Source organism: Bombina bombina, chromosome 3 (assembly GCF_027579735.1).
Source record: "Bombina bombina isolate aBomBom1 chromosome 3, aBomBom1.pri, whole genome shotgun sequence".
Classification (NCBI taxonomy): Eukaryota; Metazoa; Chordata; class Amphibia; order Anura; family Bombinatoridae; genus Bombina; species Bombina bombina.
This window is the reverse complement of record NC_069501.1, coordinates 531163587-531235675: the sequence shown is the minus strand read 5'-3', so window position 1 is coordinate 531235675 and position 72089 is coordinate 531163587. Positions and strand designations below refer to the sequence as shown.

The 72089-nt window shown below is 38.7% G+C and overlaps 2 protein-coding genes across 3 annotated transcripts; one reads left to right on the top strand and one right to left on the bottom strand.

Annotated features, from left to right (window-relative positions):
- The first annotated feature begins 42564 nt into the window (after positions 1-42564).
- On the top strand, positions 42565-62371 carry UBXN11 (UBX domain protein 11). 2 transcript variants are annotated; one of them, XM_053704764.1, is made up of 14 exons: positions 42565-42763; positions 42929-42969; positions 43479-43568; positions 49296-49396; positions 51446-51503; positions 51594-51673; positions 55387-55474; positions 58617-58834; positions 58923-59000; positions 59117-59234; positions 59401-59504; positions 59578-59648; positions 60066-60191; positions 62022-62371. In XM_053704764.1, exons 1-14 carry the CDS (start codon positions 42576-42578, stop codon positions 62194-62196), a joined length of 1536 nt encoding a protein of 511 aa, XP_053560739.1. In that variant the 5' UTR covers positions 42565-42575; the 3' UTR covers positions 62197-62371. The 2 variants fall into 2 exon arrangements, with proteins under 2 accessions (XP_053560739.1, XP_053560738.1); XM_053704763.1 differs by having other exon boundaries at positions 43476-43568.
- Positions 62372-63623: 1252 nt separating this feature from the next.
- On the bottom strand, positions 63624-69856 carry SH3BGRL3 (SH3 domain binding glutamate rich protein like 3). The gene is made up of 3 exons (XM_053704762.1): positions 69760-69856; positions 65295-65462; positions 63624-64056 (listed from the first exon to the last, which is right to left on the bottom strand). Exons 1-3 carry the CDS (start codon positions 69802-69804, stop codon positions 63994-63996), a joined length of 276 nt encoding a protein of 91 aa, XP_053560737.1. The 5' UTR covers positions 69805-69856; the 3' UTR covers positions 63624-63993.
- Positions 69857-72089: the final 2233 nt, after the last annotated feature.

Here is a 72089-nt window from a genome sequence, read left to right as displayed (position 1 = left end):
CTGCAATTTATCCTAATACAAAATTAACTGACAATATCAGAACTTGCATAGATGAGTTACTTGGTCAATCAGACGCAGATTTAAACAATATATATATAGGCTGTGAAATGCTAACTAAAACACACTGTTTCTTTAAATCTATTAAATACAAATTGACTATGCATATAACTTATCTTATAATAAAACTTTTATATACATCACCCAAATAAACAGCAATCCGGTTCCCAATGTTTTGCAACAGATCCAATTCACCTCAGAAATTCAAAATTGGGGTAAAGCATATGGAGTCCATATGGTAGGTGTGTGCTTTTGATTAATAACTGCCGCAGTTACTCCTTTCTGGATCAAAATACACCACCTTTCTTAGTCTCTATGCTGGGGTTAAATCATCTGATCTTACCCCTCCCCTTTTTGATTATTTATCAGTCATTGGTGAATATTGGAAACGCCCACGGCCTTGTCTTGGATTAGTTCTTTGCAACTGAACATGGATTGGTTTATTTGGTAAATGTGTTGTCAAGGAAATGCATTCTTTGCAACAACCAATCATCTCATGGTTGCAATTCCGCATCATAACACTAGGTGGCAGCAGACGTACAAACAAACAAATACAACAAGACCATCTCTAACATTTTCAAGCAAGTTACATTTTTTTTTTTTTTTTTCATAAAATGGTTATTTAATCAGATCACACTCTCTGCATTAATCATATATAACCCCAATTACAGATGGTTAATATTAGGTTATTTTTTTTCTGATTATTCTGATACCAAATATGTTATATTATTAACATTTTATTTTATTTAGGTAATTTAATACTGCTAATTATTAGTTTAAAATGCATTACAATGTTATCGGTATCCTGGCATTTATATGTGAATAATAGCTTATTTTTAATTCAGTATTGTACTGTATTCCAAGTGAATCCTGTCTATGTAGATCTGAAATAAAAATAAATGTTAATAATCACTTCTCTTCAGGTCCATAAACATCTATTCATGTTCTTAAACACACAGAGGCTAAGATATTCATGCTTTCAAAACATACACATATATAATCACATATATACACATATATATATATATATATATATATATATATACATCTCATATCCATTAAAATATATACAGTTGTTTTGAAATCATAATGTAAGTCATGGGCCTTCACTGTATTATCCTAACATTCTAACTTTTCAGTAACTTCAGTTGCCAGACTTTTTGTCTCATACTCACCACATGGGGTCAATCCACGAGTAGTTGTAAAAGTCTTAATGCAGCATATTTCCTGTTTAGCTAGTAGTGCAGATGTGTATTTGATGTTTAAGGATGATTAACACCTATGTGTATAAAAGCTGTTTCTCTATGATTTTGATCAGTTCCAAGATGGGTATTTCAGACATTTCGTCTCCATATATTTTGTGTGGTGTTACCTATCTGACAATCTATCCTCTTAATTTGCCTTTTATGACTCATCCTGTTCTCTTTCAAAATTACTTCCCCCAACATTCCTCTAAGTGACTGTTCTGAAATTTGGCAGGCCAAATGTTCCATTGTCTCCCCCTGTGTGTTCAGCATAATTTTACATAATGAATGTGGGAGATCTCTTAGGAACAAACCTTTGTCTACAGACCATGTTCATATCCACAGATCTATTAAATAAAGACAAATATACCTCTATATATTATTTAATAATATTTCAAATACCTTGACATCATCCTCCACAACCTGTGGTTCAACATTGGCACTAAAATGCTTTTTCAAAGCTATTTTGCGTATGAACTTATTAACGTCCAGTATTGTATCAAATAGATTAAAGTCTCGTGCAGGGGAGAAACCCAATCCCTTTGATAACACAGATCTCTCATGTGACCCCAAGTTCTTGGAGGATAAGTTAATTATTTGATGTTCTTGTTGTTGTTCTTTTTCCATTGTGTCCTTCGACTTGGATACCTGGGTACACTCTTGGAAGTCTCTGTTTTCTCCACGGTGGCTGTTGTATGTTTCTCCTTTTTTGTGCGCTCGTCTGGTGACTGCCCGTTTTTTGGCCTCGCTCCCAGTTCACTGCTATCGGTCATTGGTATTCTCACTGGTGTGGAAGTTGTTGGCAGAGACTTTGTTAGTATTGAGGTGGTTGACATAGAAGAGGATGCATTGCTGGAGTCGCTATGACCTGTTGCACTTTCAAAACTAGAAAATGTCACTTTACGTTGACTTTTATTCTTATTTTTATTATTTGTCTTCTGTTTATTTTTCCGTTGTTTCCTGTCTGCACTCCAGCTATAAACTATCCCCAATTCATAGTCTTTAGAATCCCTCTCATATTTCTTGTATTTGTTGTCTGACAACTCCATGCATAATTTCTCTAGAGTGTCATCAAGTTGTTTTTGAAAAGGTAACATTCTTTCATCATCCTTAAAGACTACCAATTCCTTATGCTACATCACAATTATTTCATGTATAATGGCGATTTTTATTTACAACTTAGAGGGACAGCGATGGGGCAAAATTTGCCCCCTCGTATGCAAATCTATATTTAGCTGATTTTGAAACAAGGAAGATCTTTAACAATGATAACCCTTACAAAGATGACATTTTGCTATATACCAGATATATCGACGATATTCTGATAGTCTGGGGGGGTGAAATAGTAAATCTAGAGAGATTTGTTGACAATATGAATAGTAATGATAACAACCTCAGTTTCACCTACAATGTCTCGGGTGATAGTATATCCTATTTAGATGTACTTATAGGACACAATGAGAATTCAATTGTCACAGAAGTCTATAGAAAGGAGACCTCTGGGAATACTATCTTGAGAGCTGATTCTCTACATCCTAAACATTTGAAAAAGGGAATCCCCAAAGGCCAATATATCAGGTTAATGCGTAATTGCAGTACGTTAGATGGCTACTGGAAACATGCAAATGAGTTAACTGCACGCCTAGTTGACAGAGGTTATAACCAAGAGGAATTAACCAAAATTGCCAATTTAGTCTCTAGTTTCAATAGAGGCAATTTACTTAAAGATAAACCTAGAAATAGGAATGTGACCCATGGCAGCATTGGTGTTAATTTTATAACTAAATTTAGTAACCAATATGATGCTATTTGTAATGTCATTAAGAAAAGGTTGCCCCTATTAGAAATGGATGATGATCTCAAAGTATTATCGAGAAACTGTAAATTTATCTCCTACAGATCTGATACCATAGGGGACAAAATTAATAAGAATCTTGGTTTTGGAGCCAATAGTAATACCTTGATGAAGGTGGGCAAAACAGGTAATTGGTTGTCTAAGAAAGGTGGTTTCTACAAATGTGGAGTGAGACCGTGCAAGAGCTGTGATTTTGCTCTTGTAGGGGATACTTTCCATTCAACAAATACTAATACTATTTATAATATTAGGGAACGTATCAATTGTAGCTCTACATTTGTGGTGTACCTCATAACTTGTCTACATTGCAATTTTCAATATGTGGGTCTCACCTCTAGGGGCCTAAAGGATAGGATCAGAGAACATCTTTTGTCCCTAGAGGCAGATGTACCAAAAACACCAGTGGCTAAACATTTTTTTGAACATGTTGACAAATTTAGGTATTTTCGTTTCCAAGGTATTGAACAAGTGAAAATGAACTCCAGAGGTGGTGACAGATATAAGGCTCTGAGTAAGAGAGAAATCTATTGGATCTATACTTTAAAAACAGGTTCCCCCTTAGGGATCAATAAAATAAGTGATATCAAACTGTTCATTGATGCCTAAAAAAGTAAATACATATTTCATGTTCCATTCATTGGTGTAAGTACAACTTTAAATTTAAATTTAGATTTTCATTGCTATCCCAAAGACTGGGTAATAATGTGAATAATGGGTTGTATCAAATTAAATCAATGGAGCATTCTCATTTCACATTATATATTCAGTCCGAGTGTTGTTATCAAGTCTATTAATAAGTTTCTGAATTCATAGTTATATAATTATATCCTATATACGATCACGGTTCTATTCTGTTAAGTATAGTCGTTACGTTGTAACACATTTCCGCATTTGCCCTAAAAGATACTTGCTTGCATTTGACTTTTATACTGTGGGGAATATTATAATGCGGGATTCTGTTACTTTAAATGTAATGACAGCTGCACTATTTGTTTGCATAGGGGTACCGCTATTCAGTACTTTGATGTATTACTCTTTTTAGAATTGGTGTTTTGTTTTAACGATCCTTTGTATGTACATGATTATTTAGAATGTATTTGTATCAACTTTATTGACAATGTAAACTAACTTGTTTGTGATTTGTTGAGACGTAGGTGAGAACTCTGTATGCCGATTGGCTACTCACCTTTGCTACCTGTGATTTAACAGCTGTCTGTAACACCTTTTCTCCAGCTCTGATGAACCGCTTGTGAAGCGGGAAACGCGTCAGCGGGTTTGTTTTGCTGTGCCTGTTATGTTATACACGCTTTGAGATGTATTAAATACTATTTTACTTGCAAATCTCTCACAGTCCTTCTTTACACCTTTGCTGCGGAATCTGTTTCCAAAAGAAGGACTTAACAGGCTCAGAAAAGTCAAAAATAGTGAGATATCTTGCAGAGGGATGCAGCACTCTTAAAATTGCAAAGCTTCTGAAGCGTGATCATCGAACAATCAAGCGTTTCATTCAAAATAGTCAACAGGGTCGCAAGAAGCGTGTGGAAAAACCAAGCCGCAAAATAACTGCCCATGAACTGAGAAAAGTCAAGCGTGCAGCTGCCAAGATGCCACTTGCCACCAGTTTGGCCATATTTCAGAGCTGCAACATCACTGGAGTGCCCAAAAGCACAAGGTGTGCAATACTCAGAGACATGGCCAAGGTAAGAAAGGCTGAAAGACGACCACCACTGAACAAGACACACAAGCTGAAACGTCAAGACTGGGCCAAGAAATATCCCAAGACTGATTTTTCTAAGGTTTTATGGACTGATGAAATGAGAGTGAGTATTGATGGGCCAGATGGATGGGCCCGTGGCTGGATTGGTAAAGGGCAGAGAGCTCCAGTCCGACTCAGACGCCAGCAAGGTGGAGGTGGAGTACTGGTTTGGGCTGGTATCATCAAAGATGAGCTTGTGGGGCATTTTTGGGTTGAGGATGGAGTCAAGCTCAACTCCCAGTCCTACTGCCAGTTTCTGGAAGACACCTTCTTCAAGCAGTGGTACAGGAAGAAGTCTGCATCCTTCAAGAAAAACATGATTTTCATGCAGGACAATGCTCCATCACACGCGTCCAAGTACTCCACAGCGTGGCTGGCAAGAAAGGGTATAAAAGAAGAAAATCTAATGACATGGCCTCCTTGTTCACCTGATCTGAACCCCATTGAGAACCTGTGGTCCATCATAAAATGTGAGATTTACAAGGAGGGAAAACAGTACACCTCTCTGAACAGTGTCTGGGAGGCTGTGGTTGCTGCTGCACGCAATGTTGATGGTGAACAGATCAAAACACTGACAGAATCCATGGATGGCAGGCTTTTGAGTGTCCTTGCAAAGAAAGGTGGCTATATTGGTCACTGATTTGCTTTTGTTTTGTTTTTGAATGTCAGAAATGTATATTTGTGAATGTTGAGATGTTATATTGGTTTCACTGGTAAAAATAAATAATTGAAATGGGTATATATTTGTTTTTTGTTAAGTTGCCTAATAATTATGCACAGTAATAGTCACCTGCACACACAGATATCCCCCTAAAATAGCTATAACTAAAAACAAACTAAAAACTACTTCCAAAACTATTCAGCTTTGATATTAATGAGTTTTTTGGGTTCATTGAGAACATGGTTGTTGTTCAATAATAAAATAAATTCTCAAAAATACAACTTGCCTAATAATTCTGCACTCCCTGTAAGAAAGAGACCTCAGACGAAGGTATTAACCTCGCCTCTCAGATAAGCCCTGTAGTTGTTAAATAATATGTGTTAGGGCAGAATGGTGGAGAAGAATGACATGAAAAAATCAAACAAAACAGAAGAACCCTCAATATGAAAATGTGTTAATCATCATGTGTCACTAAACAGACAGTAGTTACTACCCATACTCTACCCGATTCCAGCCTTCAGAACTTGGAGAGAGCTGAGGCATAAGTGCATTATAAAGTGTCTCATAGTTATTTCAATCAGCACGGTATCCCAAGGCTGTTGCCTCTTAATGCAGCGTCCACAATAACACTCAGGAACAGCAAAAAGACTTGGTGGCAGAATGTGGAAAATAGACCGCTTCAGTGGTCCAGTAAAGCAAAGGTCTACAGTGTCCCAGAGTAGCAGTTCCAACCTCCTATCCTGTATGGGTGTAATGGCCCTTTGCAGCTTATGCAGGGAATTGCTGAGCGTTATGTTGTGAGCTAATGACCCAGTCTCCCCTTGGTTCCCAATCTCAGAGGGTGTGCTCCCCCGTGTAGCTCCTACAGGGATCTCACTCAGTGTGGTCAGGTGCCTGGCTTGTTGCTTCAAGGAGTATGCTGTTTCCCCTGTAACCAAACCATCGCGGCATAGCATGTAGATCTCACCAACCTCAGGGAAACTGGATTTAAGTTCCCCCATGGTCGCTAGGGTCCGCTTCTCTGGAGAATCGCATCGATCTGTGCTAGTCAACTCCTGTGCATGCTCCGTCTCCCTCCGCATCGGGATCTCGTCATGAGACATGCTGATCTTCACAGCGGCTGACACACTAGCAAACCCGGCTGACATTCGGTCTTCTAATTTCTTTAGGGCTGGTCATATTTGTTTTTTAATCATCTTCTACCTCTTTTACATTTTCTGTTTCTCTAAATAAAATGCTAAATTAATGTTCAACAGTCGTGACTGCAGACCCCAACACTCCATGGATGTGTCAATGGCAGTGGCTTTATACACAGCAGAGGAAAAGTGTCAGTCTCATGAAGGCCATTAGATAGCAAACATGCCTGCTGTACCTCTGCTAGTTACTCCTACCCAGGGGTCAAGTCAAGCGGGAACGCATGGGAACAGAGTTCCTGCACTATTTTTGCAGGAGGAACTAAGTTCCCTCTGTACAGAGAACTGAAACACTTCAGTAAACACTGCTGCTGCTGGTGGGAGGAGTCAGAGCACAGTCTGGTTAGAGGGATAATGAGATCCTCTAGTAATGGGCAGTAACATTTCCTACAATACACTAAATGCAAGCCTGTCAGCGGTCCTGCTGTGTGATCACCCTGCATTGTGTGGAATACATGGTGCTTACATGTCTGTGTGGCTTGCTCTGGGGTTATTTAGCTCCCCTCCACAGAAATAGAACTATTGTACCTTAAGTGGGTGAGACTCTGTGATAGAGGATGATTCTCATGCCCAAAGGAAACCATTGAACCCTTCTTTGGATTTAATTTGGTTTCATTAACCAAAGTGTATAGATTATATACATATAAATACAGTGTGTGTGTGTGTGTGTGTGTGTGTGTTTTGTGTATATATATATATATATATATATATATATATATATATATATATATATATATATATATATATAAGCAAACAAATGCACTCGCAGGTCTTCTTAATAGTGGGTCAACAATCCAAATTTGGATTGTTGGCCCACTATTAAGAAGACCTGCGAGTGCATTTGTTTGCTTTTATATCTACTCCATTTTTGCATCCAGGCAGATGACCCAGGAGGGCGGAACACTTATAACGAATTATAATGCATATCAAAATATTATGTCATATGCAGATATAGTCCAATAATGGCTAGAGAAAAAACAAATGAAAATCGCTGGTAGAAAGTCTCTTCATATACAGCACCCACTCAGATGTACACTTACTTCAAAAATCCTCAATCATATGAAGTAAGGATGATTCGTATTGGTAAATGCTTGGCACCTCTCAGAGTATGGAACAGAACGGCCGGAATTCAAAAAGCTCCTTGGTGATCGTCCAAACAAAGGGGCAAATATCAGCAATCTGTAATCCTTACCTCATATGATTGAGGACTTTTGAAGTAAGTGTACATCTGAGTGGGGGCTGTATATGAAGAGACTTTCTACCATCGATTTTCATTTGTTTTTTTCTCTAGCCATTTTTGGACTATATCTGCATATGACATAATATTTTGATATGCATTATAATTCGTAATATAATAAGTGTTATTTACTTTGTATGTATAGTATCCTATTCATAGCACCATCCTGTTTCTTTTTGTATTTTCATTGTGTGATTAGAGAGGTTTGAGGGACCTTTCATTATTTAGGACAGACTGCTTTTTTCCTTTAATATTATAATTATTTGTTGTACATTCCACCAGTCGGCCAGATTACGAGTTTTGCGTTATGAGCGGCTCGGTCTAACTTGCAAGTTATTTCCACTGCTCACCTCCCTATAGCGCTGCTATTACAGTTTTGCAAAAACCCGGCGTTAGCAGGCAATATGGCAGCATTGAGCTCCATACCGCACACAAATACCAGCGCTGCTTTGAGCTGGTTTTACATACTTGTGCACGATTTCCCCATAGACATCAATGGGGAAAGCAGGCTAAAAAAAAGCCTAACACCTGCAATAAAGGAGCGTAAAGCTCCGTAACGCAGCCCCATTGATTCCTATGGGGAAAGACCCTAACATAAACACCCTAACATAAACCCTGAGTCTAAACTCCCCTAATCTGCCGCCCCGACATCGCCAACACCTACATTACACTTATTAACCCCTAATCTGCCACCCCCAACATCGCCGCCACTATACTAAAGTTATTAACCCCTAAACCTAAGTCTAACCCTAACGTAACCCTAACCCTAACACCACTAACTTTAACATAATTAAAATAAATCTAAATAAAAATTACAATTAAAACCTAAATAATTCCTATTTAAAACTAAATACTTACCTATAAAATAAAACCTAACCTAGCTACAATATAACTAATAGTTAAATTGTAGCTATCTTAGGTTTTATTTTTATTTCACAGCTGTTTGTATTTATTTTAACTAGGTAGACTAGTTAGTAAACAGTTATTAACAGCCAATAGAACAGTTATTAACAGCAAATAGAATGCAAGCTCAATCCTATTGGCTGATTGGATCAGCCAATAGGATTGAAGCTCAATACTATTGGCTGATTGCATCAGCCAATAGGATTTTTTCACCTTTAATTCCGATTGGCTGATAGAATTCTATCAGCCAATTGGAATTCAAGGGACGCCATCTTGGATGACGTCCCTTAAAGGAACCTTCATTCTTCAGTAGCCGTCAACAGAAGAGGATGCTCCGCGCCGGATGTCTTGAAAATGGAGCCGCTCTGCGCTAGAAGGATGAAGGTAGAAGATGCTGTCTGGATGAAGACTTCTGCCCTCCTGGAGGACCACTTCTTGCCGCTTGGATGAAGACTTCTCCCGGCTTCGTTGAGGACTTCTGTGCGCTTGGATGAAGACTTCTCCTGGCTTCATTGAGGACTTCTGCGCGCTTGGATAAAGACTTCTCCCGGCTTGATGAGGATGGATGTCCAGTCTTCAAAAACTGTAAGTGGATCTTCGGGGGTTAGTGTTAGGTTTTTTTAAGGGTTTATTGGGTGGGTTTTATTTTTAGCTTAGGGTTTGGGCAAAGAAAAAGAGCTAAATGCCCTTTTAAGGGCAATGTCCATCCAGATGCCCTTTTCAGGGCAATGGGGAGCTTAGGTTTTTAGATAGGATTTTATTTGGGGGGGTTGGTTGTGTGGGTGGTAGGTTTTACTTTTGGGGGTTGTTTGTATTTTTTTTACAGGTAAAAGAGCTGATTTCTTTGGGGCAATGCCCCGCAAAAGGCCCTTTTAAGGGCTATTGGCAGTTTAGTTTAGGCTAGGGTTTTTTTTTTATTTTGGGGGGGCTTTTTTATTTTGATAGGGCTATTAGATTAGGTGTAATTAGTTTAAATATTTGATAATTTATTTTTTATTTTGTGTCATTTAGTGTTTATTTTTTTTGTAATTTAGTTAATTGTATTTAATTAATGTAATTATTATTATTATTATTATTATTATTATTATTCTTTATTTATAAAGCGCCAACAGATTCTGCAGTGCTGCCCATGGGTACAAGGATAACAGTAAAATGGAGAAACAATACAATAAGACAAAATTTTACAGACAAAAACAGGGGAAATTGAGGGCCCTATTCCCGTGGGAACTTACAATCTAGATGGGTAGGATGAGAAACAGGAGGTGGGGACTGCAAAGGTGAGAATGATATTAGTGAGGAGATAGAGGGCAGCTGTTAGTTAAGTGAAGTTAGTACGTTAATAAGTCGGGTGATAAGCTTCCCTGAACAGAAAGGTCTTTAGGGAACGTTTAAAGGAGGAGAGGTTAGGGGCAAGTCTGACAGCACGAGGAAGTGCGTTCCAGAGGGTTGGTGCCACCCGAGAGAAGTCCTGTAGCCTAGCATGAAAGGAGGTGATGATAGAGGATGCAAGAAGCAGGTCATTGTTGGATCTTAGGGGACGGGCAGGAGTGTATTTGTTGATAAGTGAGGACAGGTAGGGTGGGGCAGCATTGGTGAGGGCTTTGTAGGTCAGGGTGAGAATTTTAAATTTAACTCTGTTGTGAATGGGGAGCCAGTGAAGGGACTCACAGAGAGGTGCAGCCAAAACAGAGCGTCAAGAGAGGTGGATTAGTCTGGCAGATGCATTAAGGATGGATTGGAGGGGAGAGAGGCGGGAGAGAGGGAGGCCAGTTAGTAAGTTGTTAAAGTAGTCAAGTCGGAAAATTACCAGGGAGTGGATTAGCTGTTTAGTAGTTTCAGCACTTAAAAACGGACGAATTTTGGAGATATTTCGTAGGTGGTTGCGGCAGGATGAAGAGAGCAATTGGATGTGGGAAATGAAGGACAGATTTGAGTCAAGCGTGACTCAAAGGCAGCGGACTTGGGGTGATGGGGAGATAGTGGTGCCGCCAACAGTGATGGGATAGAAACTGGAGTAGAGTTAGAGGGGGAATTAGAAGTAGTTCGGTCTTGGACATGTTTATACTTAGGTGGTGAGAGGCCATCCAGGAGGAAATGCCAGATAAGCAGTCGCTGATGTGAGAATTGACAGAAGGAGAGAGTGCAGGGGTGGAAAGGTAGATCTGGGTATCGTCATCATAGAGATGATAGCTGAAGCCATAGCTGTTGATAAGTTTACCCAGTGAAGAAATGTAAATAGAGAATAGTAGAGGACCCAGGACAGAGCCTTGAGGTACTCCAACAGACAGAGGCAAAAGAGAGGAGGAGTCGCAAGAAGAAGACGTAGAAGGATCTGTTAGAGAGATAAGAGTGAATCCATGAGAGGGCAGTGTCACAGACCCCAAGAGAGCTAAGAGTCTGTAGGAGCAGCAGAAAGGTCCAGTAAGATGAGTATAGAGTAGTAGCCTTTGTTTTTAGCAGAAAGGAGATCATTAGTAACCTTGGTGAGGGCAGTCTCAGTTGAGTGTTGGTGTAATGTTCCGGTGTACATGCGCTCAGGACACAGACCCTCGGGGCAGTGGTAGGGATTTGAAGACACTGACCCCTGACCCGGGGAAGAGTATCCTGGACGTGGATAGATGATATTCTGTGATTCATAGTTGCTAGAAGTTATTGTAGAATTCATGGAGAGTGCAACATTTGTATACAATATATTCTGGCTTCACTGTGACTTATAGTTAGTTAATAGGAGTAGCTGCAGGATTCATGAGAGAAAAATATAGCAATGTGGAATGTTCAGGCTTCAGAGTAAACTGGTAGAAGATTGACACTTAAATGCAAACTAAGGTTTGTTGCAGGTTCACAGTACATAATATTATATAGAGCTGTATGTCAGAATTAAGCAGAGCAGCAAAGGTGATAGACAAGTTGCAAGTTTTAGGCATGAATTACTGTTTGTGCATATATTGGAGAATCACATGAAAGCTTTTAACTGAACACATAGATGCAGAGTTCTGAATATGTTAACATATTTGTAGAAGGATATTTCAGCTATGACAGCTTGTAGCAGAGAAAAGTTATAAAGTTCTGAGTAAGATGCTGTTGTAATAATTAGAGAGTGATGATAACCAAAAGTATACTTGATTTATAAAAAAGTTCAGAGTTTGTTAAGTAGCAGTGTCCAGGTAACAAAATCGAATTATTTGGATACTTGCGATTTGATGATTTTAAGCAGAGGCAATAGGGAAAGCTGAAGCTTGAATAAGTTGGTAGAATTCATGCAGGATCAGCCACAGACCTCAGTTGTTTTCAGGAACACAGCTTCAAAGTTAATGCCATGCACATTAGGCCTGAGAAGACTTAAAAAGAGGCTGAGGGAATAAGGTGCATGAATGATTAATTAGGCAGGTAAGTTGAATGCAAATACTCATAAACCAGCATGATTGTCAGAAGCAGGGAAGGCAGTCTTAAAGGGACAGTGATATCATACTGGGATATGTTACAGTTGGGGACAGAAGCCAGATTGCAGGGGGTCGAGCAATGAGTTGGAGGACAGGAATTGGGTTAGGCGATCGAAAACTAGTTTTTCAAGTAATTTTGAAGCTAGCAGGAGCAGTGATATGGGGCGGTAGTTTGCAGGGGAGTTAGGGTCAAGGGAGGGTTTTTTGAGGATGGGGGTGACCTTTGCATGTTTGAAGGAGGCAGGGAATGAGCCGGTAGAAAGGGATAGGTTGAATATGTGAGTAAGAGCCGGAGTGAGGGTGGGAGACAGAGGGGGAATTAGATGTGAAGGAATAGGGTCAAGTGGGCAGGTAGTGAGGTGAGAGGAAGACAAAAGGGAAGCCACTTCGCTCTCAGTGGTTGGGAGGAGGGTGCAGAGAGTGGCAGAGGGGGTGACTGGGAGTGAAGTTGGGAGATTGCAGGTTTGTGTTGGGATGTTTCTTCAGATTGCAAGTGTTTTATTAAAAAAATAGTCAGCAAGGTCTTGAGCACTGAATGCAGATGAGGGGGGTGGTGCAGGTGGGTAGATGAGAGAGTTGAAGATGGAGAAGAGTCTTTTAGGATTTGAAGAGTGAGCGGATATAAGAGAAGAGAAGTAGGTTTGCTTAGCTAAGCGAAGGGCAGAGGTGTAAGAGTAAAAAGTGAACTTATAGTGCAGAAAATAAGGTTCCTCCAGGCACGTTCAGCAGTGCATGAGCATTTTTGTAGGTAGCGTGTTTGTTGGGAGTGCCAGGGCTGTTGCTGACGACATGGGGCTTTGCGAAGTTGGGGCGGAGCGAGAGTGTCAAGTACAGCGGAGAGAGTATTGTTATAGTGGGTTATATCAAGGTCAGGGCAGGATATCGTGGAAGTGTGGGAGAGGGGTATATGAATAAGATTGGAGAGTTGGGGAGGGTCCACAGTGTGCAGATTTCTACTGGTGCGGGGGCGAGAGGGGGAAGTAGGTTTAGCCTCTATATTGGGATTAAAGGTGAGCAGATGGTGGTCAGAGATGGGAAATGGTCGACAGGCAACATCAGAGAGAGAGCAGAGATATGAGAATACCAGATCAATAGAGTGTCCATCACGGTGGGTAGGGAATAGGGTGGATTGTGAGAGGCCGAAGGAGTTAGTGAGTGAGAGAAGTTTAGAGGCAGCATGGGTTGTCAATAGGGATGTTGAAGTCCCCCAGAATTAGGGTAGGTGTATTTGTAGAGAGAAAGTGAGGAAGCCAGGCAGCAAAGTTGTCAAGGAATTGGGAGGTAGGTCCAGGGGGGCGATAGATAACTGCCACTCTGAGAGAGAGGGGGGAGAACAGGCGGATGCAGTGGACTTCAAAGGAAGAAAAGGAGAGAGATGGAAATGGAGATAGGTACTGATAGGAGCAGGAGGGGGAGAGTAAGATGCCAACACCCCCACCGTGTCTCTCACCTGGCCTAGGTGTATGGCTAAAGTGAAGACCACCATGAGTGAGAGCAGCAATGGAAGCAGTGTCAGAGGAAGATAGCCAGGTTTCAGTAATTGCTAAAAGGTTAAAAGCGTTGGAAACAAATAGGTCGTGAACAGTTGTAAGTTTGTTGCAGACAGAGCGAGCATTCCAGAGGGCACAAGAAAAGAGAGGGGATAGGTGCTGTTGGTTAATGGCAATAAGATTGTTGGTATTGTGTGAACTCAAATTTTTGCGTGACCTCGAATTTTTGCTGTGGGAGACGGAGTGAGAGTGTAAAAGTGTGGTGACTGCTGCAGGGCCAGGGTTAGGAGAGACATCACCAGCATCAAGCAGTAGTAGCAGTGAGAGTGACAGAAGGTGAGAGTGAGATTTGTAGGAGCGCATATGACTAGACACAGGAGAGTTAGAGGGGGAAGTGTTTCTAAGGAAACAGAGTAGTTCATGAGAGGACAGCATAGGGGATGAGAGAAGGGAGGGTGAGATATGGATAGTGTGGGGGTTGTTGTTATAGGGACATGCAGTGATTTTTAGGAGAAGGGCAGACAGAGAGAGCAGAAAAGACATGGAGAGCATTGTGTATGTGTATAGTTATTAAGTTTACCTGTTAGTTGGTCTGCAGTTTCAACCTCCAGTGAGTAACTCCACCACTTTTAATCAAAGAGCCACTTTAGACTCAGAGAGCCAAGGCTCAAATGAGCTTGTGACTTGCAATATAAAGAAATGAGTGTGAATAATCACAGAAAGTAGCTGGGTTAGCCAGGAATTACACACTTGCAAATTAGAGGGGGGGGGGGTGGCAGGATGCATTACAATTATACAAAGTATATGATAAAATGATTACAGGTAGACAAGATGGAGACAGAGCAAATGGTTACCAGAGATTCAAACAGGAATTAAAGGGACATTTAACAGCAGCCAGGTAGACAGAGGCAGAAGACATTACCAGAGATTCAAACAGGAATTAAAGGGACATTTAACAGCAGCCAGGTAGACAGAGGCAGAATTGATTTAATTGTAGTGTAATGTTAGGTGTTAGTGTAAGACAGGTTAGGTTTTATTTTTATTTCATAGGTAAATCTGTATTTATTTTAACTAGGTAGCTAGTAAATAGCTAATAACTATGTACTAACTAGTCTACCTAGTTAAAATAAATACAAACTTGCCTGTGAAATAAAAATAAAACCTAAGCTAGTTACAATGTAACTATTAGTTATATTGTAGCTAGCTAAGGGTTTATTTTACAGGTAAGTATTTAGTTTAAAATAGGAATTATTTAGTTAATGATAGTAATTTTTATTTAGATTTATTTTAATTATATTAAAGTTAGGGATCCAAAATCTTCAAAGAATGCAGCAGCACCACTTCTCATATAAAAAGTTCCTTTATTAAACACATAGTAGGAGCAGGTAACAATAGAACAACGTTTCGGGTGGTTATCCCTTAGTCATGTTCACATAGTGTTTGTTAGACTTAATCACCTTTAAATAGCCATCAGTCAGGTGAGACCACACCTTTCAACTTAATTACTTAGGTATACCTCTTTCTTAACCTCTATTGCCATCTAGTGGTCTAACCTATATCAAACATACAATTTAATTTTACAAAAAATATTTTCTTTATAAAAACAGAACAATCACATTTGTTGAAGAGCAGATATCAAAATGTCAAAATATAAAATTATAAAATTAAAAGCCAGAAAAGGAATTATATAAAGATAAAAATCGTTTTACTTTAGAGGAATACACTTAAATCAAGTTCCCTATTCATACCATTGGGGATTAAGCAATCTAATTTATTAATCCAAAATGCCTCACGTTTTTTGAGAAGCAGTTCTCTATTGCCACCACGTCTAGGGCTCTGTATATGATCTATTATTTGGAATCTTAATTGTGCAATAGAGTGACCTTTACTCAAAAAATGGTGGGCAACTGGGGCCTTTAAATCTCCTGTCCTGATATTGGATTTATGCTGAATTATTCTGTCTCTCACCCTCTGGGTCGTCTCTCCGATGTAAATAAGCCCACACGGACATTTGATTAAATATACAACAAAATTGGCATTACAATTGTAATAGCCCTTTATTTTAAATTTCTGTCCCGTAAGGGGGTGGATGAATGTATCAGATTTTATCATGTTATTACAACTGGAGCAATTGAGACAAGGCAAACAACCATTCCTCTCTGAAGTAATGTACCCCAATCTGGATTTCTTACTGGAGCCCACGTCAGCCTTAACAATTTTATCTTTTAAACTAGGAATTAAATAATTAAATTGTATGTTTGATATAGGTTAGACCATTAGATGGCAATAGAGGTTAAGAAAGAGGTATACCTAAGTAATTAAGTTGAAAGGTGTGGTCTCACCTGACTGATGGCTATTTAAAGGTGATTAAGTCTAACAAACACTATGTGAACATGACTAAGGGATAACCACCCGAAACGTCGTTCTATTGTTACCTGCTCCTACTATGTGTTTAATAAAGGAACTTTTTATATGAGAAGTGGTGCTGCTGCATTCTTTGAAGATTTTGGATACTGTTTGGATCTTTGCAGTGATCCTGTGCTAGCTTGCACACACCTTGGGTTTGAGTGCTGGATTTCTATCTTATTTTCTGGATTACTACTGCTATAATCCTTGCACCTACCCTGCCATGGAGGACACATTGGATTCTCAAGGAGCAAAGGTTTTTGCATACACAGATGTTGAAGCTGCCAGAATCACTACCCTGGTAAGGGGCTCTCGTGACTTTCTGAGGACACCACAGACAGAAGTCAATATGAATAACTATGAGAGACTTGCTAAAAGAAATATGTCTTATCAATTACATGCATCTACTTTGGCAGAATACTACAGAATTAAACGTATCCCTAGAGGGTTGAGGATGAGTACAAGACCAACACTTCTATCAAGCAATAAAGATTATTGCACTAAATTTGAACAAATTTTGAACAAATATTCACTGGACTTAATCGTACTCACGGTTGAGTATTTGCAGATGGCCATTGATGCCCAGACAGACGAAATTAAGGAGGTAGTGGCAAGCCTCAAACAGTCCGCAGGAGACCTTGACATCGATAAATCTATAAAGGAGATAAATGTGAAGATTATGGAGCTGAAAAAAGAGCTTGAAAATAAAAAGCGGATCAAATTCAACCGTGATGAGAACGATTACCTTACCGGAGCGGTTTACAGGTGGACCCGGGACCCGACCGGAAGTTCAAGAAACGTCACTTCCAGTGCGGCTCGTCGACGAGAACGGAGGTCACAGAAGACGGCTAGCAGCTCTGACAGCACTATGGAATCCACTTCAGGGGATTCAGATGTCGGAGGAGACGGGGCGGTAGGAGGCATCACCGCAAAACCAGTCCACAACAAGGTGTCACAAGTACCGCCAAGGAAGACACGCCGGGTGAACAAACACTAGTGTTGAACATCTCTAAGGTAGAACTCTCAAATGCCCAATACAAGGTGTTGGAGAAGGGACTTTCTTTTTGTAAACAAGATCATTGTAATTGGTTTAAATTAGATCAGGACCTTTACAAATTTAATAGAAATCTGAAGTTAAAATCCTTTTTTTCCAATGCTTATGATGGGTTTAAAAGCCAATTGAAAAATGTTTCTACCCCTGACGATTTAGCTATTAAGAGTCTTGGTCTGAAAAATAAGAGTACATTTGTTCCAACATGTTATGATTCAAGTATTGATGTTTTCATGAAATTAGTTAAATCTGATTTGAATAACCTAAAGAAAAAATACTGTAAGAAAAAATTACGTGTTTTGCCTAATATGTCTAAAGAAGATAGTCAAGCCTTACAAGCAATTTGCAATAATAAAGAATTGATTTGCAAACAAGCTGATAAGGGCGGAGCCACAGTTATTTTGGATAGGGGGTACTATATTGGTGAAATTAAAGCTCAATTAGCTAACACAGAGGTATATATGCCATTAACCTCAGACCCCACATCTAAAATTGCAGTAGACATAAAAAGATGCATTCAGAGAGCATTCCAAAATGGAATTATTGATAATGAAACTAAAAATTATCTTATTAAAGAGGAATACACTATACCAGTACTTTATACTCTCCCGAAGGTTCATAAAAATCTGGGGACCCCCCCTGGACGTCCCATAGTGGCGGGTTCTGACTCTATTTTTACAAACATATCCATAGACCTTGACAGACTGTTGAGACCATTTGTAGCTCAGGCTATGTCTTTTATTAAAGATACTAATGATTTTTTATCTAAGATTGAAGGTCTGCCAGGGAATATGGATAAATGCATCTTGTATAGCTTGGACATTGTTAGCCTCTACACGTCTATACCACATAGTAGTGGGTTAGATTCTATTAAATATGCTATTGGTAAAAGTAATAGGTTCACTGCTATGCAACAGCAATTCATTATAGAGTTAATGGAAATTATTCTGCACTGTAATTATTTCCTTTTGAGGATTCTTATTTCTTACAAAAACAAGGAACTGCTATGGGGTCCAACGTCGCCCCTACCTATGCCAATATTTTTATGAGTATTTTCGAGGAGAAATTTGTATATGAAAATGAGCTCTTCATTCTATGTGGCGCCACCTGGTGGCGTTACATAGATGACATATTTGGCATCTGGTGGGGTGACGTTGGATCCCTACAACAATTTGTGAGTGAATTGAACAGGGCATCAGGATGTATTAAATTTACAATGTCTTGGAGTGAAGAGTCTATCAACTTCCTTGATACTAAAATCTACAAAGATGGTTCCCTTCTAAAAACAGATATATTTAGAAAGGATACTGATAGGAACAGCCTCCTGCACTTCTCTAGTGCCCACGCACCTGCTTTGGTGAAATCTTTACCTTACAGTCAAATGTTGAGAGTAAAGCGGATAGTGAAAGACAAAGCCTTGGCTTTGCAGAGACTGCAGGAGATGGGCATTAGATTTGTGCAGTGTGGTTATCCCCCTGATTTGATTCAGGAGACTATTGATAAGGTGATACAGCTACCTGATGAAAGGGTTAATACTGGAAATACCTATAAGAGAAAGGACCCTGACAGGATGGTATTTGTGTCTGAATATAATTCTTGCAGTTCAGAAATTCAAAGGATCATTAGGAAGCACTGGCATGTTTTGAGTGAGTGTAATCCTGAGGTATTAGCATTCCGCCAACCACCTATGCCAGCCTACACTAGACTTCCTAGTTTAAACGATAAAATTGTTAAGGCTGACGTGGGCTCCAGTAAGAAATCCAGATTGGGGTACATTACTTCAGAGAGGAATGGTTGTTTCCCTTGTCTCAATTGCTCCAGTTGTAATAACATGATAAAATCTGATACATTCATCCACCCCCTTACGGGACAGAAATTTAAAATAAAGGGCTATTACAATTGTAATGCCAATTTTGTTGTATATTTAATCAAATGTCCGTGTGGGCTTATTTACATTGGAGAGACGACCCAGAGGGTGAGAGACAGAATAATTCAGCATAAATCCAATATCAGGACAGGAGATTTAAAGGCCCCAGTTGCCCACCATTTTTTGAGTAAAGGTCACTCTATTGCACAATTAAGATTCCAAATAATAGATCATATACAGAGCCCTAGACGTGGTGGCAATAGAGAACTGCTTCTCAAAAAACGTGAGGCATTTTGGATTAATAAATTGGATTGCTTAATCCCCAATGGTATGAATAGGGAACTTGATTTAAGTGTATTCCTGTAAAGTAAAAAGATTTTTATCTTTATATAATTCCTTTTCTGGCTTTTAATTTTATAATTTTATATTTTGACATTTTGATATCTGCTCTTCAACAAATGTGATTGTTCTGTTTTTATAAAGAAAATATTTTTTGTAAAATTAAATTGTATGTTTGATATAGGTTAGACCACTAGATGGCAATAGAGGTTAAGAAAGAGGTATACCTAAGTAATTAAGTTGAAAGGTGTGGTCTCACCTGACTGGTGGCTATTTAAAGGTGATTAAGTCTAACAAACACTATGTGAACATGACTAAGGGATAACCACCCGAAACGTCGTTCTATTGTTACCTGCTCCTACTATGTGTTTAATAAAGGAACTTTTTATATGAGAAGTGGTGCTGCTGCATTCTTTGAAGATTTTGGATACTGTTTGGATCTTTGCAGTGATCCTGTGCTAGCTTGCACACACCTTGGGTTTGAGTGCTGGATTTCTATCTTATTTTTATTAAAGTTAGGGATGTTAGGGTTAGACATAGGGTTAGGTTTAGGGGTTAATAACTTTAGTATAGTGGCGGCGGTGACGTTGGGGGCGGCAGATTAGGGGTTAATAATATTTAACTAGTGTTTGCGATGTGGGAGTGCGGCAGTTTATTATAGTGGCGGCGATGTCCGGAGTGGCAGATTAGGGGTTAATAATTTTATTTTAGTGTTTGCGATGTGGGAGGGCCTTGGTTTAGGGGTTAATAGGTAGTTTATGGGTGTTAGTGTACTTTGTAACACTTTAGTTATGAGTTTTATGCTACAGATTTGTAACGTAAAACTCATAACTACTGACTTTAGATGGCGGTACGAATCTTGACGGTATAGGGTGTACCGCTCACTTTTTGGCCTCCCTACCGGCGCTATGGAAGTCCCATTAAAAAAGGACTTTTTGAAAGGTGCAGTAGTTACATTGCGTTACGGCCAAAAAAGTTTGCGGTACAGCTATACCTGCAAGACTTGTAATAGCAGCGGTAGTGAAAAAGCAGCGTTATGAGGCTTTTTCACTCATAACGCAAACCTCGTAATCTAACCGAGTATTAGGTGTGAATCATCCCTATAAGAAGCGCTAGTAGGGCTAGTTAGTGGATTTATCCTCTGACTTTTTATATTTTTTTTATATATATATATATATATATATATATATATATATATATATATATATATATATATATAAAACAATATTAATTGTGAGGGTGTGGAATTCTTGGTGAGTTCCCACACTTTTTTTTGTAGGACTTAACCCCTGCTCCTACCTAACTAATAATGCACACAAAACCTTTCATAACAGAAGTGTGAAAAAGACTGATTTGTGTTCCTGCTGTAGTGAGGTGTGCCGTACCTTTAAGGAGGCCTAGAAGATCAATTAGGCCTTAATTAAAGAAGTTCTTATAAGCTCTCTGTTTGCAGCATGATGCTGCTTGTGTATTGAGTGTGTTACTATCCCTTACTCTGGCAATTTGTTATTTGGATTTATTGGTTTCACTTTACTACCCCTGACTTTGCTTTTGTATAAACTCCTTGGTTTGGACTGACTTGGTATTTGACTTTAGCTTGTTTTTTGAACTTTATATGTATTTAATGATTTTGTGCTGTTTTTCCCTGTGTGGCTTAGACCTGTTTGTAGTTTGAAATTGTGGTGTGTCTTTGGCAGCCCAAAATCTCCATCAAGTATTACGAGGTGGGTCCTGTTGAAACACATTGTGAAAAATGTATTTTTAATTTATACACTTTATTTGGACTTTTTATTTGGATATTTTATTATATTTTTTAATAATATAAATTTCATATGTGAGGCTAAAGAAGTCCACTAGCACACGAATTACAGCCAAGTAAATAAAGCCTCCATCAAATAATATATTATATTATAATACTGATAAATTGTATAGGAGTGGGGTTGTTCATTTGAAACAAAACGCCAACTCACCAGACTAGTTGCATTCAGTTCCACTTCCTACTTTCATCTACATGGTGAAACAAAAAACAGCCAATCAGCATCATCAGTGCTGAGTACACACTTTACTGTGATCTTGTGGGTTTCACAGTGATCTCTTTAGATTTCAGTGTAAGCTTGCTTGAAAGGGGGGGGGGGTTCTGCACATGATGAATGAACACTATGCGGCCTATCTGTCAAGCTCAGTATGGAGCTTGAGGGCCCGTGTTTCTGGCGAGCCTTCAGACTCGCCAGAAACAGCAGTTATGAAGCAGCGGTCTAAAGAGGCGGACAGGAATCGCCGCAATTCAACCCGATCGAGTACGATCGGGTTGATTGACACCTCCCTGCTGGAGGCCGATTGGGCGCAAATCTGCAAGTGGCGGCGTTGCACCAGCAGCTCTTGTGAGCTGCTGGTGCAATGCTGAATACAGAGAGCGTATTGCTCTCCGCATTCAGCGAGGTCTTGCGGACCTGATCCGCATTGTCGGATCAAGTCCGCAAGACCTTTGATAAATAGGCTTCTTTCACTTTCAAGTGATATAGTAAATGGCCACATTAAAGGGCCACTGTAAGTAAATATTTTCTATGCCTGTTACTAACTACCCCAAATACGCTTTTTATCAATAGCATTTCATTAACATATCTCTACCGTATATCAGAAATCTTGTCTGCAAATTTAATTGTTTTCCAAACCCACTCCGTGGGTATCCTTTGCTCTGTACCAATCCGTTTACAATACCTAGGTTTAAAAATGGCGCTTTAAACACAAAGTTATTGGTTTAAGTATTTTGAACACTCAGTGCTGAAAATAGTGGGCAGGATAACGTGACATCATCGGCGAATAAAAGATATAACTTTTAGAACGTTATAAAACTTTGTTTTGGAGAAACTATAGGTCAGTAGGTTTAAATTAATGTTTATTAACTTTAATATGTTAGTTGTTTAGCTTAAAAATTATAACAGAAAGTAATCCTTTAATGTTGACCTCTATGTTAATTTAATATCCATCAGTTCAACAAGATTCTTCACAGGAATCTCCAATGGCAAATTTTTATTTTTGATTATGGGCATTCCCTACATTTCTGTATGTAAAAGAGACAAAAAAATCACAGTATAGTAGTTTAAAAAAAATATAACATAAACAGTTAAAAAATCATATTAAATGTATAACCAAATGTCAAAATATAATGTTAAATAAAATGGTACCAAAAACGCCCAAACGCAGATGTGGGAGTGGGCTGAATAGGGGCGTTCATTGGGTGTGTCTGAAATTTTCTCACTGATCTCATCATATTCTTAAAGCATGTTACACCTCCATGTCTTGCTGTCGTCTCTTGCAAAACGTGAGCTGGCGAATTTGTCTACATTGCAGAGAGTTTAATTACTTTCTGTGGGAGGTAGAACTGAGAGAGGTCTGCCCATCTGAGGTATTTAACTTTATGCCGGAGACATTTAGACAATTGAGCCCATAATGTTACAGTGCATATATTCATGTGTAATCTTTTAGCGATTGTGGTTCGATAAATGTCATTTAAGTATTAGATACCATCTTAAAGGTACAATGTGCAATAACATTTTGTAATGTGTTCCCAGTGATCGGTTTTACCTGCAAAAGTGTACTAAATTGTTTACTAAAAGCTATTTATCTTTATTTTGTTATTTAAAATAGCATAGTTTGCCTGTTGTATCCCCACCTGTACTAAAAATATGAATACTTAATTACTGGTTATAGAATAGCTATGTAGACAAAAAGGTTTAGAGGAAATAATGCTCCCTAAGGGGAAGTGGGATAGAGAGATACTAAAAGGGTAATTTTTTATAAATATATTGCAGGACAATTATAAAAGTGATACGTACATGGGAGTAAATGGAACATCACATGTCCTCACACCACTCAAAATACTTATCTGATAAAAAAAACAAAAAACAACAACAACAAAGATTAAAGGACCACTAAAAACAGGAGAGTTGCATAATCAATAAATGCAAAATAAAAAGACAATAGAAAAGCACATAGTTTGCATTTCAAATGAGATTTCATTCTGACAAATGTCAAAGTAAGTTAAATTTTCCTCCCTAATGCATCATGTGACAGCCATCAGCCAATCACAAATGCATATACGTATAAAACATTGTGTGCTCTTTCTGAATCGTGATAGTTTAATTTTGACTTGGCTATCGAGTTATAGTTGCAAACACTTGTCTGCCCTCTAGTGGTTTCTAGCTAGAAAATCACCACAAAATTGAGCACTACTACAAAAAATAAGAGGCTGAGATAGAAAAAAACCCACTTTAATTTAATATATATTTATATATATTATATCTCATCAGTTATGGTTAATGAAAAGAGATATTGATGATAAAATAAAAGGCCTTGGCAAAACCTGTAAATTGATTTTTGGACCTCAGGGACAATGACCCTTCAACAAAACACACCACTTTATTTTATTCTTACGTTAAGTAAGAATAAATTTATTAATTTAAGGGACATTAAACAGCTGAATACATCAGAGACATGGTTACTACTCACTTGTTTTTACAACCTCTTTAACCCTTTAAGTGCTAAGTACTTTCCCACCTGGGTGCTAAGCTGATTTAAGTGTTTTTTATTTTTTGAAATATATATATTTTTTACTTTTTTTCTTTCAGATCCCCAAGACTTACACTATTGGAAAGGTTACGCGATTGCCTTTCCAACGGTGGGTCTTGGGGCTCTGTAGCTGCTTAGATGTCTGAGATACAGGCTTCTAAGAAGCATGCCCCCTTTCCCTATACTTATTGTCATTTTAAAATAAATTTACACGGTGACGTCATCACGTCATTGCGCGTGACGTCACTGCGCAAAACGTGAAGCCCCGGTGATGCCTGTCACTATACAGGCCCAATCGCCGGGGTAGGAGCGGGTGGGAGCCCCCAGATCTCCGTTAAGGTGGGAGAGTGCTAGCGACGGCTCTGAACCGTCGTTAGCACCTGAGTGGGAAACTCTGCGACGTCTCAGAGCCGTCGTTAATGAACCCATTACAGATGCCAGTTGGTAAAGCTCTGCATCTGTATACTGGCCATTTTGTTATGAGTGCATTGTTGCTTCCTCTGACAGAAACAGTGCACATTCACAGATCAGTGCAGCTTTTTGTCAGCTATACCTAGCAATTTGGATTATCTTGCACAAAAGGAAGGAATTCAAGCTCTGCTAAAATGTACAGCTACCACTCTATATTGTGCATGCTAAACTGAAGCGCATGATCTGACTTATCATGAAAATAACAATATCACTGATATGTGAATGTGCACTACTTCTATTACAATGTACGAGAATACTTCATTTTGAAGATGGTGGCACCCAGTGCGTGCGAAGATGCAGAAATTCTAACCAGCACTTAATTGAAGAGAATAGATTTGAAGAGAGCTACAGGCACAGGAGAACAGGAGAAAAAAAACAATTGCAAGGTGAGAGTAAACCTTGCTACAGTAGCTGTACCCTCCCTGCAGCTTAATATCCCTTTAACCCCTTCGCTACTGGAAATTTCAGAGAAAAACTTGCCCAAAAATACTGGAGAATTTTTAGCATTTTTGCTTTCCCTCCAGAAATAGAGGTTTTTTTTTTTTATTTGTTTTTTATTTAATTGTCAAAACTATATATTCTTTTTTGTAGACAATCCAAGGTATTGATCTAGGCCAATTCTGGTATATTTCATGCCACCCTTTCACTGCCAAATACGATCACATAAAAAAACAGTTAGCTTTTTCAAAAACTTTTTGCTTCCCCTCCCACTGGTAGCGGTCATCTTTGGGTACTGGCTGTCTGCCAGTACCCAATTTATTGGGTTTTTTGGGGGCAGTTTTAAATGTATTTTTTTTTTGTAGTGTAGTGGTCCCCCCACCTCCCTGTGATTGTTATTTACAGGACCCCACACCCAATTCCAACCTTTTTTCTGTAATGCAACGCCCAATCTCTCCCTCTCTAAAATATTTTTTATGCAGTGTAGGGGCCTCCCCACTCCCTCCCCCTTTCATTGCTGGTACGCCCACCCACCTTCCTTCCCACACCTCCCACTGGCAACTATGGAGACCGTGTCACTGTCTGTAATGATCTGACAATCTGCCTTCATATGGTAACAGAGCACCGATCGTGCTCCATTACCATATGAAGGCAGATGCTGTAAGCCAAAGAACAGCAAGTCTTTGTTGTCACTTGACAACCGAGACTGCTTGGGCTTACAGCAGTATGGGGTACAATAGGTTATGTACCATATGACATAGATCTGCGTCCATTTGGCCCAAGTGGTTAAAGGGAAGGCAAAATCACAATTAAACTTTCATGATGCAGACAGAACAAACAATTTTAATCAATTTTCAAATATACTTCTATTATCTAATGTTACTTGAAACCAAGGTGTACAATGACTGCTCATATGAAAAAAATGTACATGAAGAGTGTGGTCTTTTGCAAGGTCATTGGTGACGCCACCTACCATTCACCTAGATTATGAGTTTTGCGCTAAACAGTGTGTGAAACTAACACCAAAAAAGTTGCGTTATTTCCATAGCGCTGCCATTACGAGTTACTGAAAAGCTTTTTTGTACGTGCGATATGGTGGAGTTAAGCCCAAAAGCCAGGGGCTGCTTTGACGTGCTCGTGCACATTTTCCCCCATAGACATCAATGGGGAGAGAGTGTTAGAAAAAAACACCTGAAGTGCGGAATGAAAAATCTCCGTAACGCAACCCCATTGATGTCTAGGGGAAAAAAAAGTTTTGTTTAAACCTAACACCCTAACATAAACCCCAAGTCTAAACACCCCTAATCTGCCGCCCCCGACATCACCAACACTAATAAAAGATATTAACCCCTATTCCGCCACTCCCCGACACTAATAAAAGTTATTAACCCCTAAACCTCCGGAATTCCACATCTCCGCCACTAAATAAACCTATTAACCCCTAAACCTCCGGCCTCCACATTGCTGCTACTAAAAAAACCTATTAACCCCTAAACCACCAGCCCCCCCTCATCGCAAAACACTAAATTAAACTAAAAACCCCTAAACCTAACACCCCCCTAACTTAAAATTGAAAAATTACAATATAACTATCTTAAAATAAATAAAAACTTACCTGTGAAATAAAAATAAACCTAACATTAAACTATACATTAACCTAACATTACTATTCTAATAAAATAAAAAAATACTACCAAATAAAAAATCTAAATTAAAATTTAAAAAAACCTAAGAGTACGAAAAAAATTAACAAAAAATAATAAACACTAAATTGCGGGGGGAAAAACACTAAGCTTACAAAAAATAATAAGCAAAATTATCAAAAATAAAAACAATTACAACTAATCTAATAGCCCTATAACCCCCCCCCCCCCCAGCCTACAAAAAAACTACCAATAGACATTAAAAGGGTCTTTTGTAGGGCATTGCCCTAAGTTAAACAGCTCTTTTACCTGTAAAAAAATACAAAGTCCTCACAACAGTAAAACCCACCACCCAACCAACCCCCCAAAATAAAAAAACCTAACTCTAAATAAAACCTAAGCTACCCATTGCCCCTAAAGGGGCATTTGTATGGGCATTGACCTTTAAAGGGCATTCAGCTCTTTTTCATTGCCCTTAAAAGGGCATGCAGCTCTTTTACAAAAGCCCAAATCTAAAAAAAAAACACCCCAAAAAAATGAAAAAAAAAAAACCTAACACTAACCCCAGAATATCTACTCATGGTTTCTGAAGTCCAGACATCCATCTGCATCCAGGCAGCGAGAAGTATTCATCCAGGCAGCGATATCTTCATCCATCCCAGGGGCGTCTTCTATCTTCATCCCGGCGGTGCAGAGTGGAGCCATCCTAGAAGCCGATCCCATCCTGCGCGGAGCGTCCTCTTAATACAGTCACCACCGTACACTGAAGTTGAATGCAAGGTAGCCATTTCAAAATACATTTTTTCACATTTTCAAAAAATGGTACTGTCTCTTTAAGAAGACGAACAGCAGCTTAGACAGGTGGGGTAACACAGTTCAATGCAGAGAAACAGTTTTCAACATTCACAGACAAAGTGCAGTAGGCTTGTGCGACCATGTGCTTTTACAAGATGACGGATGGCACTGAGCTTGATTGCAGATTAGGCACGCACATATACATAGCAGGCTGTAGGAATTCTATACAACTTTTGACTAGTCTGACTCTGATAGTTGTGATAGTGATCTATCCCTTGCTGAGACCTCTATGCCTGGCCTTGTCAGATAGCTGAACTCACCAATACCTCGTCCATCCACAAAGTTGCTTTATTCTGAATATCGGGCTATAGCAGACAATAAGATACAGCAGATGAATGGTTACAGTATTTAAGCAGTCAAACGTTGATACTGTTCGTAGTGTGCAATGTAGATTAACATGTGTCCTTGTTACATGCAGGTTACATGTGGCCTGTTAGATGCAGCCATGACACAGTAAAACACAACCGAACAAAAAGGGCAGAGCAATACACAGGAAAAATGCATAATAGGTCTAAGGGAAGGTACCACAGAAAACAGGAGCGTTACCAAAAAAGGTCACTAGATGGCAGCACAGAATAAAACATAGAGTAGCTTTAAGAAAATAGCATAGAAAAACTATATAATTTCTTAACTATATCAACATGAATATTAACAGAGGCTATGTCATATTCTATGCCCCATTGGGGTGGCACATTCCCCGTCTGGCATAGTAAATGTCACTATTTAAATCGCAACGGAAGTTATGCATAACAATGTAATTTGCCTAGATGTCTTGAAGACCTGAAAGATATAAGGAGAACATGCATATAATGCAACAACAACTATAATATAATGCTTCAAGTTGTGTCAATTAAAGCTTGAGATACTTCCTTCTTTAAATCACAGGAAGAATCCAACAGCATACGTAAGTAAGCTCAGTCTCCAAAGGGCAAGATCAAAGTAAGTTCTGTGATCGGTCTGATGAAAGTTTTTATAGTTCCTTGTCTTGCAACTTTCACCTCCACATGACCATAATCACTAGGAATGCTCTTTACAATCAGTCCCATGGGCTATTCGGTTCTTTCAGCTTGCTGGTCTTTGAGGAGAACGAGATCTCCAACCTTGATGTTAGGGTTCAGACGTTGCCATTTCCTGCGTCCTTGCAGAGTAGAGAGATACTACATCTTCTAACTATTCCAGAAGCAGTTGGCAAGGTGTTGTACTCGCTTCCACTGATTGTAGCACAGACATCCTGTTTTAAAGTCTCCAGGTGGAACAGGAACAGACCCAAGCTTCTTGGTAAGAAGAGTAGCTGGAGTAAGGAGAGTTGGGGTCCATGGATCTACAGACACTGGAAACAGTGGTCTTGAATTGATTATGGCAGATGCTTCTGCCAGGAAGGTGGTTAGAATCTCATGGGTGAGTCTTGTGGAAATCAAGTCCATAAGCATGAAGTCAAGTATTTTATGTGTGATGCCTATCATTCTCTCCCATGAGCCACCCATGTGGGAAGAATGAGGAGGATTGAAAATCCATGTACAGCCCTTTTCAGCTAAAAGGTCTTGAATTGGCCTAGAGTTGAGATGCAACTCTCGACAGGCTCCAACGAAATTAGTTCCACAGTCAGATCTTAATGTCTTGACAGGTCCTCTGATGGCAAGGAATCGCCTTAGAGCATTGATGAAACTTGAAGCATCTATATATTCTATTACTTCAATGTGTACTGCACGCACACTCATGCAAGTGAACAGCACTGCCCATCGTTTGCTATTTGCTTGGCCACCTCGAGTTCTGCGGGCTGTTACCATTCATGGTCCAAAGACATCAAAACCAACATGAGTGAAAGGTGGGTCAGTACTTAACCTGTCAGCTGTCAAATCTGACATTTGATTGTTGAAGAGACTAATATAAACTAGCTCTAAATAGGGTGCGCTATAATAAGTGTATTAGGACAATGATAAATGAGTGTGTAAGCTCTACACATCAACACAAAAACATCTACCAACACATATACACACACACACATATATGTGAAAAATTAATTATATATGTATATACATATACAGGGAGTGCAGAATTATTAGGCAAGTTGTATTTTTGAGGATTAATTTTATTATTGAACAACAACCATGTTCTCAATGAACCCAAAAAACTCATTAATATCAAAGCTGAATAGTTTTGGAAGTAGTTTTTAGTTTGTTTTTAGTTATAGCTATTTTAGGGGGATATCTGGGTGTGCAGGTGACTATTACTGTGCATAATTATTAGGCAACTTAACAAAAAACAAATATATACCCATTTCAATTATTTATTTTTACCAGTGAAACCAATATAATATCTCAACATTCACAAATATACATTTCTGACATTCAAAAACAAAACAAAAACAAATCAGTGACCAATATAGCCACCTTTCTTTGCAAGGATACTCAAAAGCCTGCCATCCATGGATTCTGTGAGAGTTTTGATCTGTTCACCATCAACATTGCGTGCAGCAGCAACCACAGCCTCCCAGACACTGTTCAGAGAGGTGTACTGTTTTCCCTCCTTGTAAATCTCACATTTGATGATGGACCACAGGTTCTCAATGGGGTTCAGATCAGGTGAACAAGGAGGCCATGTCATTAGATTTTCTTCTTTTATACCCTTTCTTGCCAGCCACGCTGTGGAGTACTTGGACGCGTGTGATGGAGCATTGTCCTGCATGAAAATCATGTTTTTCTTGAAGGATGCAGACTTCTTCCTGTACCACTGCTTGAAGAAGGTGTCTTCCAGAAACTGGCAGTAGGACTGGGAGTTGAGCTTGACTCCATCCTCAACCCGAAAAGGCCCCACAAGCTCATCTTTGATGATACCAGCCCAAACCAGTACTTCACCTCCACCTTGCTGGCGTCTGAGTCGGACTGGAGCTCTGTGCCCTTTACCAATCCAGCCACGGGCCCATCCATCTGGCCCATCAATACTCACTCTCATTTCATCAGTCCATAAAACCTTAGAAAAATCAGTCTTGAGATATTTCTTGGCCCAGTCTTGACGTTTCAGCTTGTGTGTCTTGTTCAGTGGTGGTCGTCTTTCAGCCTTTCTTACCTTGGCCATGTCTCTGAGTATTGCACACCTTGTGCTTTTGGGCACTCCAGTGATGTTGCAGCTCTGAAATATGGCCAAACTGGTGGCAAGTGGCATCTTGGCAGCTGCACACTTGACTTTTCTCAGTTCATGGGCAGTTATTTTGCGCCTTGGTTTTTCCACACGCTTCTTGCGACCCTGTTGACTATTTTGAATGAAACGCTTGATTGTTCGATGATCGCGCTTCAGAAGCTTTGCAATTTTAAGAGTGCTGCATCCCTCTGCAAGATATCTCACTATTTTTGACTTTTCTGAACCTGTCAAGTCCTTCTGTTGACCCATTTTGCCAAAGGAAAGGAAGTTGCCTAATAATTATGCACACCTGATATAGGGTGTTGATGTCATTAGACCACACCCCTTCTCATTACAGAGATGCACATCACCTAATATGCTTAATTGGTAGTAGGCTTTCGAGCCTATACAGCTTGGAGTAGGACAACATGCATAAAGAGGATGATGTGGTCAAAATACTCATTTGCCTAATAATTCTGCACTCCCTGTATATATATATATATATATATATATATATATATATATACACACACACAAGCATACACACACCAATGTGCATGCACACTATACACACGCAAAAACAGTTATATGTGAGTACCAGTAGTAGTATTGTTAACACCCAAAATTCTAGGTACAATAGACATACACATATAATATTACAATGCTATATATGGACAAACCCATTTACAAGCAACAAAGTCCAATAAGATTTGTGTAGTTCAACCAAGGATAGGTGAAGACAATTGTTGTTTTGATCTGATGGCGATGATACAGTAATGCTGCACTCTCTTCACATGTGGATGTCAAAGAATCTGGAAGATGAAAGAAACAAGAGAGGCGCCTGTGTGTAACAGTAGATAACAAAATGATAATTTTCAAAGAGCCCTAATCAGGGTACTCACATTTGCAAAGAGCACTCAGACAGTGCTATTGGAAACAGGCTGGATGTTTGACAGCAACCCAGCTCACTGATTGCAGAAACAAAATGACATCAAATCTGGAGACAAAACAGGGCACCTGTGTGTACCAGTAATAGACCAAAAATATATCAGTGTAGATTCTCATTCAGTATACTCACATTTGTGAAGAACACTCGGACAGTGCTATTAGGCACAAGCTGGATATTTAGCAGCAAACCAGCTTACTGATATGATGGTAACACAGGCACTGGAACACAGGGACACAGGAACACAGGTACTCCAAAATATATAGAAGAGTCTCAAAGGATAGAGACTATAAACTATTATTATCATTTATTTATTATTATCATTTGGTTATCTACTGGTACACACAGGAGCCTCTCTTGATTCTTTCATCTTCCAAATCTGACATTTGCTGTTGCTGATGGTTACATCTTAGTTTACGGCACTGAACACAGCTGTGCAGTGTAGCTGTAATCTGTCTTTTTGCTCCTATAATCCAAAGGCCTGCAGCTCTTACGGCACCCTCTGTGAACCTTGGTGCTTAACCCCTTCATGGTATTGCCGTATGAGCAAAGTGGTGATATGATTGCGAGCAAGTATAATGCGAGGATTCTGTTCTTGACCTCCCAACTTAGCCTTGTTTAAATGTCCTCCAACCATTAACATGACATCATCATCAATGAATGGGTTCAGTTTAGCCATTGGACTGGTTTTTGGAATGTCCCTCTTGTTACGGATACATTTACTTTCTGAGCCAAAGACATCCTGTTGTACACTGCGTATTATGAACATTTCACTTTCAGCAATATCTTTTGCAGAAAGAAACTGTTGGCACACGTGCAACCTTGACAGTGAGTATCTTTGGGCTTTGTGTGAAAGCAGTGTGCAATATGGACTAACCTTGCAGTGGTGCGTACAAGCCTTGTCCACTTGGAGAAAGGTTCAAAGCGTTGACAGGTTCTATAAGACTGAAGACATCAGCTGTGGTTTCTTCTGGATGATCCAGCAGAAATTCAAGACCTGTTAACCAAGAAGAATTTGCAAAGACACTTGCAGACACCGGCCTGGTGGCATGATCTGCAGGATTAATTTCAGATGAAACATAATGCCATTGTTTGGGCTTAGATGATTTCCTGTTTCTTTCTACACAGTTGCTGACATAGACATAGAAACGTTTAGTCTGGTTGTATATGTAGCCCAGAACAACTTTGCTGTCTGTGTAGAACTTGACGTCATCTATCTGAATGTCTAGCTCCCGCAGAATGAAATCTGCAATTTCTACAGCTAGTACGGTCCCAAAATGTTCAAGCCTGGGAATTGTGTGTTCAGGGTTAGGAGCTAACTTAGCTTTCCCAAACAGAAACCCAAACAGAAACCCTATATGGGTTTGATTAAAAGAGTCTCTTACCTTGAGGCAGGCAACAGCTGCTACGGCCTCAGTAGATGCATCTGAGAAGATGTGAAGCTCTTTTTTCTGACTTGTAGCAAGGGAAGCTGAAGTGTAGCAGCGTGGTATACGGATTCCATCTAAGGCATGTAGAGACTCCCACTTTGAAAGCTTGTCTATTGGTAGTAATCCCAATATTTAATAGTCTCTGAGAGCTGTCTCAATAGGGCTTTACCTTGTATGGTGATGGGAGCCACAAATCCCAGTGGATCGTATAGGCTGTTCACCAGACAGAACACCATGTTGGGTATATGTCTTGTCTGCAGAGCTGACTTGAAAGCCAAAGGTCTCCTTTAATAAGTCCCACCATAGGTCCAGACTTCTCTGTACAGGTGGAATGTCCATTCTTAGATTTAAGTCTTTAAACCTTGTGGCATGGTCGCCAGGTTGAAAGGCCTTCATAACAGCAACACTATTTGAAGCAATCTTGTGTAGTCTGAGGTTAGCCTCAGAAAGCATACTTTGTGTCCTTTGGATTTAAGTCCATCGTCCACATAGAAGTCTCTCTCAACGAAGTGTTGAGCATCCACACCATACTCCTTTTCTCCATCAAGAGCAGTCCTTTGTAAACCGTATGTTGCAACAGCAGGTAAAGGGCTATTTCCAAAAACATGTACCTTCATGCGGTATTCAATCATCTCATTGTCCATGTTGTTGTCACGGTGCCACAGAAACCTTAGGAAGTTCCTATGGTCTTCTTGTACAATGAAGCAATGAACCATTTGTTCAATATCAGCAGTTATGGCAACTGGCTCTCTTCTGAACCTCATAAGTACACCTACAAGGTTGTTGGTTAGGTTAGGACCAGTGTAAAGAACATCGTTCAGGGATACGCCTTGATGCTTGGCACTGGAGTCGAACACTACCCTGATTTGTTTTGGCTTACGTGGATTATACACTCCGAAGAAAGGCAGGTACCAGCACTCGTGGAGTCTTTGAAGTGGTGGAGCTGGCTCGGCATGATTATTGTCAAAGATTCTTTTCATAAAGGCAATGAAATGGTCCTTCATTTCAGACATGTTCTTTAGTGTTTGTTGAAGAGAGTTGAATCTGGCTAACGCCTGTTAACGATTGTTGGGGAGTTTGACCCTTGCAGCACGAAAAGGCAATGGTGCAACCCAGTTGTTAGACTCATCCTTGAAGAATTCTTTGTCCATTACTTTGATGAATTCTCTGTCTTCAACTGACAAGGCTATTTTGTTGTCATCACTTGTAGTACAAAACACTGTGGTACCCAGATTGTCATCACAAAGGATAGGAGTAACATTAGGTATTTGGATGATATCAAGAGGCTTCTCCCTTACTTCATAATGGTGAGGGCACTGTTTGAAGTGGGATGCACATCCATTACCTAATATATAAGTTTTGAAGGAGTGGATCTCAGATGACATACGCATTCTATTCAAGCATACATCGCCCACTATCACCCAGCCTAGATCAAGTCTTTTGTGCATAAGGGGCATCGTCAGGCCCATCGCACTGCTCGCATACTTTATGTACTCTGAGAATGCCTCTTCCTAGCAGGACCAAGATTTCAGCATTCATGTCCATTGCCAAAATCTCATTAACAAGGTGCCTTAAGTGAGGATGGTGATATGCAGCCTCTGGAGTAGGAATCTCTTCCCTTTCATCTAGTATCTGGTCACACTCGACTAATGTTGGTAGGGGTATGCCTTTGTTTCCTTTGATATAAGAGACCATGAATCCATCAGCCCTTCTACCGAAGGCCTCTACATGACCAGAACAGGTTCTGAGAGTATACGGTGTTGCATGACCCTCTATGCCGAAGATCTCAGAGAATGTAGGCTTAAACAGGGATCTGTTGCTCTGTTCATCTATTATAGCATACATCCTAGCAACTTTCTCAGTTTGATCCTGTTGGTAAGTCTTGACTAGGCATACCTTGGCACAGCATTTGTGGTCTAAGCCTTCTCCACAGACTTCTGTGCATGCAGAGGAAACACTTGCTGTGACTGGAGCACGACTTGCTCCCCGGCATGAATTGAGACAGGGGTGGAGGCAGTTAGCTGCTGTGGGTTGTCTGGAAGTGGAGTAGGATACATAGCTGTAACGTGTCTGTCGCTACTGGATTCTGTGCACTTGATGACAACTTTACAGTCTTTAGCAAAGTGACTATAAGAAGCACAACACCTGTAGCATACTCCAAGTTTCTGGAGAATCTCCCTGCGCTCTTGTAAAGTCTTTGCCCTAAGTCCACAACATTTCTTAAGAGGGTGAGGCTTCCTGTGAAAAGGGCACTGACAATTAGGGTTTTTATCTCTTTCACCCGAGTCACTCTGTGTGCTGGAGAGGATACGGGTGGTGAGATGCCTGTCCTTTTAACAGACATTGCTCTATTAAATTCTCTTTGTTTAGCTGATGTGTTATTATACCTTGATGATGTTGGTGAGGATGATGAAGCAGGCAAATTGGGTTCACAGAAGCTGAAGCTGGGATCATTTCTCATCCAGGCTTGATCGCTGATGAACCTGCAAAAATATGAGAATGGAGGAAAAGATACATTATAGTCTCTTTTGTATCTTGAGCCCTGTTGCGCCCATTTCTCTTGCAGGTTAGACACCACTGGATTGACACCATGAGCAGTGTCCAGGAAGCTTAGTCCAGGTAGACGTGGGTCTGTCTTTGCCAACTCTAGCTCCATAAGGAGGTCACTTAGTTCTTGGAGCTTGCAATAGTCTTTGTTCCCTATTTTTGGGAAGTTTTGCAATCTCTTGAACAGAGCGCTTTCTATGGCTTCAGAGCTACCATAGGCTTGCTCAAGTCTTACCCATGCAGCAACAAGGCCTGCATCTGGGTGGTCAACATTTACTGTTCTCAGACTTTTAACACGATCTGCAGATTCTGGCCCCAGTCACTTTATGAGCAAATCGAGTTCCTCCTTGGTTGTAAGGTCGAGATCAGCAATAGCAGCCTTGAAGTTTCATCTCCAGGCCCTGTAGCTCTCTGGAAAGTCATCAAACTTTGAGAGGCTTGTGTTAATGAGCTTGCGGCGTATCCTGTATCTGGCGAAGTCAGTCAAGTCTGATCTCTCATTCTTTGGTGCCAAAGTAACTTGAGGAACCCCTTGGATGTGAAAGTTCACTGGTGAAGAAGGGTGAAGTTTACCAGGATAAAATGATATTGTAAGAGCATTCAACTGTGTTGTAATCTCTAAGGCTTCTGCTGGCTGTGGCTTGTCACTGGAAATCACCTTGTTGTCAGCGGGAGGTGATGCGGTTTGCTTCGTAGACGCACTTGTGTTGTGGATTTGAAGAGGCTCAGGCATTTGGTGCTGAGAGGTCTCTGTGTTGGAAGTCAGAATGATGGTGTTAGTAGGAGGTACAGGAGATGACTCTGTATCGTTGCAAATATTATGCTTTAGCACATATTCACTAGTGCGTTCAACTGGGTCTTCCAGATCTGCTGGGATATGGCAGTCTGAATTAGTACTTTCTCCCATTGCTTGTTCAAGGACTTTCAGCCTTGCTAGGGCCGCTGCTTCTTCCTTTTCCATTTGCAGAATCTTTATTTGGGAATCCACCTCTACTTGCTGGGCAGCCATTTGTGCTTGGAGGGCTTTGTTTTGGGCTTCCATCTCAGATTCCTTTCTGGTAAAAGATCTTTGCGCTTTTTTTGATTCCCCATCAGCACGGCCTCTATTAGTTTGTCACTTAATGTTGAACTTCTGGAGCGAGAGGATATAGAAGAACGTACCGTGAGCTTAGTTGATGTGGATCTATGAGATCTGGTCTCCTGCAGTTGAGCAATGCGGAACTCGGCCCTTTCTTTAGCAATTTGTACTAAGAGATCTCTATGTTGCTCCAGTGCATCAGTCCTGGCCAGTTCTTCTGAAGAGTCCTCTATATTAGAGTCCTGTAAGAAGGCTGTGTATTTTGCAGACAGCGCTGGTAGCGTTCATATGCAGCAGATAGGTGATCTATAGAGTCTCTCAATTTGTCTGGTTGATCATTAAAGTGTGACAAAACTGACATGCATCGCGAAATTCTGTCCCATAGGTCTGACAGATTGCTGGAGAACTCATCTTTAGTGGTTTCATAGTTTTCTCTGAGTTACTGTGTCGGTTTTATTGTACGTTTGGATCTTACACTCTGTTCAGAAATATCTGCAGGATCTGCTCCCTGTACATCTGCGGATTCAGAGGCATGATGTATTTGCGTTGGTTCAGCCATAAAAGAGTGCTCATAGCCTTGTCTAGACATTTTTTCACATTTTGCAAAAATGGTACTGTCTCTTTAAGAAGACGAACAGCAGCTTAGACAGGTGGGGTAATACAGTTCAATGCAGAGTAACAATTTTCAACATTCACAGACAAAGTGCAGTAGGCTTGTGTGACCATGTGCTTTCACAAGATGGCGGATGGCACTGAGCTTGATTGCAGATTAGTCACGCACATATACATAGCAGGATGTAGGAATTCTATACAACTTTTGACTATTCTGACTACAATCACTTCAGATAATCCTTGTCAGATAGCTGAACTCATCAATACCTCGTCCATCCACAAAGTTGCTTTATTCTGAATATCAGGTTACAGCAGACAATAAGATACAGCAGATGAATGGTTACATTATTTAAGTGGTCAAAAGTTGATACTGTTCATAACGTGCAATGTAGATTAGCATGTGTCCTTGTTAAATGCAGGTTACATGTGGTCTGTTAGCTGCAGGCTAGGAGCTAGGAGCAATACACATAGGGAAAATGCATAATAGGTCTGAGGGAAGGTACCACAGAAAATAGGAGCGTTATCAAAAAAAGGTCACTAGATGGCAGCACAGAATAAAACTTAGAGTAGCTTTGAGAAAACGGCATAGAAAAACTATATAATTTCTTAACTATATCAACATGAATATTAACAGAGGCTATATCATATTCTATGCCCCATTGGGCAGGCACAGTCGCAGACATCCCAACTCTCCCGGAAGGTCTGGGAGTCTTCCGCATTGAAAAAGCTGCTCCCTGACACCTGCAAATTAAACACAATCTCCCGGAAATAGCGGTGCCAGAGAAAATCAAATTTGTGGATGCACTTTTCATTTCTACCTCTAGGTGTCACTGTTCTGTTATAGCTCAATGTAAATGTCAATGTTCTTCTCTAGACTTTTTTCCCCCTTCCTGATCTCTACTCCAGTGTGGTGTGAGACAGCAGCAGATCTGATATATATAGGTGAGATGTGCAGACTCCCATACCTCTATATTGTGCAGACTCACATACTTTATATTGTACAGACTCCCATACCTCTATATTTTACAGACTCCCAAACTCTATATTGTGCAGACTCCTATACTTTATATTGTACAGACTCCCATACCTCTATATTGTACAGACTCCTAAACTCTATATTGTGCTGACTCCCATATTTTATATTGTACAGACTCCCATACCTCTATATTGTACAGACTCCCATACCTCTATATTGTGCTGACTCCCATATTTTATATTGTACAGACTCCCATACCTCTATATTGTACAGACTCCCATACCTCTATATTGTGCAGACTCCCATACTTTATATTGTACGGACTCCCATACCTCTATATTGTACAGACTCCCAAACTCTATATTGTGCAGACCCCTAAACTCTATATTGTACTGACTCCCAAACTTTATATTGTACAGACTCCCAAACTCTATATTGTGCAGACATCCAAACTCTATATTGTGCAGACTCCCATACTTTATATTGTACAGGCTCCCATACCTCTATATTGTACAGACTCCCATACCTCTATATTGTGCAGGTTCCCATACCTCTATATTGTGAAGACTCCCATACTTTATATTGTAGACAACCAATTTCCACAGCACCAATAAATCAGGAAAAAAGTTTAACAAACTTGTCTTTTATTAATCCATTTCAGCTTATACAAAGCACTGGCACACAGCAGCATAAAGCAACGTTTCGGGCTGTTAACCCTAAACTCTATATTGTACTGACTCCCAAACTTTATATTGTACAGACTCCAAAACTCTATATTGTGCAGACTCCCATACTTTATATTGTACAGGCTCCCATACCTCTATATTGTACAGACTCCCATACCTCTATATTGTACAGACTCTCATACCTCTATATTGTGCAGACTCCCAAACTCTATATTGTGCAGACTCCCAAACTCTATATTGTGCAGATTCCCATACTTTATATTGTACAGACTCCCATACCTCTATATTGTACAGACTCCTATACTGTACATTGTGCAGACTCTCATACCTCTATATTGTACAGACTCCCATACTTTATATTGTACAGACTTCGATACCTCTATATTGTGCAGACTCCCATATTTTATATTGTACAGACTCCCAAACTCTATATTGTGCAGACACCTAAACTCTATATTGTACTGACTCCCAAACTTTATATTGTACAGACTCCCATACCTCTATTTTGTACAGACTCCCAAACTCTATATTGTGCAGACCCATAAACTCTATATTGTACTGACTCCCAAACTTTATATTGTACAGACTCCCAAACTTTATATTGTACAGACTCCCAAACTCTATATTGTGCAGACATCCAAACTCTATATTGTGCAGTCTCCCATACTTTATATTGTACAGGCTCCCATACCTCTATATTGTACAGACTCCCATACCTCTATATTGTACAGACTCCCATACCTCTATATTGTACAGACTCCCATACCTCTTTATTGTACAGACCCCCATACCTCTTTATTGTACAGACTCTCATACCTCTATATTGTGCAGACTCCCAAACCCTATTTTGTGCAGACTCCCAAAATCTATATTGTGCAGACACCCATACTTTATATTGTACAGACTCCCATAACTCTATATTGTACAGACTCCCATACCTCTATATTGTACAGACTCCTATACTGTACATTGTACAGACTCCCATACTCTATATTGTACAGACTCCCATACTTTATATTGTACAGACTTCCATACCTCTATATTGTACAGACTCCCATATTTTATATTGTACAGACTCCCAAACTCTATATTGTGCAGACCCCTAAACTCTATATTGTACTGACTCCCAAACTTTATATTGTACAGACTCCCATACTCTATATTGTGCCATCATTCAAACTCTATATTGTGCAGACTCCCAAACTCTATATTGTGCAGACTCCCATACTCTATATTGTACAGACTTCCAAATTTTATATTTTACTGACTCCCAAACTCTATATTGTACAGACCCCCATACTTTATATTGTTCCGACTCCTATACTGTACATTGTGCAGACTCCCATACTTTATATTGTGCAGACTCCCAAACTCTATATTGTACAGTCTCCTATACTATCTATATTGTGCAGACATCCAAAATCTATTTTGTGCAGACTCCTATACTTTATAGTGTACAAACATCCAAACTCTATATTGTGCAGGCTCCTAAACGCTATATTGTACAGACTCCCAAACTCTATATTGTACAGACTCCCAAACTTTATATTGTACAGACTCCCAAACTCTATATTGTGCAGACTCCCAAACTTTCTATTGTGCAGACTCCCATACTCTATATTGTGCAGACTCCCATTTTCTATATTGTGCAGACTCCCATACTCTATATTGTGCAGACTCCCATACTCTATATTGTACAGACTCCCATACTCTATATTGTACAGACTCCCATACTCTATATTGTGCAGACTCCCATACTCTATATTGTGCAGACTCACATACTTTATATTGTGCATACTCCTATACTCTATATTGTGCAGACTCCCATACTCTATATATTGTGCAGACTCCTATACTCTATAATGTGATAACATTTTCAACTATTTCATAATCAGAGCACTGAGGAATTCTGAATTTGGGTTGGGGGGCTGGGGGTACAATAGTGAGGTGGTACAGTGAGGTACTATACAGAAGTGGTACAGTGAGGTACTATACAGAGGTAGTACAGTGAGGTACTATAGTGAGGTTGGCATGCAGTGAGGTAGTAAAGTGAGGGGCACTGGGGGGGCACCTCCCTGAAATGAGTTTTTGCAGATTGGGATGTCTGCAGTCGCGATGTCGATGGGCAGCAGATTAGGGGTTAATAAGTTTTAAATAGTGTTTGCGATGCAGGAGGGCGGCGGTTTAGGGGTTAATAGCTAGTTTATGGGTGTTAGTGTACTTTGTAACACTTTAGTTTTGAGTTTTGTAAAACATTTTTGTTTCACAAAATCCATAACTACTACTCTCAGATGGTGGTATGGATCGTGTCGGTATAGGCTGTAGCACTTAAGCCTCAACGCACAACCTTTATTACCAGAGCTATGAAAATCCCACACAAAAATGTTGTTTTTTTTAGTGCATAATGGACGTTGCATTACAGGCCAAAATGCTTGCGGTATAGCTATACCGACACGACTCGTAATATGCGTTACTGGCCATTACGCTGGAATTGCCATTTTTCAGCGTTAAAAGCAGTACCGCAACACTTGTAATCTAGCCGATTGTGACCAGTCACCTACAGTATTTTTGTGGAGAACAGCTGGCTACCCCACTAAACTAACAAGTATTAGTGATTATTAATAAATAAATTTTTTGGAGAACATATGATTGTAAAGGCATCATGATGACATAGAACTACACTAAAACCTACTGTCTTCAGCACAGGCATAGATGGCCCAAACCAAAACTCTTTAAAGGGACACTGGACCCAAATTTTTTCTTTTGTGGTTCAGATAAAGCGTGCAATTTTAAGCAACTTTCTAATTTACTCCTATTATCAATTTTTCTTAGTTCTCTTGCTATCTTTATTTGAAAAACAAGGCATCTAAGATTTTTTATTTTTTGGTTCAGAACTCTGGACAGCACTTTTTTATTGGTGGATTAATTTATCCACCAATCAGCAAGGACAACCCAGGTTGTTCACCAAAAATGGGCCGGCATCTAAACTTACATTCTTGAATTTCAAATAAAGATACCAAGAAAATAAAGAAAATTTGATAATAGGAGTAAATTAGAAAGTTGCTTAAAATGTCATGCTCTCTCTGAATCACAAAAGAAAAAAACTGAGTTCAGTGTCCCTTTAATGATGTGGTTTGTGATAGTCATAGGACTCATAGCAAAACATATACTGTTGTATATAAAGCTACAGATGTTATCTATTTTAGCCAAATGTGTGTCTCAGTGCTATAGGAAAGTTCTATGTTTGAGTTTGACTCCTTGTTTTCAGTTATACAGTAAATAGGCGAGAAAATAGTACATTTTTCGAGTGGTGTGAATTTCTGCATATTTCCAATTTTGTTAATCCAGTATCCTTGTATAACAAAGATGCACGTACGGTCTTTTACATTAAAAAATATGTGACTGAATACATTTAGAACCCAACACGTATACACTATGTGTTCTCATAGAGGACAACGGACATTGTTGAGTTGAAGAGGAGCACTCAGTCTTTGGGAGAAGTGGATAAAGATCCGGACTGTATGGACCGCAGCACTGTGGCTCTCAAACCAATAGGTTAGAAAACACTAGTGTACTATTTCTAAGCCTGGTGCACAGAAGTTTTTTTTTTCCACTTGATCTTCAAGCAGCCAGTAAAAACCTTGAAAACTTCTGTTGCCTAGTTACCGTCTGCAAACAATATGGCGGCGCAGTGAAAGCAAGTGCAACATGAGCGACCCTTTAATCACCCTGAGTAAACCCCGCAAGGCCCGTATGCCAACCGGCGGGATCTTACCGGGAATGTCGCATACAGAAGGAGGAATATCGCCGAGAAGGCAGACAGAGGAAAATAACGTAGCACCAAGCAAGCATTTAAGGCCACTTAATATTCACGCAAGAAAACCACACGAAATCGGGTAATTGGTTCTTCGCATTCACCACCTAAGGAGTGGGGTGCAGTTCTCTTTATGACTTGTCTCTCCTTTAACTCTTTTACGTTTCTGACATAAATATTGCTTAAAACGCTGCATCTTCAGTTGACTCTATTTTAGCCCAGTGTATAAACATATGTTTCCCCATAGGAAGAGGGCAGCACCGTTTAAAATCCACGAAGGTTGCACAGGTGAGCATCAGCAATAAGCCACTTGCGCGTTCCCTTCTCTGAGTTATAATGTTTATTTATGTAAATCATGGAATAACCATTTAGGGAAAGTATCTTTAAATCAATATCAAAGAGGGAGTAATATACAAGGTAGAACACAATTACACTGGAAATAATATGGGAAGCAGAATTTAACTATATGATTAACTATATAGGAATTAAACACATAGTGCATAAAAATTGGTCTAACACATTAAAAAATCTTTTTGCAGTATTATGTCCCTTTAATTATACCAATAGTTCCCATTAAACCTATTACTTCCAGTGCTTGCCATATACACACATCCCCTCACTTATTTGTAGTATTTTTGGCCATCCAAGTGGATCTCTGCATCCACATTCTCCCAATAATTGTAAAAAGAAATCCTAGTTTTTAAGTAATTTTAAATTATTTCCAGTGACAGTTTACAGCATTTGCTATGCTTCTTTGTTTTCTCCTAAATGTCATTTTCTATGTTTGCATCAAGAAGAAGAGCTGCTCTTGATCGATGGTCTCCCCTCTCATCCCATGGGATCTTCAGAAAAGATAGCCCCCTCACTTCTAAGCAAGATTGTCCAAGGTTAGCAGCTTAGTTTGCTGGGATGGCATACAGTATGTCATGGGGTTACTACATATTCCATACCAACAGTATCAGATAATGGGATTCCTGCAAACCCAGTTCATATTTTTAATGTGATGTGTTACACTACACCATGCTATAGGATTTCATTAAAGACAGTTACCATGAGCTTACAAAACTGGTGTATGCCTTATTGCAAACTCTTAAAGTCATAGAAAAATCATCTTTAGTTCCAGCCAGCCCCCCCCAAGACAGTGTCTTTTTCTACTGATGATGTATATGTCGTTCAGTCAATCCCAAATGTCTACCAGGGTGCAGGCAAAGTAGTAACAAAATCCAAAAACAGGCATGCACTCTCGTTTTTCAAATGTACTTTTAATGTGCACAAAAAATGATGTGACGTTTCGGGGATCTCAACCCTTAATCAGACAAAGTAGTGCATGCCTGTTTGTGGATTAAATATATACTGTATATATATATATATATATATATATATATATATATATATATATACACACACACACACACATACACCTCTAGGACTGATCTACTAAAGTAGAAGATATAAAAAATCAATTAGTCAAGTGTTGCACAATTTATATAATTTAAAGGGACATTAATGTCAAAATTAAACTTTCATGATTCAGATAGAGCATGCAATTTTAAACAACTTTCCAATTTACGAATATTATTTAATTTACTTTATACTCCTTTGTTGAAAAGTACACCTGACTAGGCTCAGAAGCAGCAATGCACTACTGGGAGTTCGAGGGCTAGCTGGTGATTGGTGACTGCACATATCTGCCCCTTGATACTGGCTCACCCAATGTGTTCAGCTAGCTCCCAGTAGTGTATTACTGCCCCATCAACAAAGGATATTAAATAGAATGAAGTACATTTGATAATAGAAGTAAAATGGAGAGTTGCTTAAAATGTTATGTTCTGACTGAATTCTGAAAGTAGAAGTTTGTGTTTCATGTACCTTTAATAGAGACAGGATACACCATACATGCAGGATATTAAGTCATGGTTTTAAGCAAGGAAATGAAAGGTGTGTCAATAGTATACACCTACATGTTCCCACGGTGAAGTTCATTTGCACAAATATGTATTCTGTCTACAAAAAAATATATAATTTGAGTGTGCAGATGTATTATGCAGTGATCTCTTTATATATCTATATATCTGTCACTTATAAATAACACAGGGGTATATGTTTTCAACTAAAGGGCAATATTGAGATTTTTTTTTTCTCATTTAGCCTGTGAAAATTTATTGAACAAATTTAATTGATACAGACAAGCGTGTGTGTGTGATTAATTTTATATATATATATATATATATATATATATATAAACAAACATCTGTTTAGTGTACTCTATAAACTGCTGTAGCACTCCTAGTTACTCATTGCTATATAGGAGATAAAGAGACTGGTTCTTAGTACTTAGTAACAAGACAATGCAATAGCACTTTGTCTGATCTTCAAATAAGTAGTAGATTTAATTCTAACAAATTTTAAAGTTATATATTATTCCACTCCCCCTGTACCATGTGACAGCCATCAGCCAATCACAAATGCATATAGGTTATTATTATTATTTATTATTATCGGTTATTTGTAGAGCGCCAACAGATTCCGCAGCGCAATTAACAAAGGCGGAGTACAACAAAACAGTTATAGGGATCAAATGGGTAGAGGGCCCTGCCAAGAGTTGCACTGTTGTAGTCAGCTCTTAAGAAGGTTATCTACAAACAGCTGGACTTTTAGGCTTACATGCTAAGGGGGTTCAGGGGATAGCAATGGAGGAGAGGAACTGGTATAAAGAAAGGTTAGCGTAGGTTGTATGCATCCCTGAACAGTAGAGTCTTTAGGGAGCACTTGAAGCTTTTAAAACTAGAAGAGATTCTTGTGGAGAGAGGCAGAGAGTTCCACAAGATGGGAGCCAGTCTGGAGAAGTCCTGTAAACGGGAGTGTGATGAGGTGACAGGAGAGTAGGAGGTCGTGAGCAGAGCGAAGGGGACGGGAGGGAGAGTATCTGGAGACAAGGTCTGAGATATAGGGGGGAGCAGTGCAGTTGAGGGCTTTGTATGTCAGAATGAGAATTTTGTGTTTGATCCTAGAGGCAAGAGGAAGCCAGTGAAGAGATTGGCAGAGAGGTGCAGCAGATGAAGAGCGACGTGTAAGGAAGATGAGTCTGGCAGCGGCATTCATTATGGATTGTAAAGGAGCTAGGCGGTAGGTGGGGAGACCAGAGAGGACAGAGTTGCAGTAATCGAGGCGGGAGAGAATGAGAGAGTGGATTAAAATCTTAGTTGTGTCTTGTGTAAAGAAGTGTCTAATTTTAGAGACGTTTTTAAGGTGGAAGCGGCAGGCTTTAGCCAATGACTGAATGTGAGGAGTGAAAGAAAGATCTGAGTCAAATGTGACGCCGAGACATCGGGCATGCGGGGTAGGGGTAATGATGGAGTTGTCGACAGTTATAGAGAGATTGGGGGTGGAGAGTTTAGAAGAAGGGGGGAAAATAAGGAGCTCGGTTTTGGAGAGATTTAGCTTCAGGTAGTGAGAGGACATCCAGTTGGAGATGTGAGAAAGACAGTTAGTGACACGGGTTAGCAAGGAAGGAGAAAGGTCTGGTGCAGAGAAGTAGATTTGGGTGTCATCGGCATACAAATGATATTGTAAACAGTGGGACTTTATTAGGGAACCTAGTGATGACGTTTAGATTGAGAAGAGAAGGGGGCCGAGGACAGAGCCTAGCGGTATTCCGACAGAAAGTGGTGACGGGGCAGAGGAGGCCCCAGAGAAGGCTACACTAAAGGTACAGTTTGACAGGTAGGAAGAGAGCCACAAGAGGGCTATGTCACATATGCCGAAGGATTGGAGGGTTTGGAGCAAGAGAGGGTGGTCAACAGTGTCAAAGGCTGTGGACAGATCAAGGAGGATAAGCAGAGCGAAGTGGCCTTTTGATTTTGCTGTAAGTAGGTCGTTGGTAACCTTAACAATTGCTGTCTCTATGGAGTGATGGGGACGAAATCCAGATTGCAATGGGTCAAGGAGGGAGTTTATTGTAAGGAAATGGGATAGGCGTGCATAAGCTAGTTTTTCGAGAAGCTTTGATGCAAGAGGGAGGAGGGAAATAGAGCGATAGTTGGATGGGGAGGTAGGATCAAGTGAAGGTTTTTTGAGGATAGGTGTGACCAGTGCATGTTTCATCAGTGAGGGAAATGTACCGGTGCTGAGGGAGAGGTTGAAAGTGTGTGTGAGTATAGGGGTAAGGGTGGCAGAGAGGGAGGGGAGTAGCTGTGAGGGGATAGGGTCAAGGGGACAGGTAGTGAGGTGAGAGCGCAGTATAAGTGCCGAAACTTCTTCCTCAGTAACAAGGGAGAATGAGCTAAGTTTAAGGTTATGTGGGTTGTGGTTGATTGAGAGCATTTGAGGGGGTGAGAGAATGGAATTATGTTGAGAGCTGATTTCACTTCTGATGGAGTCGATTTTGTTATTGAAGTGGTTAGCAAAGTCTTGAGCTGACAGAGAAGTTGTAATAGGAGGTGGGGGAGGGCGGAGAAGAGTATTGAAAGTGGATAACAAACGTTTTGGGTTTGAAGAAAGATTAGAGATAAGAGTAGAGAAATAGTGTTGCTTATGGAAATTAAGTGCAGAGTAGTAGGAGTTCAAGATAAATTTGTAATGTTGAAAATCAGCTGAACTCCTAGATTTTCTCCAGTGCCGCTCAGCAGTACGGGAACATCTGTGTAGGTATCGTGTCAGAGGAGTATGCCAGGGCTGAGGATAAGTGTTTGATTTCCGAGCTATGGTAAGAGGGGCGAGATTGTCAAGGACGGATGTAAGGGTGGAATTATAGTGGCAGATAGATTGATCAGGGCATGAAAAGGAGGAGAAGGATGAGAGGAGAGGTTTGAGGGAATTAGAAAGCTGTTGTTGATCTAATGACATAATGCTTCTGTGAAGTTTGGTGTGAGGAGCAGAAGGAGGGAGAGTTGTAGGGAGGGATGATATGTTGCAAGTAAGGAGATGGCGGTCAGAAAGAGGAAAGGGGGAGTTTGTGAAGTTTGAGAGGGTGCATCGATAGCTAAAGATCAGGTCAAGGGAGTGACCATCTTTGTGAGTTGTAGAATCAGTCCATTGTGACAAACTGAAAGAGGAAGTGAGTTGCAGAAGTTATTTTGCAGAGGAGGCAGTGGGATTGTCAAGAGGGATGTTGAAGTCACCAAGAATGAGGGATGGGGTGTCTGAGGAAAGGAAATAGGGTAGCCAGGCAGCCAAGTGATCTAGAAATTGAGTTGAGGAGCCAGGAGGATGGTATATGACTGCAACACGTATAGAAAGAGGAGAGAATAAGCGAATTGTGTGGGTTTCGAATGAGGAAAATGTGAGGGAAGAGATGGGATGTATTTGTTAAAAGGTGCAACAAGAGGAAAGTAAAATACCTACACCACCTCCTTGTCTATTACCAGACCTAGGAGTGTGGCTGAAGTGGAAACCCCCATGTGACAGAGCAGCAGTGGAATATAGGTATATTCTGTGAATTCTTGCACATGCTCAGTAGGAGCTGGTAACTTAAAAAGTGTAAATATAAAAGACTTTGCATATTTTAATGGAAGTAAATAGGAAAGTTATTTAAAATTACATGCTGTGTCTGAATCATGAAAGTTTAATTTGACATGTGTCCCTTTATGTTGGTGAACTCAAAGGAATGGTTTCATAAGTTAAATAAATAGCCCTCTATAGATATGATTACCTAATAAGGTGCTAATTGTTAATGTTTAATTGGGTTTTTCTTTTGCTTTATACTTGATCAGCAAACTTGGAATCAAAGGATAGGTTAAAAAAAACAAAAAATAAAAAAAGCCAAATTACCTTTTTTTTTCCTTCAACTTCTCTGTTGCTATATTTGGAGGTATTAAAGGGACACTGAACCCAAATTTTTTCTTTCATGATTCAGATAGAGCATGACATTTTAAGCAACTTTCTAATTTACTCCTATTATCAAATTTTCTTTATTCTCTTGGTATCTTTATTTGAAATGCAAGAATCTAAGTTTTGATGCCAGCCCATTTTTGGTGCTGATTGGTGGAAAAAATTAATCCACCAATCAAAAAGTGCTGTCCAGAGTTCTTAACCCAAAAAAGCTTAGATGGCTTTTATATCAAATAAATATAGCAAGAGAATGAAGAAAGATTGATAATAGGAGTAAATTAGAAAGTTGCTTAAAATTGCATACTCTATCTGAATCACAAAAGAAAAAAATTGAGTTCAGTGTCCCTTTAAGTATATCCAAATTACAGACTTATCAACTCTTAAAGTTAAAGGGACACTCTTTCCAATTTACTTCCATAAACAAAACGTGCACAGTCTTTTTATGTTTACACTTTTTGAGTCACAGCTCTTACTGTATATACGTATATGCATATGTGATTGGCTGATGGCTGTCACGTGATACAGGAAGAGTGGAAATAGACATAACTTTGAAATTTGTCAGAAAATAATCTACTACTGATTTGAAGTTCAGACTAAGTGCTATTGCATTGTCTTTTTATCATGCATTTGTTTATTATGCAAATCTACTGTATTTACTAGAGTGATTAATTAATCTGAGTTGACAGGAAATAGGTTGTATAAGGAGACTGTCTGCCTGTAGCTCAGTATCTTTTGGATGTTTTTTTGTAGAGGGTAGCCTGTATCTCATAGAATTTTCATTGCAGGGACAGGCCCTAGTGACTTTGACCTGCTGAGCACCACCATGAGACGTATTGGTGAGCTTGAGAGGAAAGTTCAGTTGCAGGAGAGAGAAATTCAGCATAAGGTTAATACCATTACAGTGTATAATTGTCTAAGCACACACCATATAAGACAGACTTTCAGTGACATGAGACATGGAGTAATTCCGTCTTTATGTCCAACACCATCCTCTCCTCTTAAAAATCTTACATTAATTAGGCATCCAAAATACAGCCCTCTCCTGTTTGTTTCATATCTCTCAAATGCTTGTTTACAGTGTCCTTTAAAAGCATATTCTCTGTCATGGGTCTCTTGCTTTTTTTCTCTCAATATATCTGTGATGGATACCGGCTACCCCGACTGGGTAGCTCCGCCAATGGATCCCCCTGATGCCTGGAACCTGCCGCTATGTAGCGGAGAAAGTGATTATAGCAGTAGCCCACCCAAATAACTAGACAGACTAGCATTCAGGTGAAACAATAACTGATTTTATTGGAAAACACACACTTCTTTTATACACAAATCTCCCGCCATTTCATCCCCTCCAGACAGGCTGGCACCTGCTATAGCAGCCACAGTCCCACAGAGACCCAGGACACAGGGGTGGTGGTTTCGGGGTGATCCCGGGGGAGCGGCGGCACTTCCAGGGTGTCATTTGAAAGCTTTCGATCCCCAGATGCCACAGTCCAAAAAGCGGTCCAGTGATTCGTTACTGGGGACCGGAGTTACAGCACGATAAAGATAGGGGGTAGGGGTGTCCAAAACCTCCGGTTCCCAAAGCTCCCCTCCGGCAATCACCTCACCTCTTGTCCTCTCTAGGCACTACCAATCCCCAAAAGAGCAGAGTTTTGAGGCAAAGGGCCGCTGGAGCGACCAGGGGTAAAGTTAGCGGGTGTCCAGTGTGAAGCGGGTTAGGCAGGTATCCGTTGCGGTGCGGCCCGCCGGCAGTTCCAGGAGCCCGGCCAGCTTAGAAGGGTTTTCCCGGTCAGAGATCAGCTCTTCTCTGACAAAGTTCACATTACAAAACAACAGGTCTGGGAGATCATGGTTGCTCTCAGGAGCCCAAATCCGCTGATAAATGAGATGGGGTGAGATAGTAGGGAGTAGGGGTTTAACCCTTGCATCCCGGTATCCGTGACAATATCCTTTCTTGGAAGACATATTCTCCTTTGGGTTGTAGTACCACTTATATACTTATATGCTGATGATATCTTTCCTCTCCTGATATCTCTCCCTCTTTACTCAATCAGATTACCAACTGTCTCTCTGCGATTAACTCTTGGATGTCCTCACGCTACCTACAAATCAATGTGGATAAAACTGAGCTGCTTCTTATTCCCCCCTCTTCAAGACATCCAACACCTGACATTTCTCTTGCAGTTGGAGACTCAATTATCAACACCTCATCCCAGGTCCGCTGTCTTGGGCTCACTTGACTATTAACTCACATTCAACTTCACATATACAAGTGCTCACCAAATCCTGCCATTTACACCTACGCAACATTTCCAGAATTGAACTTTTCCTTATTTAATAAACTATAAAAATAATTAATTACCTAATTTTGTCATGCATTGGTTACTGCAATCTACTTCTAAATAGCCTTCCCACTTCTATTAGCTCTACATCCTTCTCCCGCCTTCAAGACTTCTCACGCACTGCTACTGTCCTCTGGAACTCATTCAATTAATCAAACTGTCACCAACCTTGTTTAGCTTCAGATGCTCTTTGAAAGCCCACCCATTCAGAGAAGCTTAACATCTCTCCTCTGTTTTTCATCCTACCCAAAATAAGTCTTGAACTGCCTTGAATCACTGCTGCAACTACAATCCACATTGCAAGCTACCCCAAACCTTATGTCTCTGCACCCTCAACCTATAGACTGTAAGCTTTCAGACAGCCCTCTTCCTCCTTTACTAGATTTGTTTATTTAGTCTGTTATGTTTTTGTATCTTATCATTTTATGCCCTTATCTCTGTACCTAGCGCTATACAATTAAATTATGATAGTAATAATCCCATTATTTTGGGAACTATAGCTAGCATAACCCTCAAAGACATGGAATATTTATATGTACAGTATATAAACACAGAGTACAAGTGTAATAGAGATAATATTTCACTTTGTCCATTAGGATCAGGAGATTGCTGTTCTTACAGAGAAGATCAAGAAACTTCAGAAACACAAGACAGGTTTGACAATGAGCTTGTATGATTCCATATGGTATTTTATTGTTAAGTGTAATGATGTTACAGAACATAACAAGCTTTTCCTATGTGCAGAACCTTCTAATTTAGGAAATCAAACAAAGGACCTTGAGAAAAAATGTGAAGAACTGCAACAAAGAGTGAAGGAAATGGAGGTGAGTGAAAAAAGAGAGAGAAAACAGAAAAAAAACCACCACCACCACCACAGGAAAACAATGGCTGGTTATTTATCGCGTGCCCGTAAATGCAATCCTGTAACCCTTTTACTGATTATACATTTTCACCCTGGGCTGAACCCATTTTAGGGCTAGATTACAAAATGAGCGCAAAATATCGCTTCCTCGAAAACGATATTTGCGCTCAACTTATTAATGCCAGCTTGAATTGCTCCGAAGCATTGCACTCACAAGAGCGCGCTTACAAAGGCTCCAATATGAGCCTCGTTCTCATGCCGTGAGTCATATACATATATATTTATTGGGAACACAATGTAAGGGCAGTTTTAAGTGTTGTGGTTTTTTTTTTTTTTTTTTTTTTTAACACCCCGCACCTGCCAACTTTTTAATAAAAAACGAAAGCGCTAATTGCTACTGCGAGCTTGCGGTAGCAATAACAAGCCACTTGTAATGGCTGGTTATTTACTGCGCGCTCGTAAACGGGCAAATTTTCCCGTTTGCGGGCGTGCAGTAAATTAGCGTTTCACTTGTAATCTACCACTTAGTCTATTAGCATTTATTGCATTGCAACATGGGATTAAAATATTTTTATGTACGTAACCACACAAATAATGCTTTCTTTTTAGCAGATCAAGGACTTTTAGAAATAACAAGTTACGTTTGAGTTTTTAAGATCTTATGAGAGCAGCCAGTTTTTATAGACAAGGCAATCTGGGAGAAAATGAATGCCCTCTTGAAGTCTTCTTATAAAACAAAGTAGCTTATCTCTCTCTTCTCAGGTGTAAAGTGATTTCCTTTTTTTACAGTAGAACATTGCTTATAAAATGTGTAGTTTGGGGCTCATTTTGTGCATTTTCCTTTGTTTATCTGAAGAAAAAAAAGGTCAGAATACTGAAGTATGATCTACCTTGGTGAAAATCACTGGTTTTGTTTATCAGTAACTGCAGAACCAAGGGACTAAAAGTCATTGGGGACTGGTTCTGGGAAAATAGAATGAGTACACTATTCACTTATTTTGAAGGATTTTAAAGTAAAAAAGTAAGAACTTAAAGGTTTAATTCTTGTTTAAATGTCTGCTCCTCTTGAACATAATACATCTCAATAAATATATTAATTTTAAGACTATGACTCTGGACCCCCCCACACACACACAAAGAGGTTAAACAGATAGTTACAGTACTGTTAAGGACCCACAGAGCACTGCTGGTCCTGACCCAAAACTGCTGCTGAACCAATCAGCAGAGCTAGTCGCACAGCAGGGTTGTGTGACTAACGCTGCTGATTGGGTAAGCGTCAGTTTCTGTCAGGGATCAGCAGTGCTCTGTGGGTCCCAAGCAGTACATTAACTATAGGTTTAAATTTGCTTTCTCCAATGCGTTTAATTTTTTTTTACTATAATAGTCCTTTAAAACGACACTGAACCCAAATGTTTTCTTTTGTGATTCAGATAGAGCATGCAATTTTAAGCAACTTTCTAATTTACTCCTATTATCAATTTTTCTTCGTTCTCTTGCTATCTTTATTTGAAAAAGAAGGAATCTAAGCTTTTTTTGGTTCAGACTCTGGACAGACCTTTTTTTACTGGTGGATGAATTTATCCACCAATCAGCAAGGACAACCCAGGTTGTTCATCAAAAATGGGCCGGCATCTAAACTTACATTCTTGCATTTCAAATAAAGATACCAAGAGAATAAAGAAAATTTGATAATAGGAGTAAATTAGAAAGTTGCTTAAAATTTCATGCTCTATTTGAATCACGAAAGAAAAAAAAATTGGGTTCAGTGTCCCTGTAAGAAAAAACGAGGCTAGTTCCTGGGGATCCATTAGAGTAAGTGAGATCTGTCAGAGAATGATGATGTTTGGAACCATGTAGACTTCCTGATTTGAGTTTAAAAAAAATCTTTAAAGTAGTTTAGGCTTAATTCAAAGAAGATGCAGTGGTTTGTTTTGTTTTTATAAATTTTACTTTTTGCTAAAGTCTCAGTATTGTAGATCAAAATATATTTGGATTGATTTTCCTTAAAAAAGGTTTTCTAACTGTTTAGATCTTAGCACTAAATGTCAAACCTTCTTAGGAAGTTTAAAAGCTGAGTAACCAATTCATACAAAGTGCCGCCGGAACAATGAGTGAGTGCAGAGCAATTCAAGAAACAACAGGAGGGACTCCTGAAATAGGAACAAAAAGTAAAGGCAAAAGAAAGTGAGACAAGAAGGTGAAATGCATTATGAAGCATTAGAGGGAACAATAAAAATAGCAAACAAAGCAAGTTTATACCACTGATTCAAATCTGATAAAAAGTCCAACGCTACCACCTAACAAAGTATTAATAACATAAGAGGTGCTTGTGAAATCATTTTCCACTCAGGTTACTTTCTAGAACATCTTTTGTTCTAATTTAGCCTCAACTAAAACAATATCAAACACTCAAAAAGCCACTCAAAAAAATGAAAGGAACTCACTGGCGATTAGATGAAAACGCCATGCTTTTTTACACTATTCAACCACTAAATTCAATTTTTTTATGATACAAAGTATCTGTAAAAATTTAAAAATTGTTTTTGTTTTTTCTCAATTATAGAATAGTTTTTCTTGTAATTCAAAACTGTTAATACAAATATCAAAATAAGAAGAAACATTGTTGACATCAACGTGTATATTAGAGGAAAATGGATAAAGGGACACTGAACCCAAATTTTTTCTTTCGTGATTCAGATAGAGCATGCAATTTTAAATAACTTTCTAATTTACTCCTATTATCAATTTTTCTTCTTTCTCTTACTTTCTTTATTTGAAAAAGAAGGCATCTAAGCTATTTTTTTGGTTCAGAACCATGGACAGCACTTGTTTATTGGTAGGTGAATTTACCCACCAATCAGCAAGAACAACACAGTGTGTTCACTAAAAATGGGCCGGCATCTAAACTTACATTCTTGCATTTCAAATAAAGATACCAAGAGAATGAAAAGAATTTGATAATAGGATTAAATTAGAAAGTTGCATAAAATTGCATGCTCTATCTGAATCATGATAGAAAAAAAATTGGGTTCAGTGTCCCTTTAATAGGCAATATGTCTACATTAATCATAAAGTAGCATAAACAAAAACTAGCTGAGGGGATATGAAACCCAAAACATTTATTTTGTGATTCAAACAGAGCATGCAGTTTTATAAAGTTTCAAGTTTACTTCTATTATCAAATTTGCTTCATTCCCATGGTATTCTGTGTTGAAGAGATACCTAGGTAGGCGTTTGGAGCATTACATGGCAGGAAAAAGTGCTGCCATCTAATGCCCTTGCATGTGGATAACATTCTGGCAAAACTGCTGCCCTATAGCTCTTAATCTTACGTCCCTGCATTTAACAAAGGATACATTGAGAACAAAGTACATTTGAAAATTGTTTAAAATTGTATCTGAATAAAATAATTGGGTTTCATGTCCCTTTAATAACTATCCAAAGCAATTTTGCAATACAAATGTATGTCCATATAATGTGTGCACCAACATTAGCAGTTTGAGAGATGAGCAGATGTCAGCTGATGCAGTGACCCTTTAAAATTGTCTTTGCAGCCGGTGCTGTGGAGTAGTAAAAGAAAATGTATGAAAAATATGAGTGTGGTGATGTAATCAAGCTAAACAATATTCACATATGGGAAGGTGCATGTCAGTGGTTTGTACTTTATGTTTACAGCGTTTCCTTGGTGATTATGGCCTTATCTGGGTTGGGGAGAATAATGTATCCAAAGCCCCAGAGTTGGACCACAGGATCCATGACCCAGGTAACTACAGCTTGCTTCTTTTAAAGGAACAGTAAATACAGTAGATTTGCATAATTAACAAATACATGAACAAAAGACAATACAATTTCAAATAAGTCAGGGTTTTTTTTCTGACTAATTTCAGTTATGTCTATTTCGACTCCCCCTGTATCATGTGACAGCCCTCAGCCAATCACAAATGCATATATGTATATTCCGTGAATTCATGCACATGCTCAGTAGGAGAAAAAGTGTAAATATAAAAATACTGCACATTTTGTTAATGGAAGTAAATTGGAAAGTTGTTTAAAATTGCTGCTCTATCTGAATCATGAAAGTTTAATTGTAACTTTAGTGTCTCTTTAAGTCAGTCAAGCAAAGCAATGTTTTAGTTGCCTAGAATCTGTTTCATAACTTGTAGTAAGTGTACCCCTAGGTGTATATAAAGCATTGACAATAAGTATTGTAGAACTTGCTCTTGTACTCATTTCTAGCCTGATTTAGCTGTAAGTAAATAGTATCACAGGAAGCCATGTTTGTCAATCCCATCCTTAAAGCGATATGAAACCCAATTTTTTTCTTTAATGATTCAGATAGAGCAGGAAATGTTAAGCAACTTTCTAATTTACTCCTATTAACAATTTTTTTCGTTCTCTTGATATGCTTTGTTCAATGAGCAGCAATGCACTTCTGGTTGCTGACTGAACACGCGTGAGCCAATGACAATCTGTATGTATATATATATATATATATATATATATATATATATACACATCCACCAATCAGCAACTAGAACCTAGATTATTTGCTGCTCATGAGCTTTCCTAGATAAACATTTCAGCAAAGGATAACAAGAGAAGAAAGCAAATTAAATAATAGAAGTAAATTGGAAAGTTGTTTAAAATTGTATTCTCTATCAGAATCATGAAATAAAAATTTTGGGTTTCATGTCCCTTTAAAGGGACAATATACACTCATTTTCATATAACTGCATGTAATAGACACTACTATAAAGAATAAGATGCACAGATACTGATATAAAAATCCAGTATAAAATGGTTTAAAAACGTACTTAGAAGCTTTCAGTTTAGCTCTGTTGAAAAGGCAGTTGGGAAATAAGACACTCCCCCTCCTCCCCCTTCTTTTGCATATGAAAAGACCCTTTACACAAACAGGAGCAAGCTGGAGAAGGTAGCTGACGGTATTCACATAAAACTTTGGGGCTTGGTTAGGAATCTGAAAATCAGAGCAATGTTATTTAAAAATAAGCAAAACTATACATTTAAAAAAAAAAAAAACTTTATGGGCTATATAAATAGATCATCTACAAAACATTTATGCAAAGAAAAAATGAGTGTATAATGGCCCTTTAATTACCCCTGATAGTATTTCCTTACTTGGGTTGGTCAGCTGCACACTCATTGTGACTGACTCATCTGTGCTCAAGTAGATTGTGGCCAGCAGTGCTAGGGGTGTTTGAGGACTGGAGTTGAGGGAGCTATAAAGTGTGCCACATGGAAAGTGTAATATGGTGAAAAAGTGCCAGATAAACTTAGTTAGATATCACAAGTAAAATTTGCCTCCAAAGTCAAATTGAAACTTTCAAGTTTTAGAGAGAGCATACAATTTAAAGATACTTTTCCGTTTACTTCTATTATTAAATGTACTTCATTCTCTTTATCTTTTTTTTAAAAGCATACCTAGATAGGCTCAGGCGCAGCAATGCACTGCTAGGAGCTAGCTGCTGATTGGTGGCTGTGCACATGTACCTCTTATTATTGGCTTGCCAGATGTGTTTAACTAGATCCCAGTAGTGCATTGCTGCTCTGATGCTGACTTTATCTGTGTGTTATCCATTGGCAGGGGCTAAACACAGTTCTATGCAAGCAATAGTGCAATAATAAAACAAATTAGAACATTTTGTTACGGTAAACAGACTGCCGATCCTCTGCCCCTATCTCCTAATGTATTGAGCATTTTGATGACGAATCTGGCTTCCTCCAATTGTTGTGTGCCCCCTTTGGCGTCCAGCTCATGGGGCAGGCAACAATTGGAGGAAGCCGGATTCATCATCAATATGCTAAAAACAGAACGAGATACTGGAGGACGATCGGCGGTTTGTTTACCATAACAAAATGGTAAGTTTTTTAAAAAAGAAGCGTAAATTTTAATGACAAAGTTTTGCTATTTTTAAGATTATTTTTAGATACTGGGCTTTAAATCATTAAACTTTGCAATCACTTTAACTAATGCATTACTATACATTCATTTCAGTTTATTAAAAAAAAATTTGTACAGTCAAGCATGCCACACACACACTAAATTATTAAAAACACTGACTCCACTAAGTAATAAACATATGTGAGGTCATCATACATCCATAAAATAAATATGCGACTGTTCTTTCCTCTGTTCTACGCTCCTTCTATAGTGGGAGCTGTGATTACAGTTACTCTAGCCCTAATCGCTTGTATGAATAGGTATCAGAGGGTGAGCAGCTGTTGATTCTCGATCATAAGCTCCTTCTATAGCGGGAGCTATAATTACAATTACTTTTGCTCTAATCGCTTATGTAAATTCTTGACAGGGTTTGAGCTGCTGTAAAATCAGCTATTGTACTGTGACATTCATGAATAGATTATAATAGCGTTTATCAGCAATTTTATTTGCTAAATAATCACTGGAGTAAGCAAGTTAAAATATGTAGACTATCCTACTGATGCGTGTTTCACAATAAAAGTAGCCAGCAAGCACTACCCAGGGTGCTGAACCAAAAATGGGCTGGCTCCTAAGCTTTATATTCCTGGTTTTCAAATAAAGATACAAAGAGAACGAAGAACATTTTGATAATAGGACTAAATTAGAAAGTTGCTTAAAATTGCATGCTCTGAATCATGAAAGCAAAAAACTGGGTTTCATATCCTCTGTGTATTTGTTTGTAGTGACTAACGAATCCTTTATTTTAGTTGCTATATGCAACCAGAGATGGAACTGTGAAATTAAAACAAACCAGCAGGCTCATATGAAGGGTTAACCATTTTAAGTGTTCATATCCCTTTAATCAGATTATGCTTTAGCTAGTTTTATCTTATAAAAGATGCATCTAATTCACTATTTAATCCAAATGGAATTAATAAATATTGTATTGGTGTCCCCCCTACAGACTTCACTTCTAGTGCCTCTTTTAAGCCAGATTTTGATGTAATTCTGGAGAATCTTCGTGATCTTAATGTGCTTGGAGGGGAGGGGGAATCTCAAATTGTGTACCGAGATGGGGGGGCACGTCTCAAAAACCCTGAAGCTATACCACTTACACTATACAGAAATGGGATCATCATGTTCCGGGGGCCTTTTCGATCCTACCACGATCCATCCACACAGGTAATGAGTAACTTAGAAGTCTACACAATTGGATAGCAAATTAAATTATAGGTCCATTAAGAGTGAAGTTGTGCATTCTGCATTTTAGCAATGTCTGAAGGACATCATGGATGGATTTTTCCCATCAGAGCTGCAAAGTCACTTTCCTGATGGAGTAACCTTCCAGGTATGACAGTGGCTGATACAGTCATAAGGCATGAACATTGGCTTTCCACACTGCAGATTACAATATAATGATCATTAATGTTACACTGTTTCTATAATTATGAGTATTTCTTGCAGGTCACTGACAAACGTGACATGGTTTTTAGGGAACGGCAACCATGGAATGAATTTCCAGGTCATGGTCAAACTGTTGGGAGCAGTGAGGAGAAACTGCTGGAGACCACAGATGTAGCAGGTGAAAGCATACGAGTGGTACTATAAGTGCAAATTAGTCAAAAAGTATACATTACCTTGTTATATTTCTATTGGGGGCAATAGCAGGAAAGGAATTCTGGTATTAAAAAGAATGAACAAAATAAAAGAGATGTTAGAATCAGCCATAGACCTTTCTACCATCTTAGGTCCACAGCTGACTGTGGAGCAATTCTTGAACAAACTACCAAAGACTGTGGTGCGTGGAGGTCAGGTTTTGGATATACGCAAACCAATCAGAGATGTTTTGCAGGTAAGCAAATTACTCAGTTGAGCAGGTGGCCTTTGATGGAGGTCATTTATAATTTGTCTTTTTTTTTTTTTAGGGGTCTGGAAAAGATGAAAAACCACAAGAGATTTTGGTGGAATCCCCCAAATTGTTCTCAACAGAAGAAAGGTATACACAAACTATGCTTCCCAACAATCACCCATGCAGCTTAGATACATTGGGGTAAAGTCTAATCCTTCTGAAAAGTTTTTATTTACAATTCCCTTAGATTTCAGTGGATCATTGGAAGAAGTTGTTGGAAAACCTTTTCCAAAGGATCAGTATATACACCATTGTTGGGGATAATTTATCTAATGTTACAAACCACTCTGTTAGTGGGTTACATCTCTTTAAAGGGATATACAACCAAAAATGTTTCTTTTGTGATTAAGATAGAGCATACAGCTTTCCAATTAACTTGGGAAATTACACACTATCTATATCATGAAAGAAACTTTTAGGGGTTTATGTCCCTTTAAATATCAAACTGCAAAAAAAGCACACTTTCTGTTTGTAAAACCCAAAACAAACTTTTGTTAATATTAGGTCCCAGCAACATGTAGCCATTACCACTCTACGTATCAAGTCTGAAAGTGGAAATGATACCTATAAGGTTCGAATGCTACCCACAGAGACTATAGGGGATCTGCGCATCTTTTTGGCACAGTATAGGTAAGTGACACTTGCTGCACTATAACCCTTTTCTGTTTTTGTTTAATTCATTTCTGCTTTATTTCATCTGCAGGCAAAAATAAATAATAATTAAAAAGAAATAGTGAACAATGTGTTTTAGCTCCATTAGTATTGGAGAACTTAAATCTTTCATTAAAACAAGCTTTATAAATGATTAAAATAAGCACATAGACTTCAATCACTACTTTATCACAAAATAAAATATATTTTGTGTTTAAATCATATATCAAAAATTGAAATTTCCAGAAAAACATACTATGGGTAATCCATTACCCCATATTTGCTGATTAAAAACATTCTCCATAAAGCCACTTGCATTTGGTTTTGAATACTATGGCAGTTCTGGAGAGTGTGTGTAATTATTGTTACTTATGCTTAGTACCTAAGATAGTATCTAATTAAAGGATCAGTACTTAGTCTGAACTTCAAATGAGTAATTTTTTTTCTGACAAATTTCAGTTGTCTATTTCCACTCCTTCTGTATCATGTGACAGCCATCAGCCAATCACAAATGCGTATACAGGTATACCCCGCTTATAGAGAGAGTTAGGGACCAGAGCCCCGCTGTAAAAGTGAAAACCGCCTTAAAGTGAAACAAGGCGGATTTAGCTTTCTTTTCACTTGCCAGTGTGTTTAAAAATTTGAAAACATGTTTGAACTAACATATATTAGGGGTGCAATAGTGCTATGTTTAGTTTAACACTAGCACAGCATTCAATAAATACTGTACCTGTAAAATAGTGACAATTACTGTAGTAAAATTTGCCATACACTGAGACACAGATTGCACGGTAATGCTGTAAACAGAGTGAACTGCGCATAACAAAATGGTGCCAGTCCCTTTTCTCGCAATCTCACAAAGATTACAGCACTGTTTCAAAATCCTTGGAGGTTGAACTTCAGCTCCACAAAGCGCTGTAAAGTCTGTAAATTATTGCACATGCTCAGTAGGTGCTGGCGACTCAAAGTTTAAATATAAAAAGACTGTGGTTATTTTTTTAATGGAAGTAAATTTGGAAAGTTGTTTAAAATTGCATGCTCTATCTGAATCATGAAAGTTTTTAATTTCGACTTGAGTGTCGCTTTAAATATTGTATGGGGGGGGGGGGAAGGTTCAATTATAGTAATACTGGTGCTATAGGTTTTATGCACTAGGGTTGCTTGTATTTCACTTGGTCTCTGTTATATCAACACCAGAATTAAGCTATTGACCTTGCATTTTTGTTTTGTCTTCATGATATATCATCTAGATGATATTTTGAATCTCGATAAAATAATAATAAAAAAAAAAAAAAATCACTATTCGATGCCTATTTCTGAATATTAGCACTGTGGAGCCAAACAGGCTTTGAGTGCTCTCTCCACTGTCATCAAAAACGGCAGTAATTTAAAGAGTCCCAGGACTGCCGTACATACTGAAAACAAAATTATGTCACCACATCACTCAATCCATGGAGTGTTAAGTCACATTTAGGCAGTGAATAGGAAATGTGTTTAGTCGGAAAATTTGTAGTAATGGGTTACACTTAGCATGTTGTCCTTAAACTGAGTACATTTAATAAATTATTTGTGTGCAATATATGGCAAAGGTATATTTTATGTTAAGCATATTTTTTTTTTTAATTGAAGGCTGTGTATTAAAATGTTATGTTTTATGTTAGACCTATGCTCTTTGTTCTCCAGTACTAATTGAGCTACAATTTTGTGACAAGTTTCATTTCTAGTTGATAATGCATCTAGGGCTTTATGGTGGATTTCATACCTAAGATAATATAGCACATTCACTCTTCATTTAATCTTTATCTGCAGGTCTACTGCGCTCTCCTCATATGATATAGTTGGTCGGTTTCCTCACCGTGTCTATGATGAAGATACCTGCACACTGCAGGAACTTGGACTCATTCCCAATGCCTCCTTGCTTCTACGGACAAAAACTGCAGAGAAAGTAAAGACGGAACAAAGGGAAGGACCCCAAGATAACTAAGGCCAACTATAAGGGACAGACTTTTGCAGAGCCATAAGAAGATTTGTGGAGTCATTGAGAGACTTCAGTTTTGTATACAATTTTGTACATTTGCTATAAAAGATGCAGATTGAATCCACCTACTTTAGCATTAGAACACAATATTCTTTTTAGACAGTAAACTTTTTACCAGAGATTTGGTGTACGTTGGGCAGATCATTTCTGGTGCTTATTATAAATGTCCTCTATAAGATGTATCTGCTTTCTGGTAAACCATGGTGCTGCAAAATGCATACTGCTTCTCATTATGAAAGGAACAGTAAACACATTGAGATTGTAATATAATTCAGACAGAGCATACCACTTTAAAATAGTTTCCAATTTACTTCTATTATCAAATTTGCTTCATTCTCATGATATTCTTTGTTGAAGAGATACCTAGGTAGACGTTTAGAGCACTATATGGCAGGAAATAGTGCTGTCATCTAGTGCTCTTGCAAATGGATACCATTCTTGCAAAACTGCTGCCATATAGTGCTCCAGAAATGGGCAGTCTACTAAGCTTTTCAACAAAAGATCCCAAGAAAAACTGATAAGTAAATTACAAAGTAGTTTAAAATTACATGCTCTATCGGAATCAGGAAAGAACATTTTTGGGTTTCATATCCGTTTAACATTCCATTAACAAGTTTTTATTGGATCCTTAAAATAAGGTAAGTGGTAGGGGGAGTTTGGATACTGAAAAAACTGCAGCAAGCAAGGTGTTAATGCAGTAAAAAAAAATGTTTGCCTTCACCAAATTTGATAATTTATTGCAAGACTACAGACATCTTAAAGGGACAGTCAAGTCCAAAAAAAAACAACTCATGTTTCAAATAGGTCATGTAATTTTAAACAACTTTACAATTTACTTTTATCACTAATTTTGCTTTGTTCTCTTGGTATTCTTAGTTGAAAGCTAAACCTAGGAGGTTCATATGCTAATTTCTTAGACCTTGAAGGCTGCCTCTAATCTAAATGCATTTGAATAGTTTTTCACCACTAGAGGGCATTAGTTCACGTGTTTCATATAGATAACATTGAGCTCGTGCACGTGAATTTACCAAGGAGACAGCTCTGATTGGCTAAACTGCAAGTCTGTCAAAAGAACTGAAATAAGGGGGCACTCTGCTGAGGTTTAGATACAAAGTAATTACAGAGGTAAATATATAATTATAACTGTTGGTTATGCAAAACTGGGGAATTTCTAATTAAGGGATTATCTACCTTTTAAAACAAAAATTCTGGTGTTGACTGTCCCTTTAAATGAACAGATTATCCTTACATGCAAATTACTAAAGTCCACAACCTATCAACACACGTTCACAACTAAACCTCCACTACCCTCTTTATTTGGTGTCTCTGTACCATCTTAATGCCCAAACAATGAAATAACTTCACAGATTCACTCCCTTTAACAGCTGTTTATTTGTAAGGTGGAAGACTTTTTCACTTCCTCTTTGGCAGGAAAAACATGGAATGAGTCCAGAAATGTTGTGCTAAGGGGGTGGCGAGACCCTTTAAATTGCCAGGAAGGGAAAGAAAGCAAAGTAACATATGGCAAAATATTAAAGGGTTTTCATACTTCCAGTATCCCAGGAATGAATAAAATAATGATTTGGAATGTTATATGAAGTAGTTTACAGGAATGATAAAAATAATTGGTCACATGGAGGTTGGACAAGAAAAAAAAAAATGCATCAGTAAAAGATAAACCCAGTAACTGAGGTTCAGTAGATGAGGAATGAGTTGATGATAGCGAGAGCCTCGGTGTAGTCTTTAAGCAGCAAGAAAACTATCCAGAATATCCTCTTCTACGGCAGCGGAAAACTTTGGAAAGTCCTAGAAGGGAAGGAGGAGAATTAGTGAGTAAGGCTGTGAGAGGAAACCGATTTGAAACAGATATTAAAAAGGCACAGGAAACCACCACCCTCCCCCCAAAAAAGAAGTCATACAATTTAACAAAACAAATAAAAAGCTTTATAATTTACTTCTAATCAAATTTGCTTTATTCTCGTTATCCTTTGCCAGAGAAACAGCATTACACTACTGGCAGCTAGATGAACACATCTAGTTAGCCAATCACATACACTATGCGCGATTTTAAACAACGTTCCAGTTTACTTCTATTATCACATTTGCTTCATTCTCTTGTTATCCTTTGCTGAAAGAACAGCATTGCACGACTGGCAGCTAGCTGAACACATTTAGATAGCCAATCACAAGAGACAAATGTGTGCAGGCACCAATCAGCAGCTAGCTCCCACTAGTGTAGAATATGTGCATTTTCTTTTTCAACAATGGATACTAAGAGAATCAAGCACATTTGAAAAAAGAAGTGAATTCAAAAGGGTCTTAAAATGACATACTCTATCAGAATCATGCAAGTTAAATTTCGACTTTCCTGTCCCTTAGAGCATTAAAAGTGTTATTTTTTTGTTTGCAGTACGTCGCTGATCTTTCTATGGGGGTGCCGCTTTCAAAAGCTCAGTTTAACAAGCCTTCCAGAGGGATAGAGGCTCTAATAGCGAAGTCTTGCCACAAGCATCAAGATACACACACTATTATAGCAACACAATCCCTTAACGACAAGTGACTTACAGGGTCCGTCACAGTCGTTAAGGGGTTAAAGAGCATTTGGTTCCTCTTTTCCATGCAACAAAGAAAAAAATGGCTTGTTCAAATACATTACAGGATATAATGTTCGTATTTCTGACACTAGATAACCCCGTGTTAACCATGTAGAAAGTTTAAACACATAGGTAAAGTACTGTTTCAGGAGTTGCACAGCATGCAGCTCCCAATAGGACTAGCTGAAAAGTCAGCACATGCGCTTCATCCCTCACTGTTTTCTGCTTAGGAGCTGCAAAAAGGGCTTTGACTGTGTTTAACCCCTTTGTGAGGGTCACATACATAGTTCTCTTGGGTCAGTAATGCAAAAATTACACGTTATAACGAATCAGAGCATATCATTTTTGCATTACAAAGTCAATTTAAGGGATGCCTAAAGGGTGTATCGTACACATGCTGTAAGTCTAGGTATACACAATTATAAATGAAATGCATAGACGATTCCTTACCCCACAATACTTGTCCCCATTGAAGACCTGGGGTGGAAAAGCTTTGGGGTCCCCAGCCTTCTGCCTCATTTCCTCCCGGATATTGTTATCCACAGAGATGTCTATCGTTTCATACTTTATGTTCTTACTGTCCAGGATCCGCATTAGTTCACATTGTTGTGATTTGATCTGAGGATTGAAGGAAGCACACATGAAAAAGTGGAGAAAGGAAATGTAGAGAGAGGGAATTACATGCAAGAGTGGAAGGTGTGTGTATATATATATACAGGAACGAAACTACAGGGGGTGCAGAGTACGCAACTGCAACTGGGCCCCTGAGTGTGGGGGCCCAGCTTAAAAAAAAAAAATTCCCCCCCAATAAAAAAAAAAGTTGACCTACCTGTACGGATATCATGTGAGTGTGACATGATGCTTTACTAGTGTCTCTGACTACAGGGGTTAGTGTTTCTGTGTGTGTATTTATGCATGGTTGTTACTAATTTACAGATTTTAATAGTTGATACACAAATGGAAGTTTGTACTTTTGGCGTGATTTCAAAAAAGCTCATGTGAAGAAGAAAAAAAAAAAGTTACGGTGGAATTACAGGAAGTTAAAGATCATAGAATGAATTAAATATAATTAACGAGGCTGATAATCTCAGAGTTTCTTTTTTTGCAGCCAGAATAAGAAGAGGGATTGACATCATCCATCTCATATAGAACACAAACTGATTGTGTACAGCTATGGAGTCCTAGCCTCAGGGAGACATGTGGAAACGCGCTTTTGTAAATATTTCACAATTCTGGTTTCCAAAGAGGGTAACGCCCTTATAAAAGGGGAAGTGTGCCAACAGCTTGTATACAGGCAGACTGATGGCAGTCTGTCTTCATACACAAGGAACAGACATGTAAAAAAGCTCCTGAGAAATGTACGAGTGACGCATGTCAATAATTCTCATGTATATTTGGCTGTGGTTTATAATTAGATCAATGATTATATATACAAATGCAATCATCAGTGCCTAAAAACGCCATCTAGCTTCTAAGTTAACACTTGGCTTGCCAAAATTAATAAAGTTAGAAGTGTTTTTTTTTTCTTTAGAAGTTAGTAAAGAAAAATTCAAAACCCAGAGGAAAAAAACAAAGCAAAAAACAAGCAGACACCATATCTCAGATAATATGAATATAAAAGTGGCAGAGAAATGCAAGAAAAGAAGCAGTGTAATAATATCAAATATAATAAAAAAAAAGGGAGATCCTTGTGCACTCAAATTGTATAATTAGCTCATTATTTAGACTAAATTACAGACAGTCCAATTCAATCTTCGGTCAGTTAAAGGGACACTTAAGTCATAATAAACTTTAATGATTGAGATAGAGCATGCAGTTTTAACCCTTTCGTGACAGGGTTAAAGTGCCTACATCGGAACAACTGTTCCGATGTAGACAAATTGAAACTACGCGATCGTGCATACGATTGCGAGATTTCAATTATTGGATCGCATCTGGGGGGCATCCCTACAATCCTAGGAACGCCCTCCAGATCGCGATTAAATCCTAGAAGCACAGAAGGCTTCAGGACAGCCGTTAGCTATGACGTTCTATTCCGTCATAACGGCTTTAAAGCCCAGTCTAATTATGACAGAAATAAACGTCATAACGGCTTTAAAAAGTTAAGACACTTTCCAATTAACTTCCTTTATCAAATTTTGCCCAGTCTTTTTATATTCACACTTTCTGGGAAACAAGATCCTACTGAGCATGTGCACAAGCTCACAAAATATATGTATACTAGTCTGATTGGCTGATGTCTGTCACATGATACAGGGGGCTGGAAATGGGAGAAAAAAAATCTGGCAAAAAAAAAAAAAAATCTGCTTATTTAATGTTCAGAGTAGGTGTTAAATCATTGTCTTTTTATTATGCACTTCTACGAAAGGAATAAAAAGTGCACCACTTGAGCAACATTGATACAGCAAAAATCTTTAATAAAATACTACAATACAAGTATACAAAGCATAAAACCCAATATATTCTTCCAATACACTAATTGTTTCAGATAACACCAAGCATCAAAGTCAAGAATCTACCATGAGTTTGGCTTAGCATTAGCTGAAAACTTAATGCGAAATGGAAGTTATATTGCTTAAAGGGATAGTAAACACCAAAAATGTTATTGTTTAAAAATATAGATAATCCCATTATTTACCATTCCCCAATTTTTTTTTTTATAACCAACGCTGTTATAGAAATGTACTTTTTACCTCTGTAATTACCTTGTATTGAAGCTTCTGTCAGAGCTATTGACAGACTTGCATTTCAGGCAATTAGTGCCGACTCTTACTTCACGTGTGTGAGTACAGTAGTGTTATATATATATATATTAAAAGGGACACTGAACCCAATTTTTTTCTTTCATGATTCAGATAGAGCATGCAATTTTAAGCAACTTTCTAACTTACTCATATTATCAATTTTTCTTTGTTCTCATGCTATCTTTATTTGAAAGAGGGCATCTAAGCTAAGAAGCCAGACAATTTTTTGTTAAGACCCTGGACAGCACTTGTTTAATGGTGGGTGAATTTATCCACCAATCAGCAATAACAACCCAGGTTGTTCACCAAAAATGGGCCGGTATCTAAAATTATATTCTTGCTTTTCAAATAAAGATACCAAGAGAATGAAGAAAATGATAATAGGAGTAAATTAGAAAGTTGCTTAAAATTGCATGCTCTATCTGAATCATGAAAGAAAGAAAAATTGGGTTCAGTGTCCCTTTAAACACGTGAACTAACACCCTCTAGCTGTGAAAAACTGTCAAATGCAGAGGCGGCCTTCAAAGGCTTAGAAATTAGCATATGAGCCAACCTAGGGTTTAGCTTTCAACTAAGAATAACAAGATAACAAAGCAAATGTGATGATAAAAGTAAATTAGAAAGTTGTTTAAAATTACATGCCCTATCTGAATCAGGAAAGTTTTTTTTGGACTTTACTATCCCTTTAAATCTTTATGAGTATTGTTTTCTTCCTTTTTCACAAGCTATATAGGAAGACCATCTAAATCCACCTCAAATTGGTCTAATTGATCTATTATACTACTTGGCACTGAGTGGGCGCGCACATCAAGACAATCCCCTATTCCCTTTTTGATTGTTTTGCACAATTGTTCTCTCTTCCTTTTTATGTTTTTGAGTCCCGTGGATGAGATTTAATTTTGTTTGAAAATTAAGAGGAAGTAGCAGTTGGCTGCAGCAAAAAAGAGAAGTAAAATTATTATATCAGTTATCTAACAATATAGTCTAACAATATAGTCAGTTATTAAATGGTTTATTTTCTATACCTTGTAAAATAGAGTGTGTGTATTTACAATCCTGTCTAAAGTGATACTCTTTAGTACCTTATATCACTCCATTTTATGTTGACTTTTACCCTACAAGTGTTGCTCTGTGTTCACAGTAATCTGTAAAAATAAGTTTTGATTTATTTGTCTGTCTATTGGCTTCTGCTTATTTTATCAGATTATATCTATTTAGGATAGATTGCATTGCTGTGTAAAAAGATAGTCTCCCTGAACTAATCCTGAACAAATGGATATAACAGCAAACTGTTTATTAATAGATGTACCCTTAAGAAATATATCCAAATAAATAAATCTGCAGTAAAAAAACAACTTATCTTACAGCAGGTTGCAATCATTACAGGGGGTGTGAACGCCATCAGATACATTGTCACTTTTTAAAATATATTACAACCTAAAAGCTACAGTATAGAAACATAAATATGATTGAGGAAGGAAATATTTGTGTTCACTAGGATCCAAACCTGTTTTCAGTAATTATGAAATATATAAATGTTAACTCTGTGTAATGCAACACAAGTTGGGCTTTCTTTTATAAGATTTGATATACTTATGAAAGAACAGGGGTTATTTCACTATCGTTTTACTGGGCAGATAAGGGATGAATAGAATATGTCAAACAGGTGATCCTATTAGCTCGAGTCTAGGGGAAACATCTACTTTGAAAAATCTACTGTTTTTTTTAGGCTCGTGCACAAACCTATTTCCTACCTTTTTTCTTGTATTTTGCATGCTGCAGTGACCCTGCTGGCAAATAGTACACATCAAATATACTTAGGTGTGTCTCACTAACTTATTACTCTGATCACGTGCTTTTATGTGCAGGTGATTCAGTGATCTCAAGAACTGTAAGAGGTTCTCACAGCCTAACAAACCTAAAGTTTATAGTGCAGCCTTTTAACACACCAGCACCAAAACATATTCATAGATTCACTCACAGGCTACAAGTTATGTACAGGCTCTAAATAGCTTGCAGACCGTATGTGAATGTGTGTATGTATATATATTGCACAGTGTGAAATCGTATCCAGCATGTGCTACAACGATAATAAGAAGCTGTATGCACATACAGATTCCCGACTGATGCCCACACAATATACCACTCCTAATCATCCATTTGTCTCTCACCTCCCGGGAACCGGTCACCGTTGTGATGTACACCACAATCCCCATCCTGAGCACCGACACACTACTATGCTCGCTACACTTCCGGCCTCTCCCACCACGTGATGGTTAGTGGCCCAATCAGAGGCGTCTCCTCATCACAGCTACCCGGGAAAGGACTACATATCCCAACGTGCCCCACAAACAATTGTGCATAGAAATAGAACGGAGAAAATTGTGTCTGTTATCTCTGAAAAATGCTTCGCATGCTTTGCGGGGTATGCTGGTGTGTATGCGATCCCTATATAGAGTTATCCCCTGTTTTTCATGATTTCTCCCACTCCTTTCAATTTCTCATCTTCACCATTGCAATATATTGTAATTCGTCTCACTCTGGAGGCTAATATGAGCTGACCTGCGTTTTTATTGGATTTAACATGTTAGACAATTTAATTTTATTTTAAAAAAATAACCTATGATATAGCTGAAGCCCACATTTTTTTCTTTCATGATTCAGACAGAGCATGCAATTTTAAGCAACTTTCTAATTTACTCCTATCATCAATTTTTCTTAGTTCTCTTGGTATCTTTATTTGAAAAATCAGGAATGTAAGCTTAGGAGCCGGCCCATTTTTTTTAATAATAAAATTGATAATAGGAGTAAATTAGAAAGTTGTTTAAAATTACATGCTCTATCTGAATCATGAAAGAAAGAAAAAAGGGTTTCATATCCCTTTAAAGTGCAGTTTAATAAAATGGTGCTTGATACAGGTTACGCCCACAAATGTTATAGAGATGCTGAGGATCTGCCACAAAATACCGGAGAATTGCAGTAAGTGGAGCAACAATGACCTATCCCCAAAACTTCTCCCTAATTCCCACCCTAAGCCCCCCTATGTATATGATTAACATGTGAGCAGTGTTGTATCATCTTGGCTACCAGTAATAGAAGTTTCTGCCAAACGTCAACAGAAAAAGTGTTAATGCTGTATTGATCACACAGAATATTTTCCTTTTAGTAGATTGTAATACTTTTTAATGAATTCGTCTACATCTGAAGAGATCCGTAGAGCAGCATTATGCACAATACAATAGAGAACACATGATTTACCATCTGAAAAACAGAAAGGCAATTACCATCAAACTGTATGCATATAGCTCACAACATACACAAATATATACAGGTATACCCTGCTCATACAGCGGGTTAGGGACCAGAGCCCCTCTGTAAAATGAAAACCGCCTTATAGTGAAACAAGGCAGTTTTAGCTTTCTTTTTATTTGCCAGTGTGTTTAAAAACTTGAAAACATGTTGGAACTAACATTTATTAGGGGTTCAATAGTGCTACGTTTAGTTAGCACAGCACAGTATTCAATTAGTATTCAATAAATACTGTACCTGTAAAATAGTGACAATTACTGTAGTAAAATTTGCCAGACTATAGCACTGAGACACAGATTGCACTGTAATGCTGTAAACGGAGTGAACTGTGCATAACAAAATGGTGCCAGTCACTTTTCTTGCAATCTCACAATGATTACAACACTGTTTCAAAATCCTTGCAGGCTGAACTTAAGATCCACAAAGTGCAGTATTAGCGAAGTGCTGTAAAGTGAGGTATACCTGTATTGCACGCAGGGGCAGAACTACAGGGGGTGCAGAGGTTGCAACTGCGAACTACCTCCAAGGGAGGGCCCAGCTTAAAATTTTTTATTTTCTTCTTCAATAAAAAACGTTGACCTGCCACTGCCTGTACTGATATCATGTGAGTGTGACATGATGCTTCACTAGTGTCTCTGACTACAGGGGTTAGTGTTTCTGTTTTACCCACTGGTGTTTATGTGTGTGTGTGTATGTGACTGTGTGTGTATTTATGCATGTATGTGTGTATGTTTGTGGAACCAGCAAATTACAGACCTTGTTACTACAGCATGGGGGGGGTGCGGGGGGTATACAGTGTCACTATACAGTACCACTATATCAGTGACGTGCAGTCACTATAGGCAAGGCTTCACCTCTCATATGGGCGAAAATATATTTTTTTTATTGGCTTTAAAAATAAAAAATATTGCAATTTTTTTTTTCCCCAGCATTTTTTTTTCACAGCTACATGTTGTGCAATGGAAAGGTTGTTCCAATCAGCCAATAGAATGCAAGCTCAATCCTATTGGCTGATTGTATCAGCCAATAGGATTTTTTCACCTTTAATTCTATCAGCCAATCGGAATTCAAGGGACGGCATCTTGGATGACGTCATTTAAAGGAACCTTCATTCTGAAAGAGTCGTCGTAAGAAGAGGATGCTCCGCGCCGGATGTTTTGAAGATGGACTCGCTCAGCGCCGGATGGATGAA

Coding starts and splice junctions, on each gene's coding strand:
- UBXN11 (XM_053704763.1), top strand. CDS start 42,576: ATGAGCGACCCTTTAATCACCCTGAGTAAACCCCGCAAGGCCCGTATG. Junction 42,764..42,928: donor AGAAAACCACACGAAATCGG/GTAATTGGTTCT, acceptor GTTTCCCCATAG/GAAGAGGGCAGCACCGTTTA. Junction 59,505..59,577: donor CAATCAGAGATGTTTTGCAG/GTAAGCAAATTA, acceptor TTTTTTTTTTAG/GGGTCTGGAAAAGATGAAAA.
- SH3BGRL3 (XM_053704762.1), bottom strand. CDS start 69,804: ATGGGGATTGTGGTGTACATCACAACGGTGACCGGTTCCCGGGAG. Junction 65,463..69,759: donor CGGTGACCGGTTCCCGGGAG/GTGAGAGACAAA, acceptor TTCAATCCTCAG/ATCAAATCACAACAATGTGA. Junction 64,057..65,294: donor ATGGGGACAAGTATTGTGGG/GTAAGGAATCGT, acceptor CTTCCCTTCTAG/GACTTTCCAAAGTTTTCCGC.